This window comes from Beta vulgaris, chromosome 6 (genome assembly GCF_026745355.1).
Source record: "Beta vulgaris subsp. vulgaris cultivar EL10 chromosome 6, EL10.2, whole genome shotgun sequence".
Lineage (NCBI taxonomy): Eukaryota > Viridiplantae > Streptophyta > Magnoliopsida > Caryophyllales > Amaranthaceae > Beta > Beta vulgaris.
The window spans coordinates 61,478,205-61,550,293 of record NC_079207.1 but is presented as its reverse complement, the minus strand read 5'-3'; the positions used below and the strand labels follow the sequence as shown (position 1 = coordinate 61,550,293).

General features: G+C 35.0%; 2 protein-coding genes across 2 annotated transcripts; one reads left to right on the top strand and one right to left on the bottom strand.

Annotated features, from left to right (window-relative positions):
• Window positions 1-32,189: 32,189 nt before the first annotated feature.
• On the bottom strand, window positions 32,190-33,834 carry LOC125498502 (uncharacterized). Its single transcript, XM_048646723.1, has 5 exons — window positions 33,465-33,834; window positions 33,314-33,369; window positions 32,987-33,130; window positions 32,655-32,869; window positions 32,190-32,523 (listed from the first exon to the last, which is right to left on the bottom strand). The coding sequence occupies exons 1-5, from the start codon at window positions 33,832-33,834 to the stop codon at window positions 32,190-32,192; spliced, it is 1,119 nt and encodes a 372-aa protein (XP_048502680.1).
• Window positions 33,835-51,392: 17,558 nt separating this feature from the next.
• On the top strand, window positions 51,393-61,253 carry LOC104897266 (uncharacterized). Its single transcript, XM_010684113.4, has 7 exons — window positions 51,393-52,290; window positions 52,681-52,767; window positions 52,876-53,097; window positions 55,809-55,973; window positions 56,199-56,252; window positions 57,687-57,833; window positions 60,639-61,253. Exons 1-7 carry the CDS (start codon window positions 51,856-51,858, stop codon window positions 61,014-61,016), a joined length of 1,488 nt encoding a protein of 495 aa, XP_010682415.2. The 5' UTR covers window positions 51,393-51,855; the 3' UTR covers window positions 61,017-61,253.
• The last annotated feature ends 10,836 nt before the right edge of the window (window positions 61,254-72,089 follow it).

The window sequence follows — 72,089 nt, the reverse complement described above, 5'->3', positions numbered from 1 at the left end:
ATGACCGGGCTTGCCACATTCCCAACAACCTCGTTGAGCACCTCCACCAAACTTAGGCTTCTTCCAATTGTTGCCTTTGGTGAAATTGTTAGCCCTCTTCTTAGGATTAGAAGACTCCTTTGACTTACCATCCTCCACCATGTTAACGGTAGAAGGATTAGGATTAACATCCTTTTGTCCATCTTGGACCCGAATGCCCTCTTCAATCCGAAGATGAGCACCCAATTGTTCAACATTCATATCATCTTTCTTATGCTTAAGAGAATTTCTAACATCTTTCCAACCGGGTGGTAATTTGTCAATTATGAGGAAACAACAAAGGTCTCATCCATATCAATGTTGTGTTGCTTAAAACTTCCTAAAATTCTTTGAATTTCATGGAATTGCTCCATTACCGGCCTAGTGTCTACCATTTTAAAGGCATTGAAATTACTAACAAGAAACTTCTTACTAGAAGCATCTTCGGCCATGTATTTACTTTCTAGTTCATTCCAAAGACTTTTAGCGGATTCAACAAATTGATAAATATCAAACAAAGCATCGGACATAACGTTAAGAATGTGGCCACAACATATATAGTCATCATTCTCCCATTTGTTTCTCCTTCGAATTTCTTCCACAGTTTCATCATCTACTTCCTCAGGTTTGGGAGTGCTCAATACATATGCCACATTTAACGAAGTAAGAAGAAAATGCATCTTCTTTTGCCATCTTCTAAATCCAACACCTTCGAACTTGTCAAGTTTGTGAAAATTTGCAGACATTTCACGAATTGTAGTCATCTTGAATAGAATATTACTTTTGGATTGTTAGTATAAAATACGAAATGAACAAGAGTCACAAGATGAACAATTCTTCTAGGCGTGGATCACTTTCCCAAAATTAATATTCCGACCCTATTCGTAAAGCACGGGTATCACGGAATTCACCTTCGAGATACAAAGAAGAAAAACAATAGTGGTCACGCTTACTATGAACACTATCAAATTGAAAATGAATTTGTGAGAATTTGTGATGATGAATCTCTTAGATTTAATCTTTAGAGTATTTGTGCCAAAGAGAAGAAGTAGTTTTTCTCTTTATGTTCTTCATCATATAAGAAGTCTTATATATATATATATATATATATATATATATATATATTATATATATATATATATATATATATATATATATATATATATATATATATATATATATATATATATATATATATATATATATATATCAATGCTCTTGTAATTCAGAAAACTGAATAATCATTTAGAATAACCGTCAACTCGCAAAGCCACGCCAAAAACGCAAGAAAACAGAAGGCGTTCCGCGAGCCGCGATCAGTGTCGCGAGTCGCGACCTGGGCAGCGTCGCGAGGTGCGACCCAGGTCGCGAGTCGCGACCAGTGCTGCTGGTCCCTTCCTGATTGCGAACGTCCAGCCTCGGCGAAGTGCGACGTAGGTTGTGCGAGATGTTTACAAACTCACAGCCACACCAACTCATAGTCACATCATAACTAATAGCATTGTATACTACATATATCATTTGAGCAAGAACACCATAACCAATTTACTCAAATAATACATATGAAATTACTTCCTGCTTATACTCTAAATTCCAACATGGACCTAATGCTAGTACATGTTATTTATATAAAAAAATAACTATGTAAGAACGAATACAAAATTAATTAAAGATATCAAATTTTAAAAATGTACATATTGAAGAAACTGAAAAAGCTAATAAATAAGTTTAAAAAAATACGAGATTGAGGTGATGGAGTAGTGACATAGCTTCCCACCTCATATCAATGAGGTTTAGGAATTAAACCTCATGTAACTCATTTGAGGAATTTCCCTTATTATATATGGAGACTTATTTTTGGGTCGAATTGGCCTAAAATAACATTTTTGAAACCACGTATTATAACTATTCATTTTGGTCGCAACAATGATCCTTTTTAAGTTTGATTTGGCAAAAGCATATTGGTAGAAAGGTAAATATGCTTTCTTTGACACAATAATGGATGCACATTGCCATTTGCCAAATTCCTTATGTCCATTCCTTGAAATCTTAAATGAATCTGCTTTAAACCATTTCCCACTTTTCTTTCTATTTGCCTTTTGGACATAATTTTCCTAGCTAGTATAATATGGAACACACAGAAAGCAAAAAAAGTTGGGTGATCCCGGTTTTAGAAGCACAAGGTAGATTTACCTAGACTAAACAAGTTCCAAAGTAATAAAAGTGGTTAAATCACTGGATTTACTAAAAGATTACAATAATGTATCAGTCAAAAAAGGAAAATGTTACTACGAAAAATCAGGACCAATATAAGATATGGACTACTTGAGTGTTGGAATGAAAGTTGAGGTAACCAAGTGTTGATTTATTTTACATAGAAAAATGTTCAAAAAAGTCTACAAGGTACAAGCTGAAATTAGATAATTAAAGCGAGCTTTTTTTACTCTTACATTACTTTGCGGCAAAGTGAAAGAAACTAGTAATTGTGTCCTTCTGTTGCCAATACCTACCTTGAGAAAGGAAATAGACTTAAGGTATCTTCACTTCCTTCGCTGTATGGATGGAGTAGTTGGAGATGGGGTTGAAACATGGGTTGGAGTAAGCATACAAATCCGTGACGTTGTTGAGAAAATATAGGGGTTAATTGCATCAAATTTGTGTACTATTCTAGTGGAAGTATGTGTCACATCGTTGCTTGATTGTTGGAATGAGACTTAAGCTAGGCAAGTATTGTTTCTTGAAAGCTAAAAGGTATTAAGATTGTCATTTTTATGTTAAAATTTGAGATAATGAAGGAAAGCAAAGTTTCATTATTGTCCTGACTTACTAAAATCCAATACTGGCCACCAAATATGTTAAGTAGGCAGCGTAATAGAATTGTTATTGTCGAAAATAAGAGCCTTATAACCTCGTCTTAGAAGTCTAGAGAGTGCCCAAAGAATTTGGTGGTAACTTATCTGGTAATCTAGATTGCAAGATTAAATATCTCTATTATATAAGGGAAGGGGGAGCAATGGTGTCCTCTTTTGAAATGCCTATTTTGCCCTCCCTTTCCTTTCTAAATTACAAAAGGAATGTCAAAATCAAAATTGGTACTCAAAGAAAACTACCGAAAATTAATTTACAACACTTACTCACAAATCAATTAAAAGAAGAAACTTTACAAATCACTTATACAATTGAGAAAATCAAGTTATAAAAATCACGCAATCATTCAAATAATCGGGAATTTTTATTAAAACTTAAAATTAACATATAAACTAAAACTAATAACCTAGAACGACAATACATACAAAAACATTTACAAAAATTTACTTACAAATCACTATTATCAAGAACCATTCACAATTAATGGTGGGTCATGATAAAAATAGAGGTGTATTTGTAGTGAAATCAGAATTTAGAAGTTAGATAAGGAAAAAAATTATTTACTTTTTTTTTTATAGTGTTTAGAATTTAGATGTTGTACTTAATTCATAATTAAACTAAAAAATTATAATATTAGAAATCATAAATAAATTCAATAAAATTTCTATTTTGTTCATAGAATTTAACTTTGAATAGTAAAAAAAAAGACAAAAATAATGGTGAGAGACTTAAGTGACAGAAACTAAACCAATCAAATTTTGCAACTAAAAACAATTATACTTCATATGTCTAATGTTCAAATTTTGACTCTTATGCCAAAGAAAATCGAGTTTATGTTTCGAAAAAAATTCAAGCACGCATCGCGTGCAAAAAATTCTAGTGTCACATATGGGAGGATGAACTCTAAGTTTCTAAATGTATATAAACTGATATAAATCTATGTATGTATATTTACGACTTGTATTATTCACATTCACATAAAAAACTGATTTATTTCTCAGAATCAAACAATAGTATAGCTCAGAAAAAAGAATAAGAATGTGAGATAGAATGCGAGTATTTCATTTCATACTTCTGTAATTTGATGAATGAATAAAAGTAGACATCAATTGCGATATGTATACCCTCATTATTACAACATTTCTCTCTATTACAACATTAACTAATTTTCCTAGAAGTTAGGAAGTTAGTTAAGTTGTTATTATAGAACTAACAAAATTAACATATACTAGTAACCATCAAAGCTTAGCTGGAGAAACCAGTGTTGAGCTAGGGGTAGATGCATCAGGATACACAACTAGATTGTACAAGAGCTTAGACGTCTGTAAGATGGAAAATTCTTAGTAAGGAGATTAGCAAGTTGTTCACCTATAGGAATGTAGCTGAGCTCAAGTAATCCCTCTAATACTATGTCTCTAGTAAAGTGAACATCAATCTCAATATGCTTGGTTTTTTCATGCTGAACAAGATTATTATCTAAGTGAATGGCAGATTGTTTGCCACAACATAACTTAACATGAGTTAAATTATCAACACCAAAATGATTAAGAAGCCTCACTAGCCAAGTCATTTTTGATGTAGAAGTTAAGGCTCTGTACTCAGCTTCAGAAGATGAGTTGGAGATCACAGTAGATTGCTTTTTTGACTCCCATAACATAGGACTCTTCCCTACTAGTATAATATCTCATGCGAATGACCTTATAGAATTGGGACATGCAACCCAATCTGAATAAGAGAACTTATGCAAAGTAAGCTGAGTAGAAGCTTGTAACAAAATCCCTTAACTAATAGTTCCTGCAACATATCTTAAAAGATGATGTAAAGCTTGTACATGGTGTGATCTAGGAGCTTGTATGAATTGGCTAAGGGTTTGTACAACAAATGAGATATTTGTCCTGGTATGTGTCAGAAAATTTAGTTCGCCAACTAAACACCTGAAATGACTGGGATCATCAGCATAATAACATTCATCTTTAGCTAAGAACTTCAAGTTAAATGGAAGAGGTGTTTTGGCAGGTTTAGAAGTGTCAAACTCACACTCTGCTAACAACTCTTGTGTAAACGTTCTTTGATTGAAAATGATCCCAGTAGGCAATCTAGTCACCTCTAGTCCAAGGAAATAACTCAGAGGGCCTAAGTCCTTGATATTGAAGACATTATGTAGATGATCTTTAAGAGCAAGTATAAGAGGTAGGTTTGGACATGTGAGTATAATGTCGTCAACATAGACCGCGGCTAGGGGTGTTCATAAGTATCTGATCCGATTTTTCGGATAACCGTCCGCTTTTTTAGATTTAAGATATTTCTTATTGGATATCCCATAATTTTCGAGTCTAAATTTTTCATTTTCAGATATACGAAAATATCTAAAGCATGGAAATTCCGTTTTCATAGCGAATATGCGAAAAATTCATTTTCATAGCGAATATCATAAATATCCGATGATCTGGTCTGAAACTTATTTTATGAATTTTTCAATTTTTTAATATATGATGATCCGATCCAAAATTTCAAATATATGATGCAGTTTGATCCGAAATTATTCGGATCTGATTTTTCTTGATCCGAAATTTCGGATCGTATCAGATATCCAAAATGAACACCCTAATAATAGCAATGGACATATCAGCTGTAGACTTATTGATGAATAATGAGTAACCATTTTTGTTGTGAACAAAGCCTTGATGTTCCAGTTTAGCATTTAGCCTAGCAAACTACTGTCTACTAGCCTATTTTAACCCATATAGGGATTTAACAAGCTTGTAAACCTTGTTATATGGGTTAGGAACTCCCTCGAGCATATCCATGTAGACCTCTTCATCTAGAGTCCCATGAAGAAAAGCATTGTTGATGTCAAGCTGGTGAAATGGCCATTGAAAAATGGTTGCTAGAGCTAACAAACATCTTATACTGTAGGCATCATGACGTGGTGAAAAAGTCTCAGCATAGTCAAGGCAAAACTTCTGAGTGAACCCCTTTTCTACCTGCCTTGCTTTATACGTCTCTAAGGTGCCATCTTTCTTACGTTTCACCTTGAAAACCCACTTGCAACTTATAGCCTTTTTCCCCTTAGGAAGATCAGTGACCATCCATGTAACAGCCCACTCTTCCGAGCTGCTAGCGAAACACACTCGACAACCATAAACTAGAATTCAACTTTTAATTAGATAAATCGCAGCGGATAAAATATCCTTAAATACACCAATAACTGAACTAAAATTCCCAAATATTATACAACGAAATATCATAAACTATTCTCCAATCAACTAACTAGATACAAACTCAATCCTTTTAATCTAGGACGACACCATCATAATCTTGCTTCACTTCCATTCTCGAGCTCTTGATACAAACCTGCAAATTCTGGGAGAAAATACAAAACAAACACAATTCCAAAATGAGTGGAAAACTCGTAACCTTTACTTCAGCCCGTTATAAACATTTTATTTCTCAAATCATTTTCATCTCGTTACACCGCTGGCATAGCTCACTCTCTTAAACAATTCAGTGGCAAGTACAGGCTTTGGAAAAAAGACAAACGCTGCCTCCAAGATTCGTTATGGAGCCCAGCAATACTACCCCCAAGGTTCGTTATGGAGCGTAGCCGACCATATCAGGTCAAAGAGTAACCATCCTCCACCCATACCTTGCCCACTTTCTATTTTCAGTTCATAAACTAAGCCAGCAAAACATTTGCGTATTCATAATCAATCAATGACATTCATCATCACATTCATATCTATGGCCATACTACGAACTTAAGTATCAAAAACAGAATAGAGATCCAAACACACATGGGGATGAGTAAATGATTTTACTGAACATAAAAGTTACCTGAATTGCGATTCAGATTCCACCAACATAACCTCCTTCAATAATCTTCATCTCCAAATGAGATTCAATTCCATAATCATCCTCCAATAATAACCTCACAATAATAATAAGAATTAACAACAATTCTCCCTATAATCTCAATTGAATAAACTAATCCAATAACTATTCCTAGAAAAGATATAACCATCATAATAGCCGTAACACTTTAAATATAAACTCTAACTAATCTAAACTAAATCTGCTAAATAGAAACAAACCAATTCTATGACTTTTATACTTATCTTCAAGTATATCAACTCCAACCACAAAACCTCAATCACAATGAGTGAACAACTGCAACAACATAATAAGAAGGATCATAAGAACAATAACCAATAAAATGAAAGTAACAACAGCACGACACGACGCGTTTCGGTAGTGCAAAACCACACCATCGCAGCCCATGAGCGAAGGAGACACCAGAACAGGACAACAATGCAATAAAAATTGTGCAGCAACAACAACAAACAATAGCAACTTGGGATAGAATTACTAATTCCATAACTCTGAAAATTCAAAGAAATATAGACAAGAGGTTTATACCTTTGTTTTACTTGAGCACATATGACAACAACAACATCAATAGCAACAGCAACCACGCATCACCACCAGTCCACCACCCATCAACACAGCAACAATAGTAACAGCAACTTAGGCTAAACAAGACTAGAAATCATAATTTCAAGAGGAAAAGAAAGAGGTTGATATACCTCTGCCCACAAGAGCAGCGACGCGAAGAAAAGAGAGGGGGAGTTTCGAGGCTTTGACGGCGAACACCATCAACCACAAAAACAGCGGCAACATCGACTGAACATAACCGCCGGTAGAAGAGAGGAGTGATGGCGGCAGGCGACGAAGCTCCAGCGAGACAAGGCAGCAGCACAACACAATGCATCAACACATAGAGGAGAGAGAAAAACTGGACAGCAACAACAACATCACCGGCAGCAACGACGCGAACGGAGGGAATGGGGAATTTCGGCGAGCAAGGGTCGACGGCGCGGCAGCGCCTAGGAGATGCGAGTGAGCGAGAAAGATGGTGAGGAGTTGGGGTTTCTGTTTTGGGGTTTGGGGAATTCGAAGACGCGAGAGAGAGAAAGAACTTGGGGTGGGTTTTTGGTTGCTTATTGACCGACAATGAAAGGAGAATTTTGTGGGTTATCTTTCAAAAGCAACCGACACATTAAAGGATGGGGCCCGACTTCGATTTTCTATTTGGGCCAAATACCACTCAACTTAAACTTAAAATCCGAAATATAAAATAATAATAATAATAATAACTCCACAACTCAAATAAAATAATAAATTTCGCAACATAATTAACTTAATAATTATATTTAACGTTTCAATAAACGCTCTTAAAAAACAGGGCTATTACATACTTCCACCCTTATCAAAAGTTTCGTCCTCGAAACTTGAAAATAAAACCAAAATCTCAAACTCATAAGATATCAGGTATCAAACCTCAATTCTACCATCAGCTTCTGTATCTCCACCTCAACTCAATATCAAAATCGAGGAGCAAAGAAAACAAAAGGGGCAAAATTTTAGCATAGGATTCCGGACTTCTCATTTATAGAGATTTCGTTTGAAATTCGTTTACTTAAGCAAAACATACAATTTTCTCAAAATATACACCACCATAGGGAACACACGACACTAAACTTTTATGAAATGAATTCATATAGCACACGCAAAAGCGCAACACTTATATATTCAAGCTTCAACATTCCTAATTTCTGATCACCAATTCTTAACCATTAATAATCCCAAATCGATTTCAAACTATCCCAAGAATCTTTTACCCTCGCTAGGTAGCCAACTAGGCATACAGTCGCAAGGTTGCTCTGATACCATCTTGTAACAGCCCGCTCTTCCGAGCTGCTAGCGAAATACACTTGACAACCATAAACTAAAATCCAAATCTTGATTAATAAAATCGCAGCGGAAAATTATCCTTAAATACACCAAAAACTGAACTAAAATTCCCAAATATTATACAACGAAATATCATAAACTATTCTCCAATCAACTAACTAGATACAAACTCAATCCTTAATCTAGGACGACACCATCATAATCTTGCTTCACTTCCATTCTCGAGCTCTTGATACAAACCTGCAAATTCAGGGAGAAAATACAAAACAAACACAATTCCAAAATGAGTGGAAAACTCGTAACCTTTACTTCAGCCCGTTATAAACATTTTATTTCTCAAATTATTTTCATCTCGTTACACCGCTGGCTAGGCTCACTCTCTTAAACAATTCAGTGGCAAGTACAGGCTTTGGAAAAAGACAAACGCTGCCTCCAAGATTCGTTATGGAGCCCAGCAATACTACCCCCAAGGTTCGTTATGGAGCGTAGCCGACCATATCAGGTCAAAGAGTAACCATCCTCCACCCATACCTTGCCCACTTTCTATTTTCAGTTCATAAACTAAGCCAGCAAAACATTTGCGTATTAATAATCAATCAATGACATTCATCATCACATTCATATCTATGGCCATAGTACGAACTTAAGTATCAAAAACAGAATAGAGTTCCAAGCACACATGGGGATGAGTAAATGATTTTACTGAACATAAAAGTTACCTGAATTGCGATTCAGATTCCACCAACATAACCTCCTTCAATAATCTTCATCTCCAAATGAGATTCAATTCCATAATCATCCTCCAATAATAACCTCACAATAATAATAAGAATTAACAACAATTCTCCCTATAATCTCAATTGAATAAACTAATCCAATAACTATTCCTAGAAAAGATATAACCATCATAATAGCCGTAACACTTCTAAATATAAACTCTAACTAATCTAAACTAAATCTGCCAAATAGAAACTAACCAATTCTATGACTTTTATACTTATCTTCAAGTATATCAACTCCAACCACAAAACCTCAATCACAATGAGTGAACAACAGCAACAACATAATAAGAAGGATCATAAGAACAATAACCAATAAAATGAAAGTAACAACAGCACGACACGACGCGTTTCGGTAGTGCAAAACCACACCATCGCAGCCCATGAGCGAAGGAGACACCAGAACAGGACAACAATGCAATAAAAATTGTGCAGCAACAACAACAAACAATAGCAACTTGGGATAGAATTACTAATTCCATAACTCTGAAAATTCAAAGAAATATAGACAAGAGGTTTATACCTTTGTTTTACTTGAGCACATATGACAACAACAACATCAATAGCAACAGCAACCACGCATCACCACCAGTCCACCAACCATCAACACAGCAACAATAGTAACAGCAACATAGGCTAAACAAGACTAGAAATCATAATTTCAAGAGGAAAAGAAAGAGGTTGATATACCTCTGCCCACAAGAGCAGCGACGCGAAGAAAAGAGAGGGGGGAGTTTCGAGGCTTTGACGGCGAACACCATCAACCACAAAAACAGCGGCAACATCGACTGAACATAACCGCCGGTAGAAGAGAGGAGTGATGGCGGCAGGCGACGAAGCTCCAGCGAGACAAGGCAGCAGCACAACACAACGCATCAACACATAGAGGAGAGAGAAAAACTGGACAGTAACAACAACATCACCGGCAGCAACGACGCGAACGGAGTGAAAGGGGAATTTCGGCGAGCAAGGGTCGACGGCGCAGCAGCGCCTAGGAGATGCGAGTGAGCGAGAAAGATGGTGAGGAGTTGGGGTTTCTGTTTTGGGGTTTGGGGAATTCGAAGACGCGAGAGAGAGAAAGAACTTGGGGTGGGTTTTTGGTTGCTTATTGACCGACAATGAAGGGAGAATTTTGTGGGTTATCTTTCAAAAGCAACCGACACATTAAAGGATGGGGCCCGACTTCGATTTTCTATTTGGGCCAAATACCACTCAACTTAAACTTAAAATCCGAAATATAAAATAATAATAATAATAATAATAATAATAATAATAATAACTCCACAACTCAAATAAAATAATAAATTTCGCAACATAATTAACTTAATAATTATATTTAACGTTTAAATAAACGCTCTTAAAAAACAGGGCTATTACAATCCATGTCTTGTTAGCTGCTAGACCTGTTCAACAGGTCGGGTTGTATTGTATAAGGGTCGGGTCGGGTCGGGTCTAAAATCGTTGTTAACGGGTCGGGTCAAGGGCTAGACTGACCCAACCCTGACCCTATTTCCAGAGTAAAATTAATAGAAAACACTTGAGGAAAATAAAAGATGATACTTAATAGAAAATGCAGAAATTACAAACTGGAAAATGGCGATTATAGAGGCTTTTGATGCAATTAGTACTTACTAAAACAGATCATCTACAATGTCATCTGGTGCAATTATAAGCACATACATACTACCATAGCAGGAAATTCAGCACAAAACACCTACTGTTTTAACATCTCTACAATCAGGAGCAACAGTTTCATCTAACATTTTTACTAGCTAGTGTTTCCCATTAACATTCCAAAATCTACGTTGTTAAAATCATCATGTCTGCCACACACAATATCTCTCTCTTGCAAGTCTGGACTCTGAATCATACACTTTTTCCATTATTATCTTCCTCCTTGGCTAGATGGCTCGAAAATCCTGAAAATCAAACAAGCATGATGCCACAGTTAAATCGTTTGCTTCATATACACCATGCAGAAAAAACTATTCGATTGTATACTGTTGCATACCAATACATTAATATTGCACTACAGATTCTTATTAGAGAGAATATAGAAACCATAAAGTGGATGGTACTTAATAAATCATTGAGCAACTGCATGACACTTATTAATGGATGCATCGAAATCTACTAGCTCTCCGGCTGAAAATAGATTCCAGAACAAAGCAGCAAGAAAATACAAGAATTAATGATGTCAACCATATAAATCCTCTGAAAGATCCAAACCATTCAACAAAAAAACCAGCTCCATAAACAGTTTATGTTTTATAAGTCACTCAACATGACAATATGTTATGGTGGTCTTTCCTTTATCACGAAGTACAACATGGACGTGAAGCAATTGAGTTACATACATCTATGTTAAAACAGGAATCTTCAACCTTGCAATACCCCCATGTAATGCCATCACGCCGTTTGGTAGTTGGTCATAAATGGTGGTAATGAGAATGAATTTGTGTGTAAATTTGTGAAAAATATCATTGTCCATTCCCGTGGTAATGCTAATTTATCCTAAAGTGTTCACTTTCCTTCTTGAATATTCATTCCCATCTAATACCACCTTGTAGGTGGTAATGAGTGGTAATGGAAATTGCTTCCCCTTTGAAAGAGATTAATTCCTTGATTTGGTAAAGATTACAACCTCAAGATGTATACTAATTACATTGCTAACAATTAGGAACTAATTATGCACATTTCATAAATACAAGGATAATGAAAAATTCTATATTTACATATATTCTAACACACCTCCGCAGTTGAAGCGGGAGGAGGATAAACGCTGAGACAGTCCCTAAATTCGTCAAATAATACCAAAGGAAGACCCTTGTAAAAATGTCGGCAATCTGATGACGAGAGGGGACATGGAGAACTCTAACTTCTGCACGGGCAACCTTCTCACGTACAAAATGAATATCCATTTCAATGTGCTTAGTACGCTGGTGCTGAACGGTGTTGCCGGATAAATATATAGCACTCACATTATCACAATATACCAAAGTAGCTTTGCGGATTGGACAATCAAGCTCCAGAAGGAGATTGTGTAACCAACATGACTCGGAAACGACATTCGCCACCCCCTATAAGTACTCCGATTCGGCACTAGACCGAGAGAGACTAGTTTGTCGTTTTGACGACCATCAGATCAAATTATCCCCCAAAAAAATACAATAACTAGATGTGGAGCGTTAAGTATCTGGACAACCACCCGAATCTGCCTCAGTATAGGAGATGAGGGTAGATGTGGATGATGGATACAAATGGAGACCATGGGTCAGTGTACCTTTCACATAACGAATGATACGCTTGAGGGCATGCATATGTTCCTCCATAGGATTATGCATGAAAAGACACACTTGCTGCACTGCATAAGAGATATCAGGTTTGGAGAAAGTGAGATATTGTAAAGCCCCAGCAAGACTCCGATAATGAGATGGATCACGGCAAGGTTGCTAAGAAGTGCCACTGAGCTTGGATTTAGTATCAACAGGAATAGGGAAGGGTTTGCAAGTAGACATAGCAGCTCGCTCAATAATGTCCTCCGCATACTTACTTTGAGATAAAAATAATCCACCTGCATGACGGGTCACAGCAATACCCAGAAAATAATGCAACAAGCCCAAATCATTCATAGCAAATTCGAAACCAAGAAGGGTCATAATAGCCTTCCAAAGAGAAGCGGATGATGTAGTGAGAATGATATCTTCGACTTAGAGAATTAGATAAGCCACATCAGCACCACGCTTATAGATGAATAGAGAATTATCACATTTGCTATTAATGAACTCAATCCTGGCAACATAGTCAGTAAACCTGCGATACCAGTCCCTGGGAGCTTGTTTGAGACCATATAAAGACTCAGGAGGCAAACATGATCATGATAGCGAGAATCACGATAACCCATAGGTTGATGCATGTAAATAGTTTCATTTAAATCCCCATGCAAAGCATTCTTCACATCCAATTGATGCAAAGGCCACCCCTTTGATAGAGCCAAGCTAAGCACAGTGCGTATTGTATTTGACTTGACCATAGGACTAAATGTTTCTCCACAATCAATGCCAACCTGTTGAGTTTTCCCATCATCTACAAGACGGGCTTTATACCTCTCAAAAGAACCATCAGATTTTTATTTATGAGCAAATATCCATATAGAACGAATAATATTAGCATGACGAGGACGAGGCACTAATTGCCAAGTCTTATTCTTAATTAGAGCATTAAATTCATCATCCATAGCCAATTTTTGATTTGGGTCACGGAGGGTCGACATGGGATTTTCGGGAATAGGGGAGCGGTCAGCATGGGTAAGAAGAGAAAAAGTCTGTTTGTGTTTTCTAATGCCATGTTGACTTCTAGTGACGGGCCTAGAACTAATAGTGAAAGAAGGAGGAGGAGGAATATTTGTGGATGGCTGATGGGCTAGAGAGGGGACGGAGGGGTTAGGGAAAGAGGATGGGCCAGAGAGCGCGGGGCTAGTTGACAGGGAGTGGGGAGTTGCTGGGCCAGCGGACTGGGCCGAACTAGGCAAGCCTAGACTTGCGTCTGGGTGGGACGCAGTGGATGAGGAGGAGATGGGCTGAGGAGAGGCCATGGGCCTGCGACCAATAGTTGGGCCAGCAGGGGAAGTAGTAGGATGCAGGTTGTGAGGATTTTGGATTTGGGCTAGTGGAAGTGAGGGCAAGTCCAACATAGAACATGGGTGAAGAAAATCATAATAAGTAGGAGGAGGGGTATGAAGAGAAGCAAATGGGAAATTGTTCTCATCAAATATGACATGTCTACTAATAATGATTTTTCGGGAAGAAGGGTCATAACACTTGTACCCCCGTTGATTTTGTGGATAACCGAAGAAAACAAATGGGGTGGAACGGGCTTGGAGTTTATGAATCGTAGTGGAAGGATAAAGGGGATAACATAAACACCCAAAAACACGGAGATGATCTTAGGATGGCTCTTTATTGTAGAGAATCTAGAGAGGGAAATGATAGGCATACATCTTATGTGGTAGGATATTAAGGAGATAGGTGGCCATGTGAAGAGCATGATGCCAAAATGTATAGGGAAGGGAGGAATGAACAAGAAGAGTACGAATAACATGATTAATCGTGCAGATTTTGCGTTCCGCTTAACCATTTTGAGAAGATGTATAAGGACACGATAGGCGAAAAGATAGGCCATTAGTTTTACAAAATTCCCAAAAAGGTGCATTATCAAATTCCCAACCATTATCACATTGTATATTTTTAATGTCCCGTTCAAATTGTGTGCGGTTATGAGCTCTAAATTGCAAAAAATAAAGTAAACTTGTGACTTTTTAGACATGGGAAAAGTCCACAAATAATTGGTATAATCATCCAACATAACAAGATAATATCGATGACCCATAGAGCTTACAACGGGAGATGTCCAAAAATCCCAATGTATAATATCAAAAGGCATCAAAGTACTAGAAGTAGAACTAGAAAACGATAATTTCACATGGTTGCCAAGAGGACACGAAGATCACATGTCTAAAGTGTCAAGTTTATTACATTGAATAAGATTTTTATACCTAAGAGAAGCCAAAATGGAAGACCTCGGATGACCCAACCGAGCATGCCATAACGAGGGAGCAAGAGCGGCGAAAGTCGAAGGAATATTGGCGTGGTGGTGAGGAGTGGTGATCGGATAAATGGTACCCTGGCTCTCACATCTCATGATTGGTTTTCCCGTCCGAAAATCCTTCACAGAAAACCCAAATGGATCAAATTCAACAGAAACATAATTCTCAGTGGTGAATTTGCGAACGAATTAATATTAAATTTTTAATAAGCTTGGGGGAATGGAGAATATTTTTGAGAGCTAAAGGAGGGTGGGGGAGGATAAATATGAATCACCATAACCACAAATTGGAATACTTTGGCCATTTCCGACTACAATACCATTTAAAGTGCTCGAATTAAAATAAGACTTAAAGTTACCTTCGGAAGAAGTTACGTGAGAAGTGGCCCGGTATCCATATACCAACTCGGATCTTGCGGATTGAGCCCAAGAGTATGCATGGCAGCTTCAATGTTGGTGGGAACCGGTTGGGCATCAGCAACATAAGCCTGAGGTCTCGGCCGAGTACCCAGAATGCTAGGAGAAGGCTGCTGGCCATGGTAAGTGAGCCTGGCCTAGGAGATAGTTGGGTAGGGACAAGGGGGATAGGCCCAGGGAGGGAATTGAGGCCACCCCCCCACTGTGGCTGCTGAGGCCAGGGCTGCTGCTGTGAGGCAGCCCACTGTTGCTGCGGTTGACCACGTGGTAGACCACCAGAACGACCACTAGCGTCGAAGATCCGGCCACCACCACCAATTCCACCCCCTTTAAAAGAGGGTGAATTTTTTCTTATTATTTTGAGGGCCCCTTTTACCACCATGAGAGCCATGGTTTTGAGGTGGTGTCTGTGTCATGTAAGGAGGCAACCATGGCAGTGGAAGACGATCACAAAGCAGTTTTCTTTGCCAAACCCGCTTCTTCAAGAACGAGCATGGACCGGGCTTGATACAAAGGAGGGAAAGGGTCACTTTTGCGAAGCAACGTCCCAATATTATTGTAGACATAGGTGACACACGCCACAATCTGTAAAACAAGGCGGTTATTAGAAACCGGAGCACCAGCATTTTTCAGTTGGGGCCAACATCTTCAAACGTTGACAATAAGCCGAAGCACTCTTAAAATCCTCCATAATAGTGTTGGAGAATTCTTGTTAAAGGGTGACGGCACGAGATGATTTATTATCTTGAAAATTATCTCGTAGTCGTTCCCACGCTGCTTGAGTCGTGGAATCGAGCTCTAATATGGTATTAAGAAGATCCTCATAAATGGTGGCATATATCCACTTTAATACTGTAGCATCAATGGTAAACCATTCGGCCTTTTCTTCATCTGTGGAAGGGACTTTGGCGGTAGACAAGGGAATGATATGATGGATCACCCGACTTGAACGAGCATGGATTTTGAACAATTCCGCCCACGTGGAATATTGAACATTTTCCATGTCTAAAATAATAGGAACATTGTGTTTGATATTCGAATTAGTAAGAGATGAGAAAGAAGGAGAAGAAGATGAAGAACCGGTCATGGTGGCCGGCGGAGAAAAGAAAGTCGTGGGCTTGGTGTTGACTAGGGCACGGCGGACGCAAGAGAGGAAAAGAATCCTAGCAAATCTGATACCATGAAAGAGATTAATTCCTTGATTTGGTAAAGATTACAACCTCAAGATATATACTAATTACATAGCTAACATTAGGAACTAATTATGCACATTTCCTAAATACAAGGATAATGAAAATATCTATATTTACATATATTCAATCACCCTAGACAAAAACACAAGTTTAGGGGTGAGATTCCTTGCCCATGGAGAAAAAATGCCTCCCCATAGAGATTTTAAGGGTGCTTCCCTAATAATATTACACTTAAAATTCATTCCCATTAACGCAATTTATTAACGACTAACAAATGGGCCGTCAATGTAACCATTCCGCAACCAAAAAGTAACAGTTAATCACCTACTTAAACGCAAGCAGAGACAAATACAAGCCCACATTTTGGCAACACAAGATTGTAAGCAAATGCACTAAGAATACCACTGTTATAGCACACGACGATACGGGATAGTAACAAAGCTGAGAACGAAAAGCACTTGACAAAAGTAGATCTTCAGTTTGGTGGGGAGGGAGGAGGCAATATAAATAAAGGTTATGCCCATTTTAACTGTAGAAGCTCATCTTCCACATGAAAGTATTAGTTGCAAATCCATACTAGAGAACATGTCTACAAGTTTGATGGAGACGATGAAATTACTGCCAAAGGATGCCATTTTTACTCAACTTAACTCAATAGACTCAAACAATGCACCTTCAATTTAGTACAAAACACAATCATACTTTCTCAATTCCCTTATTAGTGTTACAGTTACTATTTTAGACCCCTCCACAATAAGTGTTATCGTGATCCTCCCCTTCCTAGAATAGCAGCAAAGTTTCTATTGTATTTATCAACCCCTGTTGTACCATATATCGAGACACAACAAAACCAAATAGGAGATTTAGATATGAACTAATCAACACAGAGTTATACTAATTCTAATATTAATATAAATTTAAAAATAGCAGAATTCCAAGACATGAATACTATTAGACGAACAAGAAAGCACACGAAAGAAACGAGTAACCAATACATTACGTCTAAAGAAAAAGACTCATTTCATCAATATCATCACCAGTATCATTGCAAGCCTTATCGTCCTCTGTAATATCGACCTATGAGTCACTCCAAATATCACCTTCTGCACGTCGCCAATCTTGGACACATACCAAGGCTCACACAGTCTTAGGCTTCAAAAAGAGCTACGAGACAGGGATATGGTCTTACCTCTGATGCTAAATGCAGACTTAGAAGCCATTGTGCTCACAGGGATAGTTAACAAATCACGTGCTAGAATAGATAGGACCAGGTATCAATAATGGCAAATTGATGCCAATACTTCAAGACATCCAATTAACTCTGAATCCATATCAAGTCCTTTTTCCTCTAAATACAAGTTAAGTTCAGACCTTCTTGTCTGACTTCTAGCATTTCTCCCTCTGAAACTATGGTAATCTCCAAACATATCATATGTGAAACTTGGAGGCGGAGGACTAACAATTAATGATCCATATGACTCCTTGTAGTCATTCATTCAATAATTTGTTTAGAGTATCCAAATACGATTAACCTTTCTTCCCAGCTCTTCAATCCCATACAATTTGGTAAAACTATACTCCGCAAACTTGACTTTAAACATTGGGTCGAGAATAGTCTCACAAGATAAATAAATGTTATATTCCTCCCAATATTTGTCAAACTTATCATACTTACCATTTCTCTTAAAAAATCATTGGAACTCGTACTTGCCTCAGGTAAGCGGAGATGAATCATGCAAGCACCTCTAAAGTACAAGTTTGATGTAAGTTTATTGACACTAGAAAACATGCATGTCACATCATAAAAAAACTTCAAAAACTTGTGTATTACACTCAACTTATTCCACTCGGATTCAGAAGGTACACGCCTCCTAAATGAATAATGTGTTGACCATAATTGCACAAACACATCTTTGTAATAAAAGACATTATCAAGCATCTTGTATGTTGAATTCCAACGAACTTCTATGTTTAAACTCAATTTCCTCTTAACATCTATATGAAAATTCTTTTGGGCAGTCTCATAAAATTCCTTGCTCTTTTGGCAGATTTATGCAACCCAAACTAGCTTTCACATTTAAATTTATGATATGAGCACAACACCTAATGTCTAGAAAAGCACCATCACCAACCAATGTTCCTTTCTCATAAAGACGACCACGTAACTTGCTTAACGTTGTGATGGCATTGTCAATAGTAATTGTAAGGACCTTTCTCTCTAGTGACCATTGGATGAAAAACTGAAAAATCTCATTTGCAATACTCTCACTGTCATAAAGTGGATTTAAAGCCCTAAATCTCAAAATTCTTGTTGCCAATTTCCAGTGATAATCAACTAAATGGACAGTGATTGCCAAGAATGCGAAGAACTCCACCAATCAGTAGTAAAACAAATTCCATGACTTTTTGCTAGCATATATTTCACCCTTTTCCTATCTAAAACATACACGAGCATTATCTGTCTAGTAGCTATATAGCGACTGAATAGTACAACGTGAGGTGTAGCTTTACAATCATCCTTTGAAGTTCTTTTGTTCAATAACAGAAAAAGAATGCCCATCTTCAGCAATAAACAACACAATGGCTTTTCTTAATTGATTCATATTGAACCTAAAAGTTTCAACATCATTCAGACTCCCCCCCCCCCAATATCAAGTCCGACGGGTCATTGCAAACACGTTTCTAAATGTCGCTTTAAATGAGATGCACCACTATTTCCCCTAGCAACCAAAGTTATATTACAATAAGGAAAAGTTTCAATTTTCTCACATACCTGATTCCTTTCTTACACTAGCTCATTCCAAACTTTCGACTTCTGCCACTTTTATTGTGGTGGAGGTGTTGTATACTCAAAATACACAACATATTCGGGGTTTCCATAGGGTGCTTCATGGGTATTGACATTGAAGTAGATTCCATGGTAAAGTTTTACCTACTAATGCAGGCAAATGATAGTAATCAAATATCATAACAAGCAACAAGTAGCAATGAGAAATTTTCTCTAAAAGACAACAAAGAAGCTCCTATTGGAGCCTAATACCTAAGTAGATGGTACTCAAATTAAACATATATGTTGAACCTCAGTTTTGATGATGACAAGGGAACAAAGATGCAAACTAAGTACTAGACTAACAGGTTGTTTAAGTGAGTAAATTTCAAGGTATCAATGAAAGGAACAAAGAGAATACTAAGTCAAGGAAGAAATCAAGTTTGGATATTGAAGACTAAGTGAAGATGTTTCTATATTTGGTATTGGAGCAGCATGGGAGCAAGAAGACTAAAGCGAGGCTTTTTGTTTCTAGTTCCATTGTAAAGGAACGAGTGAAAATGATAAGGATCTATGGCAATTTAGAATAAGAACGATCATTTGTTCCATTGAATGGAACAAACTGACGCTGAACTTATAATGTGAAAGGAACTAATAATTAAAAGGAACTAGACTTAGGATGAAGCATTACAATGGTACATTTATGTCAGTTGAGTAAATTATGCCTAGAATCCAGGTAACCGTTTTATTTCAGAAAAAAAATCTGATTTTAAGGAAAATCTTTTTGAGGAAAAGATTTTATTAAAGATAATGAAAAAATTATTTTCGGTTTTTATGGGAATATTTTGAAGATAATATTTTTATTAAAGGAATTTTATTTCGATATTAATATTTAAAACATTCTTAATTAAATCAGATTTTCTAAATAATGCTTGAAGTAGTTGCTAAAATTAAGAAGCAAGTAACTCAAAACACTCCCACGTTTAACAGTGATCATGGAGATCATGGGATGGTTGAGGAACGTGTTCCTCCGAGTAAGGAACATCATGGGATAATGGTTTTACCACTAGTACATGTTTTAAACCTACATTCTAAGATATTACCACTATAAATACTAATGTCTAATTAAGTTCCAAAGTGTGTCTGATTAAGTGATTTAGTGAGTTTAACTAAGTAAAGTGTCAGTGCCTTCGTTCTCTCATAAAAGCCATTTGTTCTTTGCCTTCTTACTCTAATTCTACTAAGTTTATTCGATCAATTGTATTTTGGTTATTGGGGTAAGGGGACTTTGAGTGAAGTTTTGTAAGAGAGAAGTTTTGAGTTAAGTGAGAAAACTTCAAGTGAAGTTGAGAGGAACAACTGTTAAGGGAACAGTGGTTCAGGAACTTGAGTTTAGGAACTCAAGGTGTGGCTCGTGAGTAGAATTAGGTTGTAACAAAGTTGTTTGGCCTAATTAGTGAAAGAGTTGAGTTTAAAATTCCTAGTGGTCGAGGTTGTTTCTTCTTGTTGGGCCAAGAAGTTTTTCCTCGTAAAAATCCCTTGTATTCCTTTAGCTTGTTTATTTGTTTAAGTTTAATATTCCTGCAAAAAGTTACGTTTATTTCTACACATACAATTCACCTCCCCCCCCCCTCTTGTATTGTTCCTAGTGAAATAACGATTGGTATCAGAGCTAGAACTCACTAAAGATAGGAAACCCTATTGAGAAAAAGATCCAAGGAACAATGAATACCACCGAGAAACTTAAGGAAGGTTACTCCACACAAAGGCCTGCCATGTTCAATGGGAAGTTTTATTCCTACTGGAAGAACCGAATGGAGATATTCATCAAGTCTGAAAACTACCAGGTATGGAGAGTCATTACAGAGGATATGAGTCCACCAATCCACTATATGCAACTGATGCTCAAAGCGCACGACAATTAATACACCATAGTATGATAGATCTAGGTAGAATGTTTGAATAGCGAATAACAATGGAGTTATGGAATAATAAATAATGCTTTAAGTAAATATTATTGTGCTCTCGAATGCTCAAGATGTAGTAGCAATAGTGATAGATTGTAACCCCTCTTGAATCAGATCCACGAGCTTTGTATAGACTTTCCTCCACTTGACATCACCCCCAAAATTTCGAAAGTAGTTGCTCACGATCCGCTATGATCCTCCTATTTCCACGCCATGACAACTGACCTTATATTCAAATGTTAAACCAACTGGTGAACCGAAGACCAAGTCGCCACTATTCTTCTCTGGTCCATTAGCATCTTGACTCACTCTTAAGTCGGTCGCTACGTCAATGTCAACCTGTGAGATTCAGTCATAACAATTGGTCCCAATTCAAATTTGAACAATTTGAACAATTATTCATGGCAGTATATAATGGATGGAAAATAGAGTAGGGAGGAAGATTATAGTGATTTGAACCCAAATAAGCAAGTTAATCGTAACTTGTGGAACAGGTCTAGGTCACCAAAAACCAATATGTGAAGGCAATCACCAAATTTACAAATAGCTCTAATTAAATTATATAATCTCGAGATTATACAAAACATGGATTATGTACTAGGATTTACAATGCTCATTGTGCACCCAAAAAGAACATACCATGTATCTAGAATAACACGCACTTTTTTTGAACAACTTTTCTACGTAAAAAAGAACACACTACTTAAAATTAAAGAACATGTAAATTTATATTTATAAAAGAACACATGTTATAATGAAAAGAACATATATCAAATGAACATATGTGCTTAAACTAAAAGAAAATACCTTTTAAATTTATATTTAAATTTGAAACAGGAATATTTGCCAAAAAAAATATATTTTTTAAAAGGTAAAAGAAGATGCAATATTTAAGGAAACAAATAACAAATTTTTTTTTACAATCATAAAGTCTAAAAATGGTAAAACGATGTAGTTTAGAGGAGGGTGCACCATCCTCTACATGCACTTGGGTGCATGTTCCTATTTGCGGAGATTATAAGGGAAGACACCCCAAATCTATTATTCATAGTGAAAATAAATCTTACATTCTATTATCTACATGTATTAGCTAGATATGAGGACTAGTACCTAATAGTACTAGTCTTATATACATGTGCATGATGCATGCGAAAATAAATAGCAACCAAAATTATTTTAATGCATCTAATAACTTCAAATAATAGGTAACAAAAATTATTCGCTCAGTTCCTCTAAAGAAAATATTTTACCTCATCTCTATTTAGGAAATTAACAGTAAATTAATAATGTTTGCGTCATGAGTTGGTTTTGTTAGAGACTGCCTATTTTTAATTTATAATTAGTAAACAGCTCAAGCCCAATTTTAATAAGAGAATGGACCACCTTTCGAAATATAGTAGCTAGTTTAATCTATTTAGTGACTAGTTTGATCTATTTAGGGTCTGTTCTCTTCGGCATAAAATAGCTGAGCTGAACTGAACTGAACTGATTGAAGATGAACTGAACTGAACTAAACTGAACTGAACTGAACTGAACTGAACTGAACTGAATTGAATTGAATTGAATTGAATTGAGTTAAATTAAATTGAATGTAATAAATAAATGAATAATATTTAAACAATAATAATATGAATATTAAATACTAATTATAATGACAAGTAATAATAATAATGAATAATAATAATATTGGGGTAGAGTGAACTGAACTGAAAATGAGCTGAACTGAACTAAACTGAACTGAACTGAGCTGAACTGAATTGAACTGAACTGAAAATGAGCTGGGGAGAACAGGCCCTTAGTGACTAGTTTAATTTATTTAGTGATCAATTTTATTATTATTTTTAATAATAACATTCTTAAATTCATTTACAGACTAGTTTAATCCATTTCGTAACTAATTTAATTAACCCATTCCATAAGACCCCATATTATTTTGTAAAATTATCTATTGTAATTAGAGATTCAAAGAAAAACCAAGGAGGGAGAAGTGAAGACAAACTAGGTTAGTGCGAGATGTTTAGGAATAATATTGGGGTAGAGTGAGATGGAGTGGGCTCGTTAGGAGGATGTAGGTATAGATTTGACTAATTTATGTAGCTATTGGTTGTTGTGCAAGCTGATGTTTGGATAATTTTGTGCTTTCACAAGGGATTGAAGGCTGAAATCGAGTTGGGGCCCTTTCGCCCCAACTTATTTTTCAGTTCAGTTCAGTTCAATTTAGTTCAGCTCCAATCAGTTCAGTTCAGTTCAGCTCCATTTTTTATAACCATTTTGTTAAATATTATTATTATGTTGGTATAATTTATTGAACTAATTACTCTTATTATTATAATTATTTATTTTATATCATTACTATTAAGTATTATTATTATTATTATTATTATTATTATTTCTTTTTATATCATTACTATTAAGTATTATTATTAGTATTATTGTTTTGTTTATTATAGTTTAATTCATTATTATTACTATTATTATTAGGATGAACATAAATTAGGTCAAAGCACAAATAAACCCATGTTTTTTAGCCCATAAACCAATCAAATCGCTTCAAGACGGTTTTCTTATGTAATTTTTGCGGTCCAACCCAATCATTATTTTTATTACTAAATATTATTATTATTAAATGTAATTATTAAAATTGTAATATTAATTTACTTCTTAGACATTATTGTTATTATATATATATCATCATCAATTATTAATATATTAATACAAATAATATAAACTAATTATTATTAATTATCATTATTATCATTTATTATTATTATTAATTTATGATTATTAATATTACTTATTTATAATTGTCATTTAAAAACATCCAAAATACTATTATTATTATTCATTATTATTACTTATCATTATAATTATTATTTAATATTCATATTATTATTGTTTAAATATTATTTATATATTTATTACATTCAATTTAATTCAATTTAATTCAATTCAATTCAATTCAATTCAGTTCCGTTCAGTTCAGTTCAGTTCAATTCAGTTCAGTTCAGTTCAGTTCAGTTCAGCTCAGCTCCAATCAGTCCAGTTTAGTTTAGTTCAGCTCCAATCAGTTCATTTCAGTTCATTTCAGTTCAGTTTAGTTCAGTTCAGCTGTTTTATGCCGAAGAGAACAAACCCTTGGTTCGTCATCCCTTGAGATTAGATAAGTTGTAAATTAAAGTTTGTTCCATTCAATGCAATTTAATTACTTAGCAAAAAAATTTATGTTATAATTAAACTGCATATTCTAATGATTTTTGTCGCAACATATTTTAGAGTAATTTAATTTAATTACTATGTGAGTGAATATATATATTAATACTTTTATGTGAATACCAAACTCATAAAGAGTTGGCTGATAGAATACAAATTACCCTATAGAGGAGTAGTGTTAAAACGCTCATTGTGAGTGGATAGTTTGTCCACTCACAGGAATAAATATTGATGGAGTTAAAAATAACAAGTATATCAAACGCAAATATGGGGGTTGATTTATCAATAATCAGTATCTTGAACACACAAACATGAAGGAAGTATTCTCCCATACCCGATAGGGGACAACTTGTCCTAAACCATGGCATTTTTGTAATTTCACTAGCAACTTGATACAAAGTAATAATATTTACTCGATATGATTAGATGCAGATGCAGCCATAATATGATATAATAACTAACTGATATGATAAGATATGATATACTAGTCATCTAATACATCGACTAGATTTCAACTAACAATCCCCAAATAAAAGTATATGAATTTTTTTAAAAAAACATTTATAATTTTTTCATATAACTTTTTATCATAAAATTTACTTAAAAGCTACGGTGTTGGACCATACTGGGTATGAAAATATCAGTGCTCCACAAACATGGGTTCCATAGATTAAAAAATTATACTTTTAAAGCTAAAAGAGACACACATATCGATGCAAATTCATACTTTTTTGCAGAGATCAGATATTTAACATGGATAATATGATCATTTCAACATATCTGCATTTACAAAAAGAGATTTTATTAACAATAACAAGTGTATCAAACACTTAAACAAGGATTAATTTATCAATAATTAGTGTTTTGAACACACGAACAGAGGTTTTTATTAATAAGCAATTATACTTTTTTAGGACAAAAGCTGAACAAGACACACAAATTTATGCAACTTTTTACTTTTTGGCATAGATCACATGTTTAGTTAGTGACAAAAAATTTTCTTTTATATTTTTATTTAATCATAATTTTTTTTACATAAAGATAAGTTTTTGCGAAAAAAATAAAAATTTGTGAATGAGCATTGTTGGCCGCTTATAATGAGCGTTTTTGTCATTCCATCATTATATATATATACACATATATACATATATATATAGTTTTGAGATGCTAGCTCTCTTTGAAGCGTGATAAGGAGAGTCCCACAAGTTTGAGACAGAGATTACCTTTGGAGTTGTGAAGGGAAACAAATGGAACATACCCCAAACACTCATGCTCATGATGTGATAGAGCAATTAACAGGTGCTCATCAAAGAACCTGACTTGATTTACACGGTAGTCAATCTGTTTATTGGATTGAAGTCAAAATCAAAAGAGACTTTGGTCGCACAAACTCAACTCTTAAGATTGTATGATCCACCTTTTGGTTATAACTTTGCATAGAATATATTGTTCACAAATAACGCAAAATCATATAGTTTCTCTCTCATATCGGGTCGTCTTCGACAAGATATATAACACAAAGCCACCTATCATCCCCCGAGACAAGGTTAATTTGGTTTGGACAAATCATAGGTTGCTGTTGTTTCATAGCGTCTCTAAGAGCTAATGAAGCTCCTATAATTTTTGTTTGCTTTATTTTCCATTTGATTGTATTGGTGTTAGGCTGTACTTTTAATTAATTAATGTAAATTTTTGTGTTAGTAAAAAAAAAAGGAGGAAACAATACAACACCATGCTGATTGCTAGTCACGACTCACGACTCACAAAGCAAAGCAAGAAGTTGATTCAGAGGCTATCCTGACCCAAAAGCCCACAACCGGCCAGGTGGACCCATCCCCACTTTTATGTTGGGTTTACCACTTGAATCCAAATAAACCACTTTTGGCTTTCGATAACAATTATTCAAAGCAAATCTATGCTGCTTTGATCAACCCAAAGCAGAACCAACATTTTGAGAGAACAGCATATACATGTAGGCTGTAGCAGGCAAAAAGAGGGTATAATATAAAACAATACTCCTAAACCTTTTATAGCCAAAGACTGAAAAAACTATGTTTCTTAGCTTTAGTCGATGCGGCAAAACAGGATTCAAATTAATCCCATTGCCACAACACAATTATGCCTATGTGTGCATTATTATGCTGAATACCAATTCTATATTCGTAATCATACCTACTAATTAACTACGAATTCAAAGATCTAACTTTATTTTTTCTAGTCAGTGTTTTCATTTGTTACTAGTTATTAGCCCCGAGCTATGTCTCGGGTAAGAAAAATTTTCATTTATTAATATAATACTTTATGATAATAACACTAAATACCATGTAGCCTAGTGGTTAGAATTTTAGTATGTATACTTGAGTTCTTGGGATCAAACCATATACTATGCAATTTCTTAATTTTTTTATTGTACATGAATTACATGAACTAAAACTACCTACGGAAAGTGCCACATGGCACAGTTTCTTATTTTCGCACGCCTTTTAATATATTTATATAGATGTATCATAATCGTATGTTTGCAAGGGTCATTTAACTTCCACTTGCAGACAATAGACATCATTATAAATCTTAAGGCCTAAAACCCATGAATATCAATGATTAGTCGCGGAAAGTCACTGAATATTATTTGTATGGAGTATGTACTAATATAGAGTACAATACAATAATCAATAAGGGACAATAATATGGTCTAGTGCCATTGTGTTGTCAAAAAAGTGAGTTAACACATCCACCTATTTATGGTCTAGTAGCGAAAGTTCAGTGAACGGTTTGAATATAGGGTTAATCCAATTTTATCCAAACAAAATTTGGACTTTGTTTTTCCAATCTAAATTCTAATCAATTAGGGTTTGACTCCAAAACGATCCAATCCGAATTTTCAGATACTAGATTGGCTCCGATTGAAATTGTCCAATTTCTTTCGATAAAAAAAATTTGGCGCGAGCATCAAAATAAAGTGTTTGATAATAGTTCAACCCGGTTATCAAAAATCAGTTAAGCCCAATAATAAATATATAGTATACATAGGGTCTATTTACTATTCGGTTATTGTGGATTTCTGGATCCAATCACCCTTAATCCAATTAGATTCGAAATATTCGATTTTTCAGAAAAGTTCAATCATAATCTTGTTCGGATATAATTTGAGTCCAATCGAAATTACTACTTGTTTGGATTAGATCGATTTTTATCTGATCAACTTTCACCACCTAATATATACTATATATACTGAAATAGAATCCAATGCTTGAGTTCCCTTTTTTTTTACATTGTAAAATTTGCATTCATTAAAACACAAACTACAACTTAGGGCTAGTACATCCTAACAAAAAATACACATAAAATTAACACTGAACTTAGCTTTACTAGCTCTTCCATACCAAATAGAGTATAACTAACAAGACGGTTCAAACTTTCTTGTTACCATACCAGTCCAAATGCAACTCTTCTTGGGGGACTGGCGGTCGGATAAGATTGTATATCTTACTGAAAAAGACCTAATGAAGTGTGTTGGAGACTGTTAAGGGTCTAGACAGAGTCGGTCTTCAAAGATAGATTGTCACATCTAATTTCGTAAAATCATATGCTCATAAGATGATGAATCGCAAGGTCCTTGAAACGAAAAGTTTTCTTTGGAGTCTATAGATTGAACTAACAAAAAAGCCACTTCCTTTTGTGACTTTAGACCCTTCTCAAAGGATGTCTTGAGTTTCTCCACACATAGTTGAAACTCATGGGTTAAGGTTGAAACTTGCTCAAAATCGAATTGGAGGGTCTCCTATGCCACAAGATGATTTTTGATGTGCGATGGCCGATGACTCCTAACGCCATTACATGAACCTGGGGTGAATGGAACTCCTTTAATTGATCACCCAACATTCTGATCCAAAGAGCCAAACTCACAATCACTTGTAAAGAATATCAAACCACAACATATATAATTCAAATAAGAAATTGTGAACCATCTCTATTCTCCTTTAACACTCGAACCCGGACCCTAAATCTACATCTACCAAAACGTGAAAATCACAAGGAATAAGTTTCCTATAGATCTGTCTTCCTAAATCCTTCTTTGTCACAAGAAATAATAAGTTCCTTCAATTGCCTACATATCACCTTCCACACTTAATAGAGCTAAAAAAGAACCATAAAAATAATAACAAGGCAAATTTATACTGGTTAAGACTGACCCTAACTAGTACAGAATCAATCATTTAGTCGGATGCCAGACCCCCATTTGTGTCGGATATGAATATGATGCTTTATGCCTCGACACGAATTTGGGACAGATGATCTGCGTTGAATAAGGACTCGACGCATATAAGAAGCTATTTGCGTCGGACACTCAAAATGTTTGACGCACATGACCCTTGAGCCCAAGCATGAACCGCACACAACATGGATAAAACTTAGCCTATGTACGTCAGACTCCAGACAAAACTCAACACATAAGAGGACCTATGTGTGTTGGATGATGGGGGCGCGCAATGCAAATGATGAGGTATATGCATAGCATGTTGGATAATATGCGACGACGCATATTCTTCCAGCGAGCAGCCCACCAGCACCCTAGCATGCCTATGCATGAGCGATGTGGGTCGAATGGAAAAATAGTGCGACGGAAATGTTAGTCATCTGCGTCGGATATCGCCCGATGTCCGAAGCAAGTGACTGACTTTGTTTATTTTTTTGCATAAACTAAACTTCAAACATCAAAACTTAACGAACATATATTAATAATCATGAGTAGAAATTATGAGCAGAGTCTCCTTTGTATTTTGGATAACCCAATAAATCCTGGGGAAATTTTTCATAAATAACCAGAAGCTGTTTCGTTACATCTCAAACAAGCAACCAATATCTCAATCAAGCAACCAACCAAGGTTCAATCAACCAAAATATTGTTCCACCTACAAATACATATACTAACTAGCTAGTTCCTTAAAACAACCCATGCAAAGTATTCCTCACAAAGTTCGTTGATTTCGGTGATCTCCTCAAAGGAATATGGCTTGGTACTTCTTGGAAATTCCTATAATAATAAATTAGTTAACATACTTAAAAATTATGTAAGTATCAAACTTTATTACAAATAAAAAATTTGCAACATATATATATAAGTCATGTAAAGTATCATAATTATAGTAGAAGCGGATGATGCCAATCATGTATTTCATCAAGAGGTAACCGCATTTAGTTCCTTACAATTGTTAAGAACACTACACCCAATTTAATATATACTAGAATCGAAAATAAAATTCTAAATATAATAATAAAATGTGTATCAATACAAAACCATGAGAGTTTTACCGACATATATAGTTATCCAAGACAATTTAGTTCCACTATTGGATCTTGAAATCGCTTGAAACTTGTATATGCACTAAGTACAAAAATTATGTAACAATTAATTACTATAAACACTTACAGTGTATTTATAAATTGCATATAAAACAATTAACATGTCTAGTAATTATGAACTTACATATTCAGCGGTAACTTGATAGCTAATGATTTATTATTCTAAAGCGAACATGTATCTAGATCAATAATGCACATTGCAATTAAATAACATAAACCAATACATTCCTTAAATTTCCCTCACCATCCTATTAAGGTATGTCAATATGTCGAATGAGAAACTAACACAACAATCCATAAATTCATAATTTATATATATATAACAAGATAGTAATTTCATAAAAACGCTAAAATTGTCAACAACTACCTAATATATATCATTTTTATAAACAACTACCTAATATAAACTTTTTCTTATACAACTACTTAAGTTAACAATTCCATCAACGTAACACTACCAAAGACGTTAATTTTTTAAATTTCTGTCACCTGGGCCCACCTTTTCTAATTTCCCACCAATTTTACTGCATTTCCTCCTAAAAACTATCTAAGGCATTATAAAACCCTCGAAAATCTTACATTTTCAATACTTAGGCCAAAATATTCACTGATGGTTTTTATATCTTCAGGTAAGTTCCCCTTCCTTCACCTTTAGATATTAGGGTTTATAGAATAGTATTTTTGGTAAAAATTTAATGTCATTGGTGATATAATTGGGGAATTATTCTGATTTTGTTTGAAATTAGGATTTTCTATAAATTGGGGATTTGTTAATTATGATAAATTTCTGTTTTTTTGGTAATTATTTTTGAATTTGTTGGATTCAAAGAATGGGTAGCACATCAACAGGTCTGTCAAATCGAGTTCTTCCCAAAATTTGCAAATGTGAGATTGGTGTGGCAACTCTGACATCATGGACCAGTGATAATCCTGGGAGGAAATTTATAACTTGCAAGTTTTATGATCGCATTAGAAAGATCATACATGGTTGTGATGTGTTAGAGTCGGTTGATTAACATCAAGAGGAATGGCAAAGGGTGCTGATTAATCAACTGTTATTGGAGAAGAAGCTACTTTGTAGTGATGTTGAAGTACTAAAAGTTGAGGTTCATAAACTGGAACAACAAAGGATGAAGCTTGCTAAGGAGAATGAGGGATTGTCGAAGAAAATGAAGGCAGGTAGAGAGAACAGAGGAAGTGAGGGTGGAAGGATTTATATTTTATATGGATTTGTTTGTTTGTTTTCTGTAATTTGGTATGGATTATGATGAAGAAGTTTGATGCATAAGATGTAGCAAATTTGGTAGGATTAATAAAAAACTAGGCATGTTATCAACTTTTGTAAACCTTGAATAGTTACTTTGTTGTTGTTGTTGTTGTTGTAATGGTTTCTTTGTCTTCAATGAAAACTACTAAGTTATTCCTGTGAAAAGCTTTAATTGTGAATTTGCATTTTTGTGTACATTACTCTCAAAGAAAACCAACAACACAATAGGATCATGAGCCTGTTAATGCTAAAAGTTACTCTAAATGTAGAGGCTAACATACATTACATTAAGTTATGTTCTTAATCCAACAGTAGCCAAAACATATTTGGCACAAAATAAATGGTGTACCTACTAAACTGTTTCAGTATTTTACGCCAAAACATTAGGAACTACTCAACCATTCTTTTACAAAAATCAAATTACACTTGCCAAGCAGGCTTTTTAGCAGGCCTCTTTACAATTTTTTCAAGTTTAGGCTTCTTGACAGGTCCGTTTTTGGCAGCAACTTGTGAGCATTTTTTCTCTTGTTGCTTCTCTTTACTTGGGTGCTTCTTCCAATTCTGTTGTCCAGCTTGTAGTTGATTTGATCTTTGGCTGCTTTGTGTCCAAGGTGGGAGGGAGTTGGTGTTTGGTTGAACTCGGCTACTTGGGCCACATTGATGTTCCATGCCCATGGGGTTACTAATACATTCAGCTTCATAAACCTAACACAATACATAAACATATCAAACACACTCATGTTCAGAAAATAATAATATAAACAAAATCTATGGTAAGTACATTACCTTCCTTGTTACTTTGGCCTCCTTTCTACCCCTTTGAGCAACTATCCAAGGATCCATTTTAAATGGTCTATCTCCCTTCAATTTCTCCTTTGGAGGAGCTGGAGGGTTGTTGCACTTGGTCCTGTAGTGGCCCAACTGACCACAATTACCACACTGGTTCTGTCTCTTAGGCCTCTTAATATAAGTGTTTTGCTTGTCTTATATTTCATCTGCTTCTTTTTTTCTTTTCTTAGGAGAAGGTCTGCCTGGCATTTTCCTGACTGGTGGAGGTAATGGATGAGGGAATTCAGTGGCTTCCCATTGCTTCATTTCAGGCATAGGTTTTATATATGGACCATATGCTTGCATATACTTCTCTTTGCTATGAAAGGGGTCTACATAGTCCTCTGGTTTTCCCCTAATTCTGAGTGTGCAAGCATATGCATGTATGCAAGGAATCCCTGTCATATCCCACTTGTTACATGAACAAGACCTATCTCTTAAGTTAACTACAAATGTATCATGCTCGTAATCAACTTCCCACTCCCCCACTCTGGAAGGCACCATCACACACTGCTTAGCTTCTTCTTTCACCTAACTGAAAACCTGTTCAACAAAAGGCATAAACCTCCAATATACCTTTGAACCCCATCCCATTTCTTTGTATTTCTCTTCATCACATACCTTCTTATCCATTCAAGGAATGTGATGATTGGTTTGTCCCTTGCTTCCTTGATTGCTGAGTTGAAAGTCTCACAAAGGTTGTTAAGCGACAAATTGGATTTTAACCTAATAAGGAAGGCATATCTAGCCCAATATTTGGGAGGAATTTCAACTAAGTAGTTATAGGCATCTTGGGAGAGGAACTTGATAGCCTCCATTTCAGCTATGAAAGTAAACTAATAACAACCAACAACCAACAACCAACAACATTCAACCAACCAATAACCTAATCAATACAATTATAAAGAATAAATATACTATATATGAACTACACTTAACACATAAAGACTAACCCTTGAACTTGTCCTAGCTGCTCTCCAAAATGACTCTTTGAATGTTGTACCAGAAAATTGAAGCTTGAAGTTTGCCCAAATGTGTCTTACACAAAATCTGACCTCAGTATTTGGGCAAACTGTTTCAACAGCATCAATTAATCCCTTGCAACAATAAGTTAGAAACAGGTCAACAAAATATATAAAGTAACAACATTAGGCTAAACAAGGAAGTTTAATTGCTCACTTTTGTCTGTCAGACATAACAATCAAGCCCTCTCCATTGTGGAATCCTATGTCATTGATCAAAAGCTCCAAGAACCATCTTCAACTTTGCTTATCTTCAACCTCAACAACAGCCCATGCCACTGGAAATATATTGTTGTTACCATCCTTAGCCATTGCTGCCAATATCATGCCAGGGTATGCTCCCTTGAGATGACATCCATCAATACCAATGAGAGGTATGCTTCCCTCTGTAAATCCTAAGCTAGCTTACAAGCTTCCATGCACACATACATTCTCTGAAATGTTGGAGGTGGATTTTGTGCTCGAGTCACTAATACAAGGGCTGATGATCCAAGGTTATATTTCAGGATTGCACAAGCATAATCATACACCCTCTTGTACTGATCAGATGCATCACCATATATGCTTAGCTTAGCCCTAGCCCTTGCAAACCAAGCTCTATGGTACCCAATTGTGATCTCTGTGTCATTGAACACCTTATGTATGAATTTTTTTAGCCTCTCACCTTGGTCATCTCTGAAGTTATTTATATACTTCTTTGCCAACCACTGAGATGACACCTTACTATTTGCATCAACATGAACACAAGTATGCTCAAGGTTAAGACTTTTTATTTGCATTGTGATCTCTCTTGCAAACTCATTGCATACACCTTACACTTATCTTCATCATCACACATACACACTTCACAATCTTCCCATGCAACTTGACCTATGGGCAGCTACACTTATACTTGCAATGAGCTGTCAGTCTCTTAGAAGAATTGTGAAGTAAATAGTAGTCATAAATGTTGTCAATAGCATGAAACCTAAGTGCTTTTCTAAGTACATAAACATCCCTGCACTTTAGCCACTTTGTCAAGTTGATTCTCTTCTTGAAATCAACTTCTGTGTTGAATGTAGGGTATGGATCCACTTCCTCATCAGACCCTTGTAAACTCCTCAGCTCATCAAAATCATACTCATGCTCCTCAATTAAGTTTATGTCACACTCTTCCTCAACAGCCTTCTCCTTGGACTTTTGTGTTTCCAAATATGCTTGACTTCTTGTCTTAACACCACCTACTGCTGCAACTTTCTTAGTGATATTACCACCTAAAGCTGCCGTGAACACCTCCCCAACATCCTCAACCTCTTTTTCAGGTTCAAACTAGACATCTAAATCTGAAAACTCACTATCACTAGAGCCTTCCCCTTCCTCATCTGATAGAGTTCTCTTTTTGGGTTTAGGTATAACCACTTTTTTCTTTTTTGGACCTGGCTTTTTCTCAGTTTTTTCTAAGTCCAATCTACCCTCACTTGCAACTGTCTTGACTATAGGTGTGCTTCTTTTTAGAGGGGAGGATGAACTTGAAGCTGTAAGTTTTGGGGGAGTCAATGCTAAGGCAACAGTAGATGATGAGGATTAGTTGAATGTTTAGGTTTTGGAGAAGATGCTGAGATGATGGTAAAAGAACCAGTTACAAAGGAAGGGACTCTTGGCGGTGATATTGGTTTAGTGACCTTAGAATAAAATTGGGCTTTGATTATAGGCAAAACCCCCTCATCACTTTTACTAGGGTTACTTGATTTAAGCCTAGTTGCTCTTCTTATAGGGCTTGAACCAACCTCAGTCTTTGGCTCCTTCAACTTTGTTTTGACTGAATATGTGACTTAAAAGGGTGTTTTTGGTTGATTAGTTGGTATAGTTATACTTAGGCTCCTTGTTGGAGGTACTAAGCTTGGTACTTAAACCTGCCTTCTAGTTGGAGCCCAACTCACATATTTGCTCCTTGATTCTGGCCTGTTAACACAATAGGCTCCTCCAAAACACAGCAGTAACCCTATTCCATCTATCTGTACTATCAACCAGCAAATTAATTTCCCTCTCCCCTTCAATCTTCACTCTCACATCACTCAATGTTTTTCCCTTCCGCATAAACCATACATTGAACTTGGCCAAATGTTGCCCTGCATATTGCATTTGCTTCACTACAACTTTTCTTAAACTGCTAATGGTGTTGAAGTCCAACATTGAAGTTTCATTCCCTGAATAGGACACCTCTTGCCCCATTAAATTCCACAGGCGCATACTGATGAGTTTCCCCATTAATTTCTAAAAATTTTCCCCCAAACCAGATATTCATATCAACATACAGTGGTGGTACCCTAAAAATTAAAAGATTCACTCAATTTCAGCATCCCCAAATTCAGTATAATATAAAAACTAAAAAAACACATTTACACAGTTCACATTGCAATGACAAACCCTAGAATTATTTTAATATAAACATGGCCCATTAAACATTGCATTAGCAAGTAAAAACTAAACTAATTCAATATATTTCTGGGTTAATCATTCAACTAGGGTTACTCAAATTTCAATGCAAATAAACAATTACCACAACTTTTTACATATACAGTATGAGTGAGAGAACAGTGAGATACCTTTCTACACCTCCAATTGATGCTTTATTTGCAATTTGCCCCTTCTTTCTTCCCATTTATTCTGCTCTTTGGACCACAAAAGTACTTCTAAAAAAGGACGATGCTGACAGAAGCAGAAACGACAATGGGAAGCCTTTTTCAGGAAGATGGTAATTGATGATGAAAGAATTACAGTAAGGTGGGTGAGAATTGAAGATGATGAGTGAGAAGTGGAACACTTACAGTTAGAGGATGAATGTGAAAAGCCAAAAAAAGGTAATCAAAGGTAAGTTTAATGGGCCCCATGTGAGGAAAGTAGAAATGCAGTAAAATTGGTTGGGAAATTAGAAAAGTTGGGCCCCATGTGACGAAAATTTAAAAAATTAACGTCTTTGGTAGTGTTACGTTGACGGAATTGTTAACTTAGGCAGTTGTATAAGAAAAAATTTATATTAGGTAGTTGTTTATGAAAAGTGATATATATATTAGGTAGTTGTAGACAATTTTGGCTAAAGAAATCCAGCAATTCATATACTTTTTCACATAAAGCAGGTGTAGTTGGGCAGTAACCGACCCAAGAATGAGATCCACATAATGCAATAAAAAAGTTTCAAACATTTACTAACTAATGAAAGAAAAAAAACAAAGCTGAAAATCAAGCAACATTTAATATGCAGTGAAAAAAGTGTTAATAAAAAGCAAGACATACATTGCCGGAGAATTCGATGGCGGGAGAAGTGTTGCGAAAGCAACGGTGAGGTGTTGACTAAACGGTGAGCGTCACTCGACGGTGCAGCAGGAGATTGCCGAAGAAGTCGACGGACTGTCGAATCGAAGATAATGAGAGAGAGTGTGAGAGTGCACCAAGACGAAGAGGCATAGTTCAGCGACGCGGTTGAGAGAAGATTTGCTAACGAGAAGAGATTATCGGAGAAGTCGACGGCGACAAGATATTTGCCGCAAAAGTCGACGACAATAATAGGGGACAAATTCGTAGGAGAGATAGAGAGTGTGCGTGAGAGTGGGAGTTGGAATAATGGATTGAATAGTTAGGGGTCGTGAAAAATAGAAGGATTGGGCCTAGGATTTGCATCGGATGAGCTTAGTCAATCCGATGCAAATTATAGAAACGAGCCATTTGTATCACATGTCACGACTCACGACCATTCGATACAAATCACATGCTTGGGTCAGATGGGCAGAGTGTCCGACACAGATGGTGGGATACAACAATTTGCGTCGAACATTAGAAACCATCGACGCACATCCTTTGTTCATTTATTATCTTTAGCTTTTGTGATTTGCGTGAAACATTGAATAGATCCAACACGCATGACTCTATTACAGTACCCATTTGCTTGAGTTTTGTGAGTCGAATATGCGGCTAACGCACTTAAAGCATAATTTGCAACGGTTTCCCTTGTGTCCGACACAAATGATGCGCCCCTAGACGTCTGCATCGTTTTCTCAGTTGTGCAACGTAATTTAGCAAACACAAATCAACGATGTTCTACTAGTGCCTATACTGACATAAAAATTGAAGAGTAAGAAACATAAATCAATAGCCACCATTATCTATGGACGATACTCTTCGAAAACTATTCTTTTACTAGTGAAGAGACCAGTAGTCCCAAAACCTACTAAGGATGATAAACTATTGGGCCTTCTGTTTCCTCATAAATGCAGGGTAAAACTTCCCCCTTATGGCAATAACAAAAGAATTCCAATTAAAACCTTTCACAACACTTAGTCTGGCCCCATTTTATCTCCACCACAAATCAGCCTCATCTTTTAGGTACAAAAAAGCTTAACCTACTGTCATACCCTCAAGATAGTTCACAGCCCCAAAGATCTTTTCAAATTCCCTATTCTAATTCTCTAAGAAGGTAGGATCAGCTTGCCCCTTAAAGAATAATGGTTTAACCTTGGCTAGCCTCTCAAACATGTCCCCAGGAGAATCGGGACGCTAAGCTCTTTTCTGAGTCAGTTTCTCTGCCAAGAGGCGAATAGCAGTAGCTAAGTCGTTATTGTTGCTAGCCATTCTATTACGCGACCTGAAATTATTGTAACTCTACTTTGGCCTTCAATACATAACTTACATGCCATTATCTAAGAATGCAACATGTGATTTGATCATACAAGACCGCATCAACAAACAATTTCTCAAGAAGTTACAACAAGACAACAAAATACTTATCATCAACCACATAATCATTTATGAAAAAAATTCACATCAAGAATACACATGTGGAGATCAACAAATAAGAATTCAATCACAACAAATAGAAAATAATATTTCCATTCGCGTTCGCAAAATAAATTCTTGTTCACTCGAATAAATAAATATTTGTCTTTATTTCTCAAAAGATGCTTATAATAATTTTCCTAAACCATAATACTATATTATTCCTTAAACAAGGGAAAGGTACTATGAACTAAATTTAACCACTGCTGGACAAATTATCAAACATTAATCTCAAAACATAAATACATAAATAAATATCTAAGATGAAACATCATCAGTTTTATCCTTTGATTTCTTGTATAGTTCTGGAGTGAAAACCTCATCTTCGAAGTCATCGGTGTCCTCAGTATTATAATAAACATATCTCTTACATCTCATCGACCTTCGCAACTTCTGAGATTGAGGCTCGTCCTCTTCAGGCTAGTCCAACGACCGGCGACACGACCATTTTGCTCTCCTTGTCGCCGGTAATTTCTAAAGCTTCATATTTATTTTATTTTTTAGAACTTTTGTTACACATCAAACCCTAAAAATTGGGTTTTTGGGATATAGGTGGCCAACACGCACCACTGTACGCTGGCCGTTGTAGCACCGTAATTCTCTCATTCGTTCGTGAGTCCACCGTAATTCTCTCCTTCATTTGTGAGTCTGTCGCCGCGTGCTCGTCTTCTTCCATTCATTTTTTTTCTACAAAATCCATCATTATTACAACGCTCTTCATTTCTCTCATAGGATTCATCTATCTCTCACCTCCTCAATCCAATCCTTACCTTATCTCTCTCTTCAATTTCACGTTTCCTCGAATTTCGTTTCAGCTTTCAATTTTTTCTTTTAGTTTGATGCATTTTAACCTAATCGAACTTTTATTTATCATCATCTATCTTTCTGTTGGATTTGAATTTGATTTTTTTTAACAAAGATGTTGCCTTTAATTCAGTACTGTATATTTGCCTACGATTACTAGAATTTTTAATGAAAATTGGATGCTGAGAAAACAAAAGAAAAACCTTATGTTTTTTCTCTACTTACTTCTTTTGATGAACATGAAGCAATTAGAGAAACCACATATAGCTGCTTTTTTTTTGTAACAGAATTCAGAGTTTCAACTAAAGGTGGCCATGGGCCGGGCTGGCCCGTGGGCTGCCCGAGCCCGGCCCGAGCCCGCTATGGGCCCGGCCCGGCCCGCTGGCCATAACATGGGCCGTGGGCCTTGCACGTTTGGAGATTTTAGATTTCGGCCCGGGCCCGACACGAGCCCGTGGGCCTTGTAATTTTTTTTTTCCAAAAACTGTGATTTTTGGACCAGGCCCGCGGTGAGCACGAGCCCGGCCCGCCAGGCCCGTGGGCCGGGCCGGGCCATGGACAAGTTTCCCACAATTTCAGCCCAGCCCGGCACGGCACGAGTTTGATGGGCCACGGGCCCGGCCCGGCCCGGCCCGTATTCCACTTCAGCCCGCGGGCCTGGCCCGTGGTCAGGCCCAGCACGGCCCGTGGCCAGCTCTAGTTTCAACACTAGTGGAGCTTCTTAAGTTAAAAAAACTTCTTTATATAATTTGGTGTTATATTATCTAGTTGTATCATACTACTTTTGTCTTTCGAATTAGTCGTAAATTTATGATATTGATAGAATGTTAAGAGTGTGAAAAATGATAATCAAGAGTTTAGCATTGCTTAAAGTTTCATTTATTAAATTGAAATTTACTATTCATCTACGAGCTTTGTTTATTTGATTTTATTTGGACCCCCATATCTGAAATCCTGAACCCGTAAATACGCTTCATGTCGATGTTGTTGTTTGTTGTTTGTTGTTGTTTGTTGTTGTTTGTTGTTGTTGGTTGTTTAATTTGTTCTTGGTTGTTCTGTTGCTGTTATTGCTGTTGTTGTTGTTGTTGTTATTGAATTGAAATTTTTGGAGTTAATGATGCTATTGTGCTCTTATATTGTTGTTGTTCATGATGGCTTCTTATTGTTGTTATTGTGGTGTTGATTTTCCAACTTTACTAAATGATGTTTTGTAAATTAAATCAGCATGTTGTTGACCAAAGGAGTATAATTTAAAAGTTAAGTTTGGTTAATGTTGTTTAATAATCTAGTCTTGGTTCTTATTTCGATTTTACTTATGTTATTTGCAAAGTCAGTTTATTAAAATTGAAATCAATTATCTATGTCATGAGTTCCCAAGTTTACTTGTTAAGATATTCTATTAGGAGGCTATCCTACTTATGTTCTATGACTTTTCCCCAATATAGATTGTCATCTAGATTTGTGGAATGTTTTCTATTAACAAAGTAAGTTGGATTAATTTCTTGAGAAATGGTTATTTATATTTACTAATGTTTATTAGGCCATTATCCTCAACATTTATCTTCCACATTCCATTTCATACTAAAATCTCTCTACACCATGGCAACACCATTGCCTTCCCCCACCATCACAAGGACAACCACACCAACCTATATATCAACCACCACCCTCCAATCAACCCTCTCCCACAAAACCCTAAGTACCCACCTCAAATCCACCCTCCCAAACTCCTCTCTTTCTCTCTCTCTGACCTCGTCAGTCTCTCCTCCCGAAATTCCACTCTTCTCCTCATGCCTTTTTTATCTACATCCCTTTCTCTCCCTTACATTGAGGTCAAACTTGTAACTTCACATCCTGAAAACTCTTCCCTTAATTTACCCGGCATTCATGCTTGTTACACCGTCTTTCACTCCCTCTAATCTTTGAGTTAGTAAACCCTTTATTTAATCTTCACTTAGCCTCTTCCCCCTCAAATCTCTAATCTGTTTTTTTTTGTTATGATATTAGGGTCGTCCACAATTGATTTCCACAAAATGATTTATTTCTCTTTGTTATAGGACTTGATCGCGTTATTGTTGGAAATTGGAGTTTGAACAAAGGGACTAGGTTTTATCTCACAACGTCCAACTAAATTTAGCAATAATTATAATTGATTAAATGAGATTTCAACAACTTTTTTTGGTAGAAGAACATTTGTAAGAATCCTTTGCTATCAAAAATTTCAAACTAACTTCTAAACCCTACTCATTAATTATTTTTTTGAATTTTTGGCACTCAGTAAAACCCTCATTCGGCTTTGTGAATGTAGGTGGCCAAACACCACTGTCTCCTTGCCGTCACATTGTGCCGTCTCTCTGCCACTTTCTCTTTGTCGCCGGACTGTCCTGCCGCCGCTAAATACGCTTTAATTTATTATTTTATACTACTTTAAAGTTTAAGTTACTTTAATTGTATAAGTTTAAGTTACTATATATTTACCACAATAATCTATATAATGGTTCATTTATAAAAGGTTATAAAAGTTAAAGACTACTACCTCCGTTTCCTAAATATCTTCCTTGTTACTGTTCCTACAGATACCAAGGAGGATCCATTTATGTGAGGTGTGGGTGGGTAAAGTAGGAGAGAGAAAGGGGTTAAGATAAATAAATAAATAAAAAAGGGTTAAAGTAGGAGAGAGATAGGGACTAAAATTGAATTAATAATGTAATGGTGGACCATATGATAGGGACATGAGAGGGTAAAAAGGGAAAAAGAATTTCCAAATGAGGAATAAAGTAAAAGAGAGAAGATCTTTTGGAAACGCACTTAAACGGAAAGAGGGAAGATCTTTAGAAAATGGAGGGAGTATATTATTATCACAATAATTAATTTATTGCACATTCCTTTATTTAGTTTACACTATTTGAAATGTTTATATTATATTTTGACATATTTGTTTTTGTGGAAAAAGTTTAGATAATGTTATAAATTTAATTTAAGTATTTGAAGAAATATGTTTGCATCATCATGTGCCTAGATACCCGTTCAAGGTATAGTCATTAAGGGCATACCTTGAATAGTCCCTGATTGGGATTGTTCTTGGACGTTTGATCTCACTTAGGTGGTTAATGTATGCCTTTTTTTCAATTATATGTAATATTCGGTGATGTTGTTTCTCAATGATGTTCTCTGTGTAAATATGTAAGATTTTACAAAGCTCACATTGTGTACTTGGAGAACTCATGAGAAATGCTGTCGGATTTTACGTAGAAGCGAATAGTTGGCATACATTCACTAGTGGGGTTAGACTTGCAAGAATGGGTTAGGCTGGAGTGATAAGGACCTTTTTACATCATTTTGAATCTATATGAATTTCACATAAATGTTTTAATTGTACGTATGTATGTGGGTTGTTAATGACTATTGTGATTGAAATGGTTTAGAGTTATATAATTGGTCACCTTGAAACGGAAGGAGCGTTGGTGGATGTATGATAGATTTGAGTATATGAAAATGGACGTACCTTGAGGCCCGAGTTCTTGAGGGGGTTTGATGAATTCATTGATTTGTGCAAAGTAAATCCCGAAAACCTAGGTAAGGATGAAGTTAGATGCCCGTGTCTGGAATGCAAGAACAGACTTATGCATGACGTAGAGACGGTTAAAGTGCATTTGTATAACAAGGGATTTATACCTGATTACTACGGTTGGAATTCTCATGGTTTTCGATGCTATAATCTTTAAACATAATCATATTAAAACAAATCTTCAATCCATACCGTGAAATGGTTTTTGATGCTATTCGTTATAACCCGAAACCGTCTAATGTTGAAGAGCCTAGTGGAATGGAGGAGGAGCCTTATCATAAAGCAAAGGTATTTCTTGACCTATAAAGGCTTCGGAGGAACCGTTGTACGAAGGGAGCTCCATGTCTATGTTGGAAAAAGCATCTAGAATAGTATCTTTGAAGTGTGAGTACAATTTAGGTCATTTAGCCCATTCTAGCCCATATTGCTTGAAAACGAATGAATATGAGTAGTTTTAAGTTAGTTTAAGTTATAAACACCTCAAACATCATATATATACTTTTTTCATGTGTTTAATAGTAGTTTTTATTGAAAATGCAAAATATAGGCAAGATAGAACCAAATATAGCCCTTTTAGGCCATTTTACTTGAAAACAAATGAATATGAATAGTTTTAAGTTAGTTAAAGATGTAAACACCTCAAACATCATATATATGCTTTGTTTCATGTGTTTAATATATAGTAGTTTTGATTGAAATTATAAAATATAGGCAAGTAAGGTAGAACCAAATTGTAATCCCCCACAATTTTAAAGAATTTTCATAAATATTTTCAGTATTTATGTAGTTATATTTAAATCCAAATGAGTTTCGGAAATGATTTGACTATTTAAAAAGGGTTGACTATTTTCAAAGTCAAATGAAATTATTTTTCATAGCTTAATAAAATTAGAAATATTTTCATTAAGCATGTTTTAATAAAAGTTTTAAATATTAAAGGTATGTTAAAAAGGAAGTTTAATGGAATCGAAAATCCAAAAAAGGATAAAAAGGGAAAGAGTCATTTGATGACTAAAGTCTTAAATAGCCCATCTTATTAGTCATCAAGTTTCATTAATTGTAATCTCTTTTCCTAAGCCCATAAAGGGAAGCCTTTATATAAATATCCTAAAACCCCAAAATATTTTCACGCTACACATTATTTTTCCAATTCTCACGTCATTCTCTCTCCCTCTACTCGACTTTTTCTCTCTCCTTGTTCGTGCGTCTTTCTTGATTTCTCTCTCAAAAATTCGTTTCTTCTTCTTCAAGTAACGTTTCTTGTTCAACAAGAAACGTCACAAATCTTTTCCAAGAGCCAAGAATCGTCGACCGCCGGTCCCCTGCTGTGGCTGTTGCTGTCCGGCGCCTCCTTCCCTCCTTATTGTTGGTTATTTTCTTTCTTCCTTCCTAAGATTCCATTAAAAGACTAGTTTTATTTATTATTATTTATCATATTTGCGAATTAAAGTACTGTTTTATTTATGTATATATTTGTGGTCATCATGATTATTATTATAATAAATTTCAGATTTATTATGTTGAGTTTATTTTTGGTTGTAATTATAGAAATAAGAGTTTTTAGGGTTTTTAATTTCTAAAAACTAAAGTTATATATTATAAAGTATGAGATCTATTTAGTAAGTAATTTTAAATACGTTTTATATGTTTTGAGGATGGTTATTATATTTTATAAGTGCTATAATTTCAGAAATGAATGATTTATGGTGTTTTTAAGGATTTTTAATTGCTAGAATAGTAATACTATACTAGGAATTAAAAATAACGTAAGTTTAGTACTTAAAAACGATTTTAAAACGTGTTTTAAGGGGGTTTTAATCGTTTTAAGGCTGCTGTAATTTTTGGTTCAAGTTATTAATTTTCATAATTTTACTGTCTAGGCGGAGATTACGTCGCAGGAGACTTTTTAACGTCTTAAAAGTGGCCTACAGGCTAGTGTATTCAAGGTACGTACATTATCTACGTGCTATGTGATTTAGAAGTATGCTCTAAGAGTACTTTAATATTAGTATCATGTATAGGAACTTGTTTGTTCATATATGTGGATGCTGGAATTTATTTTACATGTTATGTGCCATGTGCAACATGTGATCTAGAAGTGATTATGTTATCAGATTATAAATGTTTGTATGAAATGTTTGATGCAAGCATGTTAAGTTAGTTTTTTATTAATTCGTGAGTGGATTAATATAAGTTAAAGTGAATCATGTATTAGTTATGCCTATATAAAGGTAAAGTTTATTGTTGTCTAGGTTCAACAAGTAAGTTAGTAAAGTATAAAAAGGAAGTTAAAGGAGTCTTGGTTGATAAGTTGTGATCACTTGTTAATCTGAAGATAAAAGAAATTCTGTTATGACTGTTTGGTTATTAATTATGTGTTACTTGCTGGGTTGTGTCAACACAAGTAATAAAATGTAATTAATGTAAAGTGCAATGAGAATAAGTTATAGACTTTAGACTGTGCACGTCTAGAGTTGGACACTAAGGGTTGGAATGCATGGTGAGCGTGCAATGGGTTCTTCTTGGAATGGATTTATCACCATCCCTCTTTCAGTTCAAAGGTTCCTCGATATCGCAGGTCATTTTTGGAATATGTGGTAGCTCCCATATTTCATATTTTTAGATAAGTTAACTCGTCCAATAACTATTCCATTTAAAGGAAGAAATAACGTTTAGAGTCTAGTTCAGTAAAAGTTGTCTGCAGATTATTATATGCTTATATTATTATTTATCCCTGCATGTTATTTATGTAGTATAATGTTTAGGATTATTTATGCCTGATATGTAGTACTCAGCTTTGCCGATTACATGTTTGTTTGTGTGTGTGATCATGACTTTGCCTATTGATCCTGTGATGATCCTTCTAGTGAGCAGAGTTAGTATTGCATTGACATTACAGGTTCGCAGATGCATCTCATTGGGAATCTGGAATGGAGAGACTATTCATATACCTAGCATAGTTTAAGTTCTGTTTTCGTAGGAACATCTTTATTTCAGTTTGTGGTTTATTTAAGTTGGTGTGTTTTAGTTTCAAACACTTGTCTTTTATTTAGTGAGTTTTAATAAAGTTGGTTCTTAGTAAATTGTTTTCCGCAGCAAAATTCTGAGTAAGCCGATACGTTATCACACGGGCGATAATGCCTAGGTAATTTTCTAAGGTTTATTATAAAAGTATTTTCTAGAAAGAGAGAATTATCGGGGTGTTACACAAATATAGCTCATTTTAGCCCAATTTAGGCTATTCTACTTGAAAATGAATGAATATTAGTAGTTTTGAGTTAGTTTAAGTTATAAACACGTCAAACGTCATATATATACTTTGTTTCATGTGTTTAATAGTAGTTTTGAATGAAAATAAAAAATATAGGTAAGTTAAAACCAAGCAACGCAAGTATATTTGATGTGTCACATAGTTGTTTTTACTTGAAAATGCATGAATATGAGTACATACATTATTTAACCAAATGCAAGAGAACTACAACATGAAGTTGGATGATTGTATCACTCAGGGGTCACAACCGATCCTGATTTGTTGTATTGAAAGACAGTTTGTGGGAGGAATAGTGGAAAAGTACAGGGGTTGGGTTAGGGAGATCATTTGTACTACAACTCTTCATTTAGGCGAGGAGATGGCTTTTCACAACCATATGAGCCGTCCCTTTTTCTCAGTTTGAGGCGCGGGTGGAGGCAAAGGTCGTCGCACGGATCGAAGAAGTGGAGGCAAATGTCGTGGCACAGCTGGAAGAGTCAAACTGGGCCCTCCTACAGGAAATGATGTGGAACATGTCTAATTCCGGCCACATGTTCTCAGGTTACAATAAAGGCCCCTCCACAATGCAGACCAGAAGATGACCCAGGGTTTGGTGGTGTCATTAGTGCTACAGAGACACCCTCGACAGTGTAGTTTGTTTGGTTTCGGCAACTAGGTTACTAACTTATAGTTTCTACATAGTTAGTCTAACTATATATATGCATTTAGTGTCTATATTTTCGGCATCTAGCTTTGTTTTTAGATTTGTCGGTATATTTTTTTGAAACTCGACTTCTACTTTATTTTCCGACAACGGGATCTATTTTGCGTATATATATTTAATCTAGGTAGTTTGTCTGACTATAGACATTTAGTGTCTATATTTATCGGCATCTAGCTTATTACTTTCTAGATTTGTCGATATATATTTTTGTAGAACCCGTCTTCAACTTTATTTCTCGACACTTGGATGTATTTTGTGTACATAAATCAAATCTATTTCATGTAATTATATAAGTATCTACACTTTTTGTAATATGTATTAAAATTGCATATTTTTTAGTTCAAAATATTGAATGCGATAGAGGCGGTGGAGGAATAGGCTTAATGTAGTATATTTAGGTGCAGCCGTGCAGGTACATGTTTAATTATAATTTGGAGCATTATTATATAAATTAAATTAATGTAATTAAAAAAACAACGACGGCTAAACATTGAAACAACGACGGCTAAATAGTCGTTGTACAATAAAGTAATTTTGCCACGATATTATAAGGCAACGACGGCTAGTGTTAGCGACGGTTTTTAATAGACGCTAAGTCCACGACTGTTAAAAGACGTCGGTAAAACAACGACTGTTACCAGCGGTCGTTGATTTAACGGTTGTTAAAAATCAGCATTGTTTTAGCGACAAATCTAAATAGTAGGTGACATATTATTAACGACAGGCTGCGGGGAAGTCTCTGATGAGTAATAAAACCGTTGTTGATAAAGGCACTGACGGCTAGATGGTCGTTGATCCCTAAATCAGCAACCACCAATGCAATACTGTCAATCAACGACTGTTGGTCGTCGGTGCCTTTGACAACGACGGTTTTTTACTTATCAACAACGGCATGAACCCGTCGTTGATATTGCATTTTCTTGTATATATATATAATTCCCCATGTGAATTAATAAAGTAAAGTTTCTAACCATATGCTTACATCAATCCCATACAAACATCATATAGTCTCATAATCAGCATGTTTCACACAACGGCACAAATACATAAATTCAATACAATAGAAATCATATATGAACTCAAAATAGTTCCTATATATGATACTACATGATTCTCATCCTTAAAATCATGATACTAAGAGCATCAACACATAGGTATGTACGTACCTTGTGTAGACAAATCGGGTGACCACTTTCATAACCTTAAAACTACAACGAATTCTCCGCCTAATAATAATCAGCATAACCACAAATCAATACTATATAAATTTCTAACAACTTTAAAATATTTCAAAACCTTATAAAAAGTGTTTAAAATCCTCTTAACCAATAAATCTTTCACTTTTAGTGCCCCTAGTATAATACCACTATACTAGTCACCAAAAACCGTTAAAAATCAATACATTAATGCTTTGAAACCACAATAAGTGTGTTACCAAAATTTCCAGCAGCATATATCGTATTAAAACTCTTTTCAAACATACTTAAACATATTTAAAATCATAGGAATAATCAATTCCATAAACTATAATAGTCTACTCTAATTTTTCAACCTTAGAAACCCTAAAAATCCATGGTTTGATAATTAAAATTCAATATGAATATAATAAGTAAATCTTAAATTTTTTTTTTCTTCAATACATAAATTATATAATCTTAGATTCGTAAAAAGAATCATCAAACTATATTCTTTAAACATAATCATATTAAAACAAATCTTCAAAACATAAACTTTGCATTGAAGAAAACTTGAGGAGGAAGATATTAAACAAACCAAAGGAAGAGAGAGAAACACGCCGGCGGTCGTCGAGGAGGAGGAGAAGAAAAACCTTGAGAGAGAAGAAAGAAGAAAAACGTGAGAGAGAAAAAGAAATAGGAAGTCCGAAAATTCTGGAGAATAAGGAGAAAGAAAATACTTGTGTGGGAAATATATGGGGGTTTGTGGGGTTTATATATGTTATCTTTTGTTGGATTAGGAAAAGGTGATTAGGCTCAAATAGAGTTTAATGATGAATAAAATTAGTGTTTGGATCTCCATACCCAACTAGGAGTCCTTTTCCTAAATAGTGTTTGGATTCCTCATGCCCATCCAAAAAAGTTTTTAGTATTTCAAATATTTTTAAAGCATGCCTAAACAAAATATTTTAATTCTTTAAATCATTAAAATAATTTCTCTGACTTTCAAATAGCCAACCTGTAAAGAAATGAATCATTTCAATACTAAATTATATTTAAATATAAATAACTATACATTAAAATATATTTATAAAATTCATAAATTTACGGGGGATTACACTTTCTAAAAGAGATTGAATTTTAAGGCTAGAATGAGATGCTATTGTCATTTTTGTGGCCTGTCACTTGGTGGGTGGCAGTTTTCTTAAATGTTTTAGGTTGGAGCCAGAGTTGTTCTTTTAGGAGTTAAAGCTATTATCTATTGGAAGATTACTTGTGGCGTTGTATCTGTTTTCGAGGTGAGGACGCTTGACTTTGTAACAGTTAGTTGTTAATTATTAAATTTCAATTTGATATTTCTAAGAGTCGTTAATGCTTCTGATTCTCTATTGGTTGTTTCTCCACAAAAGCGTTCAGATTGTTGAGTTTTAGGATTCGAAAATACTTTATAAATTGAAATTGTAAACAGGTTCATATTATTTCTCGCTTTAGAGTTGTCCTATTTTCAAAGGGAACTCTGCCGGATTTTCTGTAGAAATTTATTATAACAGAGTTTGAGAATCAGGGCTTTGTTGTAATAGTTAATTTTAATTGAATAGAATTGGGAATTGAGTTCCACACTCTCCGATGTATTTCGGTGAGTGTGATGGTAATAGTTCGTGTTATCCCGACTAGAGTCTCTCCCGCTGTACTTAACCTTCTGTAAGCTAGTCGGCAAAATTCGGGCTGTTACATGAGGGGTTCTCTCGATTATCGGATTTTCATGTTAAATTTTTTTGTGTACTTTTTGTTTATATCTTTTATATATTTAATTTGGTTATTACTTGTGAATATTCTCAATTGGGTAGGCCACCAGTTCTAATACCTCAGCCCCTAAAAGTTACCCCATTGTCCATTTTGGAATTTGGTTCCTCTTTACAAGAGTGCTTAATTTTTAATTTAGGTAAATGGTTTACAAAATTACTTAAAACTTTTCTCATACCTCACATACTAGCGGACATAATTATATTGTCACTCAATAGTTAATATAACTCTTAAAAATTAATATCTCTGTTTCACAATGCATGCAACATTTGCTTTTGCACATACTCCAATACGCTTCTTTGTACATTAATAATACTTCTTGCTGCAAAAAGTATTTGGAATCCTCGTTGAGACGAATTCAACAAGATCATACTTGACTATGTTTTTTCTTAATAATGGTGAGAGTAAGATTATCAAAGTTTGGTTCATAAACGATTTCCAAAATAGAAATGGTGCATGTATTGTGAAACGGATGTAGTATAAAAGAAATAGGAAAATTTGATTCTAATAAGAATTATTCAACTAAAATAATACAAATTTTTGCACGTTCTCTCGCAATAATACAAACTTTTGATTATTTTTTAATAATACAAACTCTACATCAAAATTCTTCCAGTAGGTCAAGTTGACTTGTAAACAGTAAAACATGTCAAAAAAAATACAAAATGATGTTTCTTCTTTCTCCCTCCTTCCTCAACCCCGCCTCCACCTGAACCACCTCAACTTGTTACCTCCTACAACAAGCAAGTTAAAAATCGATATTGCTGATCTACTGGAGAAATTTTGATCAAAAGTTTGTTATTGAAAAATAACCAAAAGTTTGTATTATTGCGAGAGAACGGACAAAAGTTTGTATTATTCTTGTTAAAAAATCCTTCTAATAATCCGACCTTTGGATCATTCGTTCAAAATAACCCCACCTTTAAATAATTTTTTTTTTAATAATCCAACCTTTTAGCATTATCTGCTCATTTTGAATCATGATTTGCTGAAACAGGTTGATGACCAGGAGAATGTGTTAATTGCACATGTGTCTTGTTCTAGTTCGTTCTGATTTAATTAATTATTTTGAAAAACAATTAACTTAACTAAAACAAAGAACAACCAACATCACCACCAAGGCGCAAAGTGTTGGGTATATGGCGTGATATGAAGCTCATGGAGGTGTATGGGTGTGGAGATGAGGTTGTGTAGAAGGAAAACGTCATTTGGGACATAAGGGTGACTTTGGATGCACATATCTTTCAATCTATAAATGATTTTGAGGTGATATAAATTGGAGGTGATAGCTTGTTCCGAGAGCTTTCCAACGATAGGTCATATGTCCAATTCTGGTGAGAAACGAGAAAGTTATGATTGTTTTACGAAGAACGGACAAAATTGTTTCGTCCCGCCCGGTCAGGTGCGCCCGCACCAAACAGTGGTGCGCCCGCACCAAGCAGTGGTGCGCCCGCACCTCTTCTACGGAGGATTTTTCACACATTGAGGCAGAAGACTCAGGTGCGCCCGCACCTGAGGTCTGGTGCGCCCGCACCTATCGAGAACGCGATTTTTTTGCGGTTTTCTTTAGTGGGAGTATAAATAGGTGCCCTATTGCATCATAAATACGAGCACAATCTTATGTCATGAAGTCTAAAAATCAGCAAAGCATATTCACGAACTCCTTCAGCTGCTTTCACAACTAGATTACATTGTAACTTGAATATGAGATCACATTACTAATTTGTGCATAACTATCCAAATATAGAAAAGATGACAAATACAAAAAACCAATTTTAAGGAATGAGTAACAAAGTGGGTTAACTTTGTTTTCTAGTGATATAAAAACTAAAACACTAATAAGCTGAGAGATATAACAAGTAGATTGGAGAGGCTGACACAAAGAACATCTAGGGAAGTGAGAAAGAAGCCTTCCCTAAAGCATACAACCAACTTTAGAAAATCCAAGTGTAATTCCTATCTGTCTTCAGGACCCAAGCAAAGAATAACAAACTTACACATTAAAACGAAATTTTTTTAAAAAAACTGAAAAAATCATACAAAAAATTTACAGAAATTGTAATCACCACAAGACCATTTTAGTCTTTTAATTGTACTGATTTTTGTTTTTGTTTTTGTTTTTGTTTATAACATAAGCGCAGGACCATTTTGTTATTGCCTATAAAAATAAGCACAAAAAAGCTAAAGTATTCAGTCTATGTATTGGAGACTGGAAACATAACTCCACGCTCATTCTCTCTCTTTCTCCCACCACTCCCCACATATTTATGTTAAATCATAATGTTTAGTATTCATTATATTTCTTTCCAAAACATTATTATAAAAATTACAACATGTTTTGATCATAACACCATGTATTAATACCTACACCCTATCTCCACATGGGCAGAAACTTCAACATTAAAACCCAACCCATTTTACATTGGATGCATTCCTCCCTCCAAAAACCAAGAAAGAGAGTGCAGTTATTACTTAAGAGAAATAGAACAGAAGCAGAAGCAGTAGAATAGAAGCAAGTATTCATTTTGTTTGTCATTTTAGTCTTTCTAAACCTTGGAAATGGTGATTTAACCATTATTAAGCCAACCCCAAAAATACCCAAAAGAAAATATATTGATATCTTTTTTTGTTGGGTACATATTTCTTGGTGACATCTACTATGAAGAAATGGTGTTAAGTGTGTTTTTATGGGAAAACCCAAGGAGCAATAAACAAGAAAAACAAGAAAAAGAAGAAGAAGAATACATTTTTGACCATTACACAAGAAAAGGAAGAAGAAGAAGACAACATCATCAATGTAGACAAGAAGAAGTGGAGGAAAACAGACAAAGTAGTACAAACACAAGTTATACTAATATTTCTTCAACTAGTATGGAATTTAGCTGCTTCTTGAAGATTTCTACAATCATTTACTTGTTTGTTATCTTTCTCTTTCTTTCTTCTTCCCTGATTTCCCCTGTTCATTCGGCCTCCGAATCCGACATTGCCAATAAATCCAGCAATCATACACAGAGTTTTCGTCCTGGTGAAGAGATTCATAAGTTGAAAAAAATCAGAGAACATCTTCAGAAGATCAATAAAACTCCCGTTAAAACTATTCAAGTATGCACTTTTCCTTTCTCTCTGTTTTCCCCTGCTTTTTCTTTTGCTATAGAATAATGTTGCATTTCTATCTATTTAGAGTTCATGTTATTAATATTACTACTTTAGAACCATTGGAGATATTTCCTAAACATCGTTGAACATATATAGAAAATATACTACTTCCTCCGTTCAGTGAAACACTTCTCTAAAAAAAACTCTCACATAAAAGAGAGAAGTGTTTCACTTATTATGGAACGGAAGAGTATATATTTTCAGTATCCAATTTAGTTGTTATTTCAAATTACAGTGTTAATGACAATTAAGTACTTGAATAATCATATCAAAATAAAAAAAAAAGAACTTGAAATAACCATGTTTTATTGACATTATAATTATTTTATTGAGCAGAGTGTAGATGGAGATCTTATAGATTGTGTGGCAGCACATCAACAACCAGCATTTGATCACCCAATGTTGAGAGGTCAAAAGCCATTGGTATGGTTTTTGGAGAAACAAATAAATAAAAGAGCTTTATTATTTGATTTATGTTTTCTTCCCCCCGTTTTTATTTTGAAATTGTTATAATGTATTGAAAAATTGCAGGAAGCACCAGAGAGGCCAAAAGGGCATGAAAGAGAAGGAAATAGAAATATGTTTGAAGAAAGCTTTCAATTATGGCATGTAACAGGAGAGACATGTGACGAAGGGACAATTCCAATTAGAAGAACAAATGAAGAAGATATGATGAGAGTTAGTTCTATTAGAAGATTTGGAAGGAAAAAACCCAGAAGAATTAGAAGAGATTCTGGTGGTTCTGATCATGAGGTAAAAAATTTAGAATTTTATTGTCATTTGCCTGCTTTCTCCATAGTTATTTTAACAAAAAATACTATTTAAATTAACTTTAGAATTTTTTTTTTTGAGGGATATGTAAAATATATATTCATCTCGTATCACTTTAACAAATAATATTAACCACCTCGAACTTGATCTCGATCAGGATGTATCCGAAGGATGAACTGGGTGCAAACACAAAAAAAAAAAAAACAACTTTGACTTTTTTTTTCTTTCAAATAGATTTTAAATAGGAAGATTAAATAGAAATGGAGAGAGTATGGAGTACTTCAAGCTCGATTTCAATCATTTATGTACTTAACTTCTTAAATTATGTAATGGGTATCAATGAAACTTGCGAAATTGACAAGAAAACTCATATATGCAACGTAACTTGTAAGGGCCGATTATAAGAAAATAATAGAAGTGGAAAATTTAGGCAGTAATTAGATATTATCATAGCAAACAACACGTGTATGTTTGATATGAAATGCTAAATTGATACATCAAAATCGAATTTGAAATACCCGGTAAAATTTCCAAGAACAAAGGAATATAATAAAAAAGAGGGAGAAGAGAAAAGGCAAAGTGCTTGAGCTTCTCCATCATTATCACCACAAGGGTCATAGAGAACATTAGGCAAAGGGGTCAAAAGACACTGGAAAAGAGTCCATTAAAGTTTTCTGGTTGTCGCTCTCTTTTTTATTTATCTTTTTTATTTCTACAATGGCAATCAAAACCATAATTAAAAAGATCCCTATTTCATTGATGATTGATATAGTGTTACAACCTATACAAGGTTACATTACTTATGTACTTGCATTTTATTGTTGCACAAGTTGAATCTCGAATTGCATAAACCTTATATGCTTTGGAGCCAAAACCAATCAAGCAATATTACCATGCACAATCATAATTGGAACTTGTATGTCTTCGCGACTTACTTCCAAAGACTTTCCCTGCCTTGACGGGGAGATTAAGAAGCGGTGTGATGAACGTTAGGTCTAGGAGGTGAAACCACGAAAGACTTGTATAATTTCTAGTGGAGTCTAGATTGGTGTCTATATAAAATTTTTTAATGGTACTAAGATGTGTAACAACAATGTCTTCTAGTGATAACGCTTTTTAATACCAATAGGTATGCTTCTAAAAAAATTACTAGTTTGACCGTGATCGATTGGATGTATATGGGAGGTTTAATTTATCAACACCCCCAAGGGCAAGTGTACAAATAAAATACAAAAATATGGACACTGAGTGATTTTCACAATATGAAAAGTGTTGTAATAAGTCAAATCAAAACCATTCAATTCAAAGCGATTTTGGTAGTTCTTTTCATTTAATTTGTGACACAGTACTATAAGCTTGAGCAATTGACTATTGAGGCATTTTATATCATACAAAAATTTACAATCCTCGTAAACCTGAAATATAGTAGTAAAAACAAAAAGATGAGATGAGCAGAATACATTAATGTAAATCAGAAATGTTGGTATACATGATATGATTTGAGCAACCTCAGTGACTGATTTTTATGACTGGAAATGAAAGGAGAAATTTATGGTAGTTGGTTGCTCTCTAACTTCTCATTTAATTTTAGACAGGTTGCTTCTTGTAGTAACTCCTCACTCTCATAATTTTCTTCATTTAGTTTGGTTTCACATAGTTGTCTCTTTTCTAAAGACTTAGAATTAAATTTCCTTGATGACATTTTCTGAAACATTTACCCATGATTACCATACCTTTGGATTTTCTTTATTTATTTTTCACAGGGTTTTGCTTTTTCCTCAATTAGTTCTCAGTAATAGTATGTCTTTAGGTTAGGAAAAAAAAAATCAAACCTTATTATAAAATTGTCCAAATTTTAGCGTACTGAACCTAAAAATTTTCAATTAGTTAAGATTTTCTCTACTTCATTTTCCTCGAGTACGTTCTTATCTACCCTTCAATTTTCCTTGCATGGTCATTCATGCTACAATCGGACGGATTCTCCCGTTCTCAAAATTTTACTTCCTCCATTTCATATTATATGCAACACTTTTACTTTTTATACTATTCATAAATTTTACTTTGACCATCGTTTGTGATTTATAGGTAAATAAAAATATAGTCATGTGTGATCTTGTTAGATTCGTCTTAATAAGTATTTTTTAATATGTACTCTTTATAATTTTTACAAATACAAATTAGAGATATATGTCCTCAAAATTTTACATTGACATGCGTGAAAAGTACAAGTGTTGCAAATATTGTGAAACGCGGGAAATATATAGTTATAACAGTAATACCGAATTACTTTAATTAGATTGCTTTTGCTAGATAATCAGCCAAAAGTGAAAATACTAATAATTCGATAATAGAGGGTACATCTTAATTGGGTGTAACATGTTATTACACCATACCAAAACTTACTGTGTCATGTATAATGACGTAGACTTTAACAAGAATGACATGAACTATACAAATAATGACATAGATATCATGTCATTTTGTCATTTATTACAAATCAATTGAATATCTTTGCGGTAGTTTGTGAGTTGTTACACCATAAACATCCAAAAATTTGTGTTGATAATATTATCCAACGATGCATGCATAATTTATAACAAAGCCATATAGGGGTGGAGAAATCCTAAAATAAAATAGTTACACTCTTATTATCTTCCTTATTTGTTTTTTTTTTTCTTTTTGTGATTTTACAGCATGCAGTGGGATACGTATCTGGACAGCAATATTATGGAGCAAAGGCCAGTTTAAATGTGTGGTCACCTAAAGTGACTAATCCCTATGAATTTAGCTTATCACAAATGTGGGTTATTTCAGGATCCTTTGGTGATGATCTTAACACAATTGAAGCTGGTTGGCAGGCATGTGTTTTATTTCTTCCCTTCTCATGTAAAAGAAAGACTTCTAGGGTATAGTACTATTAAGAATTAATTGGCACTCTAAATGGAGTATCATAAGTTGACAAGTAGTATTTTATGGAAATTTATTGCTAACTAGTTCTCAACAAACTAGCTTTCAATGCTAATATCACTTATCAGTCAACAATTGTAGTTAGTTGTTGCTAAACCAATTAATATTGATTTCAGGTTAGCCCAGAGCTATATGGGGACAACTATCCTAGGTTCTTTACTTATTGGACTGTAAGTCATGCACCCTTCTTCATCAACATTTTTTTTTTTTTGTTTCCTTTACTGCTTTTATATACAAGAAAGAAACTCACTCATTAGTGATCACCACATAATAATATTAAACAAATTATAATTCTTACTGATAAATAATTAATTATATTAACAGTTAAAGTTCTGTAATGAATAGACAAAAAATTAAGTGTAGCGATTAAAAGGAAATGAGGCATGTATTTCACAAAATAAAACACATGTTGAACTGCTGGTAATGTTGACCATTGTAGTAAAAAGGGCTGACAATGATGGGAGTTGAGTTCGAGCTTATGTTAGCTCGACTCGCTAACTTTTTGAGTCGATCTCGAGTTAAGTCGAGCTTACTTGAGTCGAGTATTAATCGAGTTTTGACCGAGTTGATTTTTAATCGATTCGATCTCGAGTAACTTGCATGTTATCTCATGAGATTAGTTCCCAAGGTAGAAATTATGTTTGATTTAAGCATTTTACTTTTGGTAATATTTGATAATTGTGTTTTCGAGTTTCTCACAAGTTTTCGAGTAGAGTACTAATAACTAAACTCAACTTGAGAACATCTCGAGTTGAGTTCGAGTTTGATTCGAGCTCACTGGAGTCCAGTTCTGACTGAGTCAATCTCGATTATCTCACGAGCTGTCTCGTCTCATAATTGAGCCCGTAATAGTAAATTTTCGCCTCGTTTTCATAGTTAGATTTTCGATCATTTATGTTGGGAGTAGGTATGAATGTCAAATGTATTTCCAAAATAGTACTCCCTCCATCCCAAAATATAGTTCCTGATTCTATTTTTTCACGTGAATTAAGGTAAATACAACCTAAGAGTGCTATTAAAGATTTTTTGCTTATTTAAATAAATATTTTCTGAAAAAAGATGATTTTAGGAGAGAGAATGAAGAATAATTGATGAAAAACATTAATTTTTTTTTTTTGAGGGGGATGAAAGAACATTAATTATAACATTTGGATTGAATAAACAAAGCAAAAAACTAATTTCAAGAAGCAAATAAATGATGGGGATACATTTTTTTCTTGACAAATTACTAAAAAATATGGAACTACATGTAAAACACAAGAACTATATATGTTGAGACACCCAAAACGGAAATAGAAACTATATTCGGCGATGGAGGAAGTACAAGCTAGGGATATATAACAAAATTACGCATTATTGTTGTTATTGATTATTTAACTTTTTACTTCTTTATGAGTCATGACATATATAGGATTTTGTTTAGGGAAAATTTTCCTTCTAGAGACCGATAAATCTAAAAATAATTTTTTATTTTTGTGCCATCGTACAATTTATTTTAGTTGAAATAGTATTAGTATTTATCATAAATTAAAGCCTGTCCACCATTAATGATTAGGATTATGTATAGCGACTAACAAGTGACTTCGAACCTTTTAAAATGGCAGAGCGATGCTTACCAAGCCACGGGATGCTACAACTTGCTATGCTCTGGCTTTGTTCAAACTAATAGTAAGATTGCTATTGGAGCTGCAATCTCACCAACATCTTCATACAAAGGAGGACAGTTTGATATCAGCTTGTTAATATGGAAGGTAAATTTTGAGCTTCCATGATATTATTTGAATGTTGGAAACAATGTTAATTAAGGAATCCAATTTTCATGTCCGAAAATCAAAATTTGTTGGGTTTGAAGAAACTAATGAACAGAAAATCAATTTTAGATGAGCGAGTGAAACTTTCATTTACACAATTTCAAACTAAAAAATAGTAGTATGCGACATTTAAGGTTTGATGTGCTCTACTTATTTTATTTTTATTCCTAAAAATTCGGAAAAATTATTGTTTTACTCGACAAATTTGTCTTAGGGTGCGTTCTCTTCATCAAAAAAAAAAGTTTCGGTTTTAATATATAAAATTTAGGGAAATTCTCAATGGTAGGGTCTTATTCTTGAGAATTACTAATGGTAAATTCAACTTTTTTTTTTCCTTCCCAATTCTAGGCCTCAATTTCCTTAATTTACCCAAATGTAGCATTAATTAGCTTAAACGTTAGTTTTATATTTAGTTTTAATACGTTTGTTAAGTTTTGTCTAAAAACTACTAACCATGCTTTATTTAGAGGTAATATATACCAAATAACAACACCAATCATATCCAATCACACCATTATAAACTAGGCAGTATAAATCATCCTACCCACCATCATACCATGCTTAACATGATTGAAATCAATAGAGAGTTACTAACATGAAACCTTAGCATATGCTTCAATACGAACCACAATGAGCACATATTTTATACCGGGTAAACTAATTCATCCAAAAAAAAATGAGCATATTAGAAGATACTTGAAGATTGGGACAGCATACAAGTGCATATAATTAACGCAATCTGCATGTGTATTATAACCTTAAATTAGACTTGATCAAACTCTGCGCTATATAGATTTTTGGAAGCTAAATTGCGTTAATTATATGCTAAGGAGGGACCAATGAATGTTTAAGTCTAATTGATGCTATATTTGGATAATTTAGGAAAACTAAAAGAAAAAAAAATTAAATCTCTACCATTGGGAATTCTTAATAATAGGAGCCTACCATTAGGAATTACTACGGAAATCTTAACAAATTGTCAAGGAAATTTAATACTATGTATTGGCAAATTAAAGTTCAAAAAATTTAATACAATTGACTAGAGCTTTACTCATGTGCAGTAGAAAATTTGACTAGAGTGTTACTAATGAGTTAAAATAAGGGCAATACAAAAGAAAAATTACAAAAAAACAAAGTGGAAAAGTAAATAAAATTAAATTTGAAGGATGAGTAAAAGGAAATAGAATAAAATAGGACAGAAAAAAAAGAAAGGATCATATTATTAGTAACAACATCTTGGTGATAGGATGAGCATTGAGCAAGGACCACAATGATACTCATGCCACTAAATACTTCAACTAGAAGAGTAAGAGTTTACTCATTTCAATGGCACAAACAAACATGACATGCAAACACTTTTTTTTTTATAAAGAATTATTATCTTCAAAACTTTACTTCCTATTTATAGAAACATCATCAAATGATCTTCCACCAATAAAATTCTCCTACCCGTTGAGTTTCGCTTCGACTTGCATCGCACGCGTGCACTAGGTTAGGTTTATTATGCTTTCTTAGAAAAAAAAATTTCACTATCATTTACTTTGTCCCTTGTGCTTTTTTTTCAACTCTGCGAGATTCTATTCTCTTCCTATGGTCTTATGTTTCCCCTTCTTTCTTTAGTAGTACATTTAAAGTTCGCAAACGAATATTACGTGTATAGATCGGAAGTCATAAAAATACTACTACCAAAGAGGCAAAGACCATATATATATGGTCATCAAATAATGACTTACCCTTTGCTCAAGTAATTTTAAATCCAAAAAATTGGTAAAGAGATATAATTTTGACCGGTATGAATGTGTGATAATTATAGTAACTCAAAAATAAAGTTGTACGAGAAAAATCTTGTCATTTTTCATGATTTGTAGATAATCTAATTGCTTCTGAAATATGGTTATTACTTATATAGTTCTCGTCCAACAAAATACATTTAGTACTAGATTTTGTTGATTTGATATAAAACCAACCTAATCAAATGTATATATGCAAATTCACGAGTGCTAGAAATATATTATTAGCAATCCCCAAAATAAACACGAGTATATAATTAGATACTCTCCTAATATTGAGAAAGACGTCTAAAAAATTTATTAGAGAGCAAAAGAAAATTGCGAAAATTAGGATCTTTTAGTTGTATCATCTTCTATCCATGATCTATCTCGCGTCCATTTTTTTAGAACACATCATGTTGCTTACTAATTAGTAATAAGCAAGGTTGATTCTCATTGTTCCATTGCCCCCTTAGTGTCATAACTCGATTGGGATTCCTGTAAAATGACTTCAACATTGTGAATCTTGGAAAAAGGATACTAATTCATACCTATCTTCTAACTTTAATGTTAACAATGATACAGTCCATTGCAAAATAGAAAGAGTTGTCAGAAATGATTGTAAACCTTTTTAATTCACCACTCTCACTCTTTCAATTTTGATCTCAACAAATTTTCCTTCTATTTGAACGAATTTGTAATAATTATGTTTATTACTATAAGATACGTAGTAGTATACCTCAGTTCGAGGCCTTAGCCATATCAACTTAAACTATACTAAAAAACCTGGCAACTTACTTCGCAAGGCTCAATCACCTCTATGTTTCCCCGCAATTTCGCCTAGTTATTGCTTCCATGCACATGGGATAGATTAATTTATAAGCATGATCATGCACAATTAACAAAATTATTATCAATAAATCGCTACATTAAGTTAAAATTATAACAATACTTTTTATTGTCTTATTTGTTTCAGGATCCTAAGCATGGAAATTGGTGGCTCGAATTCGGATCCGGAATTTTAGTCGGGTATTGGCCTTCATTTTTGTTCACCCACTTACGTGACCATGCAAGTATGGTTCAATTTGGAGGAGAAATAGTGGATTCAAGGACAGGAGGTTTCCACACTTCAACACAAATGGGAAGTGGTCATTTTGCTGGGGAAGGCTTTGGAAAAGCTTCATATTTCCGAAATTTGCAAATTGTAGATTGGGGAAATAGTTTAATACCATTGTCCAACCTCAAAGTTTTGGCAGACCATCCAAATTGTTATGATATAAGAGGTGGAATTAATAATGTTTGGGGTAACTATTTTTATTATGGAGGACCAGGAAGAAATGTTCGGTGTCCCTAGCAAAGGGCACATCAGTGAAATTTTTTTTGGGGTGTCTTAGGTTGGGGTTGTCAAAATTGTTCATGGGTTTTGGGCTATTTCTAAAGTTTTTTTTTTACTTTATTTTCTTTCTTTATATAAATTTTGGTTCTTAATTAGTAATAGGTGATCAATTAATCACAATGCTTGTAGGAAGCCTTTTGTGTAAATTTTATTGCGGAAAGGAAAAAGTGAATATAGTATGGTTTGTCCTCTTTATCTCTTGTCTCTCTTCATTTTTTTTTCTATTCTTTCAACAATATAATATCTAATATGAAAAACAAGTTTCTTTACTTTCATATTCCTCGTTTTAAGTGTTATGAGAAGAATTATCAGATTGTTTATAATGGATACTGGTAAGGATGTATCGTAGGGCTGGCAATGGGTTAGAGATGAGTCGAGTGGACCTTGACTCACTCCATCACCAGCGAACCATATCTCTATCCGCACCATCCACCACCCGTCAAAAGATTCATCCATATCTGTCTCATCCATTAATTGCGAACGGAGCGGGTTGGGCGGGTGGGAAATGAATAATAATAGATTAAGTTGTTTGTATACTTAATAAATTTTAAAAATAGTACATGAAAATTTAGCTATCGATTAACAGCAAATCGACTAAAAATCAATTGTCTGTTCTTAATACATGGAAAAATTAAATACTAATCATAATATATATAGTAGTATATTTTATAAATTATTATATATAATTATATGTTATTATTTATTAATGTTATCTCTATTATATAATGCAACACGTGAGGGATACCAAAAAATAGAAAAAGGGAAAAAAAGAAAAGGGATAGATAATTGCTTTCTTTAAATGTAAAAAGTGGAAAAAGAAAAAAAAAGTACCGCATGATACAACAGTATTTTGAAAAATGCAAAGACAATTTTTTTACACAATCGATTTGATTTTATATATGATTTCACACACACTGCGTGCATATAAGACTAGTATATATGTATGACATATGTGTTGTGATTTAGAAACAAGTGTTAATTAGTTTGTGCAATCAACAAACTCAAGAAAAAACATGAAATTAAAACAACAATCAAGTAATGCAAAGAGGAATGAAAACAAGAAAAAAAAAACACAAAGATTAACGTGGAAATTAAAACTCGAGTTTCGATCCGGTAGAACACCCCAACAAACTTGCACTATGGAATCAATGGAGAACAATGGTGAACATACAAATCTCCCACAAATTCACTCTCTCTCCTAGAACCCTAGAAAGGATGAGACTCCAAGTTTCAACTATGAAATATGTGTGCTACTCACTTCTAAAACCAGGAAAGAGAGTATAACTCCCAGGACTAAAAGCAATCAAAGGACCATGATTAAAATTTTAGCCGCAAAAAACACGTGCAGATCTGGGTTGTTCGAAAAAGCCCGAAGAATATCCCGCCTAGGGTAGACCTCGCACCAACATTCTGCCTCGCAAGCACAACCAACAGGCAAGAAATAGCCCCCCGAGCCGAGGGTGACCCGCATGGGCCGAGATGCTCACCCGGACCGAAGATCACCTACGCGGGTGCAGGGGAGTGCCAGTGTGCCACCAAACTGCCTCGAAGGCCGAAGCAAAAACAAAAGCATTACCCGCTCAGGCCAAAACCAGCCTAGCCGAGCCCACTGCTCTACTGTTGGCTACTACTGCTCTTCTTGCGCGTCTTCTTCTCTCGTGCCTTACCACCTTGTTGAACATCTCCATAAACCCAATAATAGGTGGATTGATGGAGCGGGTGATGGATCAAAATATTTCCACCATCTCCCGTCATCGTCTGCCACCCGCCTCATCGCGGGTTTTTATCCATTTATGTGGGGCGGGTGGGTGGATAATCCTCTCACCCATGAATAATTACCAACTCTAAATATATGATGACTAGATACAAGAGCTTTAGAAAATATATTGACAAATTTGCAAGGAAAAGTTTATTTAATTTGTCGACTTATTCTTTAACTAACAAAATGTCGATTTAAATTTTCTAGTCGTATTGAATCAACCATGGTTTTTTCGTGCAAATTTAATTGTTACTTTTATACAAAACTATCTATATATGACGTTATTTCTAGAGAGAGAGGCTCTGCCTTCTCTCTAGAAAACCCACCTAGCTCCTCTAATAGCAAATCCTAAAAACCCTAGCCCCCAAATCAATTTCTTTAGAAATTGAAACTCTAGCCTCCTCCCTCCTCTCTTTCTCCTAAATCTAGCCATTGTTATGGCTTAGTTGTGTCTTCTAGTCCGATTTTCTCCTGTCCTCAAGTGGACTCTTTCTCTCTAGCCTCTAAATCTGCTTTTGCCATTTCTAAAATCAGTCAATTTGGAATGGTGCTCGCGGTGTGGGTTTGCTCGCGGTGTTTCGTGAGTGTTCGTTTGCTCGGAGTGTGGGGTCGTGTTTGCGGTGGATCCGGCGAGTGATTGGGAGCTTATTCATTTTGGGTGGTACTTGTCTTGCCCCCCGTGAAGGGTTCGACGTCGATTTGGGCCTGGGGAGATGGCGTGATGCCGCGGCGGAGCATTTGCTCGAGTTCCTTAGTGCTCCTTTTTTCTTCGTTATTTCTGTCCTTGATGCTTGTTGTAAACACCCTTAGGGGTGCTTTAGGGGGTGTCTCTTGTGTAGACACCTCCTAGTTTTCTCTCCTTATCAAAAAAAAAAAAAAAAAAATTTAATTGTTACTTTTATACATGTAAAAGTTATATGTGTACATACATCAAATATTTTTGTATTTCAAAAAGTTAGCTAATCAATTGTTTCATTCAGAAACGATCTTGTACATTCGGAAGCTACTTTTTTATTTCATACCTTCATTGATTTTTACGTACATGCAAATCTGATTTTATCTACCTCTAAAATTTCTTATGTGTATATTGATTGATCCAAGTATTGCAAGAAAAAAAAAATCTAAATTTGATATAAAATCCTTTTACACTTTATAGAAAATCCGTTCTGGAATATAACTTAATTTATATTGGAAGTCCCAGGCCCCAGGGGCACTTAAGAAGTACTTGAATGCCATGAATGCGAAATGCAAATAATATCACAGACCACAGTCGTAGTCCAAACACAATCATTACGAATATTACACTAGCTAGGACATGTATATTTGAGTACATGGAAACGTGCGTGAGATTATAGCTACTCCAAAGAAAAATAAAAGGTAATGGATAATTTTTTTTTTTTTTTTTTTTTGGCAATTAAGTAATAAAATTGAACCAAAACCAGACTACACCTAAATGACCGTGTGAAACAACACACAGCCAACACAACTAGCTGGACACACCCACCTTCATACATTCAGAGCTCTTCAAGCCATTTCCAATCAACTCTAACTTTCAAACTTACAATCTGCACAATCTATATTTCACCAAGTGATTTAATTTGCTTTACAGTATTGTCAATAGTATGAACACTATTTTTTATTTAAGCGAGCAAGATGAAAAATTGACCAAAAAAACACCAATACAACTTAGAGGACATTCCCAGCTCCATAGCAAAATGCTACAACCCTTCAAGCTATTATCTATCTCTATCTCTATCTTTAATCTTTACACCAATTATCTATACAGTTCTATTTTTAACAATGTATTTAATTTCTTTAACTTATGAACACTATTCTCCCAAAGAAAACTGTTTCTATTTTGCAAAATCATGTATACCACAACAACAATAGTAGCCAGGACCACTTGTTCTTGAACTTAGTTCAAGTATACTTGACCTCACTTGGGATAAAATAATATGAGAACAAACCTTATTTTTAGTGTATAAATATAGATCAAAGTGTTAATTAGTAGTAGTAGAAGAGACTCCACTCAACACTATTTCAAATACTTATTTCGAGTACTTATGATTAGTGACCCCATTGCATATAATTTCTAGATCCGCCACTGCCTCCATGCCCATCATAATCTGCATACACCTGTTGCTAAAATAACAATCAAAGAAAAGATGTTGCCTTGTTTCTGGCTGCATTTGGCAAATCAAGCACCTATCATCATCACATAAGTTCTGGTTCTAATCTAACTCTTGTTTTTAATCGTTCTTAGACACCAAGCCACAAGACAAATTATTAGGTTAACTCTAGCATTCAATATATATAGTGTTTACAATACAAACCTAAGACTATAATCAAATTTTTACAACTTTGCTTCATTATCCGTTTCCTTTGAGTTTTGATGATCTTCATCCCAAGCTTGTGCTTCATGAACAACGTATCAAAAGTTCTAAGGAGGGGTTGGATTCTTCCTCTCATCATGCTTTAGTTGTTGTCCAGTTATCTGGGTCTATGAATTCCTCTACTAGGAATAATTCTGGCGGACGTAATAAAGGGAAGAACACTAAAAGTAGAGGTGGTAACACTGGGGGTCGAAATAATAACAATCGTGGCAATGGTGGTAACAATAATTCTCGTGGTTCTAAAAATAATAACAATGCAAATCGGGGATGTCACAATGGTATGCGTAAATATTCTAACTTGTCACCCTATAATATGCATTTCGTTGATTCTATTATTGATCGTTTGTCCTCAGCAGGGAATGCTTTGCCAACTGATAACTTAAACTCTATCCCTACTTCCGATACTTGTGATCTTTGTTGGTTTCCAGGTCATCAAGCTGCTTATTGTCCTCAACGATTCAATTCTAGCTTTGTTCCTTTTTCCCCGAAGAGTGTCACTCGAGCCTTAGTTGCACCGTCTATTGGTGGTGAAGCAAATCATTCAGTTTGGTACTCAGACTCTGGAGTTGCATCCACATGACTCCTCGGGATTGTAAGCTCTTTGTTATACTTCCTTACTATGGGTCAAGTTGTGTTGTCATTGGTGATGGTACATCACTCCCCATTAAAAGTGTTGGCACTTTAACCTTAAAAACTTCCAGTCGCCGCCTTATTTTGTCATATGTCTTTCATGTACATAATCTAAAACATAATTTATTATCAGTTAACAAGTTTTGTCAAGAAAATGATTGTGTTGTGTGTTTTGATATAAAATTTGTTTCTGCTAAGGAAAAGACAACGGGGGCGGTTCCGCTTCGGGGATCAGTAAACAAGGTGTTTATCCACTCCAACTAACTCTTGTCCCCACTGAGTCTTCCGTTCCTGCTCTCGTTGCTACTAAGGCGTCTGGTGCTATTTGGCATGCTCATCTTGGTCACACTTACTCTAGAGTTATTGGATCTTTGTGTTCAAATAAGTTTATCACATGTATGATGATTGTGTTGGTTGTATGTTAGGAGAAATTCGTCGTTTACCTTTTGAACCAGTTGATCATGTTTCTCCATATCCTTTATATAAAATTCACCTGTTTTGTCTAATCGATTATATCGATATTATGTTGTGTTTGTTGATGATATCTCGCCTATGGTCCTGACTTTTGATTGGAGTCCCACTTGTGTGTCTCCGTCTTCCATCTCGACCCCTAGATCGCTTTATATGCCATGTAGTCTTGTCTATCCTCCCACGAGTCCCACTAGTCCTCTAACACAAAGCAGCGATGTTGATGCCTTGGATCACGCCCAGCCAGCGCTCGTTGGGCCTCCCCCATCCAATTTTGTCGGGCCCGCTGGCTCTCTGTTCCCCGCTGGCTCCAACCCCACTTCACACATGCCCACTGTCTTGCGCGCTGGGGTTCCAGCGTCCGCTGCCCAACTTTTTCTCCCTTTCTGCGTGTCGCCCACACGTCCAGCCCATGTGAGTCTCCTATTGGTCTATCCCACATGCCATTGGGCCTTCATCCTCTTTGGAGGGTGTTGCCCCCTCTTCACGGCATTCTAGTGCCGCTTCCTCTCCACCCATTGTCGACTGCCCCTCTTCCCAAGTTTCTTGGTCTCCTCCTGTTGTCTTAAACCATCATCCCATGGTCACTCGTTTAAAAGACGTGGTGTCCAAACCTAAAGTCTTAAGGAACTTAAAAACTGCAATTATTGAGTCGGAACCCACCAATTTCAAACAAGCTTCTAAAGACTCTCGTTGGCGTCAAGCTATGCTTGATGAATATATGGCTTTAATTAACAATAATACATGGGAGTTGATACCTCGCAACTATGACAAGAATTTACTTGGTTGTAAATGGGTTTATCATATTAAATACAATTCTGAGGGTTCCTTGGAGCGGTTCAAAGCCAAGCTTGTCGTTTTTGGAAATCACCAGCAGGTAGGTATTGACTACTTTAAAACCTTTAGTCCCGTTGTTAAGCCTACCACTGTTCGTTTAGTTCTTACTATTGATGTTTCTCTTAAATGGTCTATTCGTCAATTAGATGTCGAAAATGCTTTTCTTCATGGTTTTTTCCAAGAAGAGGTTTATATGCGTCAACCTCTGGCTTTCGTTCAACCATCTAAACTAATCATATTTGTCGTCTTCATAAGTCGATTTATGGTTTGAAACAAGCCCCTCGAGCTTGGTTTTCTCGGTTTAGCAATTTTCTCTTATCTATTTGTTTCAAGTGCAGGAGTTGTGACACTTCCATGTTCACTCTCAAATCTCGTGGTCATCTCATTATTCGTCTATTATATGCTGATGATATTATTCTCACTGGTAGTAGTCTTGAACTTGTTACACAGTTCATCTCTGTTCTTGCTTCTCAATTTGATATGAATGATTTAGGGAATCTTCATTATTTCCCGGGTGTTCAGGTTGTGCGTACTCCATTTGGTTTATTTTTATCTCAAAATAAGTATGTCTCAAATTTACTTCGCAAATTCCATCTTCATATTGTTAAACCGGTTCGTACACTTGTTCTCTCTAGAGTTACGTTGTCTCTTCTTGACGGAGACCTCCTTGTTGATCCCACAGATTATTGTAGAATGGTTGGTGCATTGCATACTTAACTATGACTCGTCCTGATATTGCTTATGTTGTTAATATGGTGTCTCAGTTTATGCATGCTCCTTGTATTACTCATCTTCATGTTGTGAAAAGAATTTTCAGATATTTGCAGGGCACTTTGGATTTCGGTCTTGTCTTACATAGCAGCAGTTCTCCTAATGTTGTTATTGCCTACTCTGATGTAGATTGGGCGGGTTATCCTGACACTCGTCGTTCTACTACTGGCTATGCTGTTTTTCTTGGGAAGAATTTGATTTCCTAGCGCTCAAAAAAGAAACCCATTATGTCCAAATCCTCCACTGAAGCTGAATATAGGGCGGCTGCATACACAGCTGGGAAAACAATTTGGCTCCGGCAACTTCTTGGTGATATCGGCCATTTCCTTCGCCGCCTTGTGATCATGTATTGTGATATGATCATACCAAACATATTGATGTTGATTACCATTTTGTCCGTGAACTGGTTACTAAGGGAGGTCTTATTGTTCGCCATGTTCCTACTCAATCTCAGGTTGCTGATATTTTTACTAAGGGCCTATCTACTGACTTGTTTACTAAACATCGTTCCAATCTATCCGTTGTTTCACCCCGTAATGATTAAGGGGGTTTATTAGAGTAATATTGTATGTAAAAGGATAGAAGGGATGATTTTTACTAGTCTTAGGTCTACATTGTAAACACTATATATATATTGAATGTCAGGGTTAACCTAATAAGGTTAACACAATTATTCTCCACACTTATATACAAATCTATGCTTTAATTTGGCATACTATTCCAAACACAAGCACTCCATTGTTGATGATGAGACTCCTCCATATTCATCTTGCAATACTTCTTAATGTTGAAAGTGCTAAAAGTCATCCACTGATCATCTTGAATTTTTTTAGTTAACTGATTTTTTGCTGCACATACAAATTTTCAGGCCCAACTAGCATGCTGAGGAGCTTCATAATTACTCCAATCAGCGTCTTTTATATAAATGTAATTCACCCATTTAATCCACATGTTGTCTTTCTTTTGAGCAATAAACTAAGCCAGCTTACTAATAGTTATAACATTCCATGAGAGAATGTTTCTAAAACCCAACCCACTCGAGCTTTTGGATTTACATAGTACATCCCAATCAATGGCACCAGACCTTCTGTCATTTGTCGTACCATACCATAGAAAACATCTATAAATACTACCAACCTCCTTTAGAAAACTCTTAGGGAGAATAAAGAGTTGTCCCCAGTACACATGAATACTCATGAGAACGTTATTCACAAGCTAACCTCTAACAACAAAGGAATGATTCCTAGTGCTCCAGACATTAATTTTGTGCACCATTTTTTCAATCAGTAATTGACGGTCCTTCTTCTTTAAGTTTGTGGTAGAAATAAACACCTCAAGATACTTAAAAGGTATATATTGATCTGAAGCATTTAACTATCCATAGAGAACCCACTAACATCAATCACTTTTGGACTTCACTATCCATTATCTTAGCATAATACACCTCAAACTTCTATTTATTAACTTCTAAGCCAGAAGCATTTAAGAACATTTGAAACCCTTGTAATAAGGTATATATTGATCTGAAATCTCCATGACAAAACAATAATAAATCTTCAAGCAAAGGTGACAAAGCTTCATGTCTCTGCACTTGCACATGGAATTTAAACCCCTCTTGCTCACAAGCAAATCTGATAGTTATGTCCAGAAAATCCATACACAAAGCGAAATTGGGTGTCTTTGCCTCAAACCTCTTTGAGTATCAAAGAAAAGAGAGAAAATTTAGCGGTTGGGACACAAGTCATAATCATCTCCACATAAAAATGGGGAAACCCAACACCTTCCAACATTTGTCTCAAAAAGCTCCAACTAACAGTCTCATAAGCTTTTTCATGGTCAAACTTCATCATATAACAAGCGCTAGAGGACATCTTCTTATAAATTTTAACAAGATCTTGGCAAATCAGCACATTATGAAGGATACTTCTACCAGCAACGAAATCCCCTTGTCTATTAGAGATGATCTCATGAAGAATTTTATTTAGCCTCTCACTTATAAGTTTAGTGATACCCTTATAAAGAGTGTTGCAGCAGGCAATGTGCCTGAATTCAGACACATTTTCAAGGTTCTCAACTTTGGGGATCAAAGTTCATGTTGTGACATTCACCATCTTTAACAACTTCCCGGTTTTGAAAAAATCAAGAATTACATCAATGACCTCTTCTCCAATGATATCCCAGCAGTGCTTATAAAACTTACTACTTCCTCCGTTTTTTATTAGATGTTACACTTTTCAAATCACGGACTCCTAGGTAATTTTTGGAGAGGAGAGAGATAGAGAGCATGAAAAACAAAAGGGTCCCATGTGAGCATGTGATAGGAGAGAGATAGAGAGAATTTATTACCCAAAATAAAAGTGTAACATCTAATTCAAAATTTCCTAAAATAGAAAGTGTAACATCTAAAAAAAAACGGAGGAAGTATTAAAATTAACAGCACCCGACGCCTTCTAATCAGGAATACTAAACTTGAAGTAATTGAATGTTCTCCCTAGTGTACTCAGCTTGAAGTAATTGAATGTGCTCAAAGGTCACCAACTTGCCTTTGTTCAACAAAGTAGGCATCACAACTTACCGTTGTGGCTTGTCACTAGAGGAAAAATGCCCAAGGGTTGTGGTGAAAAGTGGCCCAAGGATTGCATTTTTTGACCGCAACCCTTAGAGTATTATCCCTTAACATCTAGGAAGGGTTGCGGTTATGAACCGCATCTCTTTGCGAAATAAGGGCTGCAGTCGAGGGAAAACCGAGGTCGTTAGCGAAACAAGGGTTGCGGTTAATAGGGAAAACTGCAACCCTTGGTCAAGTGAGGGCTGCGGATTTCCCTGTTAGCCGCAACCCTTTATTTCGCCAAGGACTACTGTTCTCCCCTTAACCGCAACCCTTGTGTAATTTTTTTTCAAAAAAAATTCTGCTACATATATGCTAACTCGTTCCCCTGTGTTGCTGCTTTGCTACGTACCAAATAACCAACTTCATATTTCATATAATATAAACAAGTTTGAGTTAACAATCATGTAGTAATAATAATAATAATAATAATAATAATAATAATAATAATAATAATAATAATAATAATAATAATAATAATAATAATAATAATAATAATATAATAATAATAATAATAATAATAATAATAATAATAATAATAATAATAATAATAATAATAATAATAATAATAATAATAATAATAATAATAATAATAATAATAATAATAATGTTAAAGATTACATAATAAGGCAACATTTATATTAATTCTAATACTAAAAGATACATTAACACAATCGAATAACTAGCTTTAGTTAATGCAAAATCCTAGCCAATAATGTATCATAGATGTAGACACATAATCGTGTCTCCCCATTTAAGGATCCGATGATGAAACATACCGTAGTCTTAATTGGTTTGACCCAAGGGCTGAGTGGTCTGAAAAGCCATTCAAAATCATTTTGAAAAGTGTTAAAATCCTATTTTAAAAGCCTAATTAATCATTCATGATAATTAATTGTATTTTGAGCAAAATTCTTTGAAAATCCCAATTAATTGTTAACAATAATTTATTGATTTATTTTAATAAATAAATATTTTCAAAAGATATTTCTAATAAGTAAAATCAGATTTTATCCCGTAAAATCATATTTTTGGAATTAAAGGATAAAAGAAATCTTTTACAACACATTTTCGAAAAAGCCGGCAAAGGCACGTCAGGAGCTAGGCTGGTGCGTCTAGTGCACCAACCTGCGCCTGGCGCACATCTGTGTGTCGGGCGCAACTCTGTCCACTTGTGCTAGGTGCACTGATCTACACATGCCGCGTGGATTTTTGACTCATACATAGTCCTGGGTCAAGCGCAGTTCACTGCATGAGAAGCGAATTTTCTTTCTTATCTGTTTCAAAATGCGTGCCATGTGTACGCTTTTTACTGGGCATGCTGCGTCATGCCCTTGACACGTCACCCTACGCCAGACGCAGCTGGTGTGTGAGGTGCAGTTTCGTTTTCCCTATTAATAGGCCTGATTTCCGAACATATTTCAAAACGGATTTTCACATTAACACAACACTTCAAACTCGACGAACATATTACGAACCTTTCTTCAAATTATACAATCTCCCTAGAAAAACTCATACTTTGAAACACAAACACAATCAATTTACATACTTTTCTACATTCATAT

Coding starts and splice junctions, on each gene's coding strand:
- LOC125498502 (XM_048646723.1), bottom strand. CDS start 33,834: ATGCAAATAAAAAGTCTTAACCTTGAGCATACTTGTGTTCATGTTGAT. Junction 33,131..33,313: donor TGGCATGGGCTGTTGTTGAG/GTTGAAGATAAG, acceptor TATTGTTGCAAG/GGATTAATTGATGCTGTTGA. Junction 32,524..32,654: donor TTCCTTGAATGGATAAGAAG/GTATGTGATGAA, acceptor GGTGCCTTCCAG/AGTGGGGGAGTGGGAAGTTG.
- LOC104897266 (XM_010684113.4), top strand. CDS start 51,856: ATGGTGTTAAGTGTGTTTTTATGGGAAAACCCAAGGAGCAATAAACAA. Junction 52,291..52,680: donor CTCCCGTTAAAACTATTCAA/GTATGCACTTTT, acceptor TTTATTGAGCAG/AGTGTAGATGGAGATCTTAT. Junction 56,253..57,686: donor GGTTCTTTACTTATTGGACT/GTAAGTCATGCA, acceptor TTAAAATGGCAG/AGCGATGCTTACCAAGCCAC.